Source organism: Molothrus aeneus, chromosome Z (assembly GCF_037042795.1).
Source record: "Molothrus aeneus isolate 106 chromosome Z, BPBGC_Maene_1.0, whole genome shotgun sequence".
Taxonomy (NCBI): Eukaryota; Metazoa; Chordata; class Aves; order Passeriformes; family Icteridae; genus Molothrus; species Molothrus aeneus.
The window spans coordinates 50,807,875-50,879,963 of NC_089680.1; the positions used below are offsets into that span (position 1 = coordinate 50,807,875).

The following is a 72,089-nucleotide window of genomic DNA, read 5'->3' on the forward strand; positions in this document are numbered from 1 at the left end:
TCCGCTCCTGCGGCGCCAGGCCTGAGGGCGGGCCGGGCTCGGGGGACCGGCGGGTCCGCGCTCCGTGGGGCGGGGCGGGAGCGGCCGGGCGGGAGCCACCTGCCCCCAGCGCCGCCCTCCGCCCTCCCCGGGACCGCGCCCGCAGCTCGCTCGGCAGCCGCCTCGGCCCGGGGCGAGGCTTCCTGCGCTGCCGCCTTCCCCGGGAGCCAGTCCCGGGCTGCGGCCGCCGGCGGGGGCGAGCGGGAGATCGCGCCTTATGCAACCGGCTCAGGGAGCCGCCGCCTCGCCGGCAGCAGCAGCAGCGGCAGCAGCAGCCCGGTGCTGTGCGTGAGTCCAGGGGCCGAGGGGGGAGAAGGTGTCCGGCCTCAGCCGTGCGCGGGCAGCGCAGGCACTCCCGCCTCGCTCCCGCCGGGCCGTTCCGCAGGTGCGGCGAGGTTGAGGCGGGCGGGGGCTCCGGCCGTGCGGTGCCGTACCATGCCGTGCCGTGCTGTCGGAGCTCCCTGTCTCCGTTGCTCCTGAGCAGTGTTGGCCCGGGCGTCCCGCTGTGGAGGAGGTGAGGGCGGGAAGAGCCTCAGCCCGCGCCGGCCTTCGCCTCCGCGCCCTGCCCGGCCGTGTGCCCGGCGGCCCGGCTGCGGGGAGATGCGTGGCTGGGACGACCTTTACCCGCTCCCAGTGCCGCCCTCCTGGGTACCGGGGGCTGCTGTAGGCATTCTTTCCTTGCACTTCATCCAGAAACTCCTCTTCCCCTACTTCTGGGCCGACCTGAGATACCTGCTCAAAGTGTTGACCTATGGGGCGAGAATGGAGATGTACCGGCTGCAAGGGAGGGTTGTCACTGTCCTGGACAAGTTTGTGAAGCTGGCGGAGAAGCAGCCCCACAAACCGTTCCTCATCTACGAAGGGACCGTTCACACCTACAGAGATGTGGACCGGAGGAGTAACAGGATAGCACAGGTCTTCCTGCAGCACGAGGCTCTGAAGAAGGGGGACACGGTGGCCTTGCTGATGGGGAACGAGCCAGACTTCATCAACGTGTGGTTTGGACTGGCCAAGTTGGGCTGCGTGGTGGCGTTCCTCAACTTCAATGTCCGCTTCAGATCTCTCCTGCACTGTGTCAGTAGCTGTGAGCCCAAGATACTGGTTGTGGGAGCAGGTAGGGTATACTCCTCATTCCTACATCCAAAGCTTTTAATGTCACATCTCCCACATACCTGGCCCTCCAGATCATTTGTTGGAAACCTGATTTAGAAATGTTCACAGAATGAAAGAAACATGGAGCTGGAGGGGCCTTCAAGATCTTATAAAGCTTCAGCCTCTCAGGCAGAATCAATTATATCCCTGCTTTGTGAACATCCATTTAACCTTTTATTAAAAAATGTGTATTACAGGAGAGTTTTCCACATCTGAGTACAGCCTGTTCCGAGTATTTAGTTGTGTCAGTAAAAGTGTCTCTGAAAGCATTAAAATTACCTATTAATTTTCCATTACTTCTCAAACAGTCAAATTTAATCTTACTTAAGTCATGTACTTTATTCTCTTGTACTACCTGCCCATCTTTCTGCTCATCAAAAACACTGCAAAACTGGAAGGTCTAAACTTGGACTGTACAGCCTCTGCTGTTCAATTGTTTGCAGGGGTATGACAGTTTTACAAGAATAAAATTTTGGAAATAGAGTACATAGGAGGTTGATTCATAATAACAAACTTAGTATTGGTGTTGGATTGGTATTGGTGTAGAAGAAATTGCTGTGTTTGAATAGGTAGTGTGTGTGGTGCAACTTTCTGGAGTATTACATTTTTATTAAATGCTTCAAAAGAATTTAAAATCTTGTTGTAGGCATCCTGCTCATTCTATGTTCAAATTTGGCTTAATTAGATAGATGTATAAACTGAAGACAGATCCAAAACATTAACTTGCCAAAACTCATTTATGGTGAAGTGAAAGTGAACCTGCAAGGCTCAAAGACCGCACAGAAGCTTGACACTTGATTGGAAGAAAATATAACTAAATATTGCATATTATTTGTCCCATATTGTCCCTTCTCTTTAAAAGTATTGTTTCAAGTCTCCTTTGCTTTTTTTCTGTTGCACACCTTCTTGCTTTACTACTGTTACACAAGTTGTGGGGTTTTACACCCATGACACCTAAATGATAGAATTTTCTTCCATCTGATATCTACTGCTATAAAGCTGTGTTTTCAAAAATGCATTTAAGATTTTTCCCTTGCATATTTTTAAATTATAAATCTTCTCATTCTGATTCTATATGGTTTCCTAGTTTAAGATGTTTGGTAATTAAAACAAGCCAATGAAAACAAAACCAATTTAAATATAATCCACATATGTGATAACAAGGGTTCTGAACTGACAGCTTTTCATTTTGCTTCCTTACTTAATTAAAAAAAAATCTTGTTTAGTTTCTTCTTATGAATATGTACTTTTGAGTGTATGGATTGAGGAAGGGAATTAATGTTCAGGAACTTTCTGCTCATTGACTGTGGAAAGGGAGAAACTTTGTATCAGAGCTTGCATCTGAGAGAAGTTTTTATTTAAGTTTGAGGTAACTAATGGGTGAGAAAAGCATTTGCAGAGCTGCGCTGGGAGCTGTGTTTCTCTGCTCTTAATTTGCTACCAGCAGCTGATAGTGAGAGCAACTGTGTTGAACTGGGTTCTACTGGGATTCTGCTTCTGCTCACAAGCGAAGAGCTGTGTGCGACAGCTGATACAACACAAATACCAACAAATTCGTCTCTCAGCTGGAATTTTACATTTTGGACTTCTTACTTTATTAATGGCTTTTAGTTTCTGCTGTAAGTCTGCTGGTCTCATGAGCCTTCAGGATTTAGAGGCTCTTTTTTTGCTTTTATCTGTGAAAGAGGTTAAAGTTGCTATGTCCTCAGCTATTGACCATATAATACAGGAGCTTCTCCAAAGGAGTCCAGGTTTGGCAATTGAAAGTTTATACACAGACCAGTGACTGTGAGGCCTAATTCATACCGCTCTTGAAAGAAACATATTGAACCTAATTATTATAGATAATAATTTCCCCCTAACGTTTATAAAAATTTCAGAGCAATGTTTAACAGTGGGATTACACAGTCAGCTACATAATTCTTAGAGATCTATTAAACATCTTTTTGTTCAGTGTTATTGTGAGTATCAAGGGATTCTTCCTCATCAATAAACGTGAGTTGTTCATTTTCCTCTTGTGGCACCATTTTCACAGAACTGTGGATAGTTTGAACGTGGTGTATATTTTTTTTCAAAGCATTTACTACAACCAATCCACTTGTGGTCTAATTTTTGTCATTGCCATAGACAGGCATCATGTCTGGCAATTGAGACTGTTTTTTTTAAAATCAGAGAATAGTAGGTAATGGCAGTATTTCTGGATAATGAAATTCTTTTAAAACTATGTAGGTTTTTCAACTTCCAGAAAGAAATGCAGGTTAACTTAGCAATTCTATTTCTTAGAAATAGTTAGAAACTATATCTTCAGTGTTTTGGATGACCTTTGGTCTTTTTCATGGACTGCAGCACGGGAGAAATTATCCCCTTAACAATTTGACTCCCTGTGTTCAGCAAGACCAAATTTGCTCTTGAAATTCTTGTTTGTAATAGCACATTAAAACAGGAGCCTATGTACAGTTCTGCTGTTATATCTTACTTATATCTAGTTAATATTAAGGTTTCATTTATGCTGAAGGGAACCTTCAGCTGCTGCCTGAAACAATTCTCACTGATGATGGTTTATGGCAAAATCTTCCTTGCTCAGACTGCTGATGTAGCCTCCTTTTGTGTGATGATTGCATCTTGCAGCTTTTTTGTACCTCATTTTCAAAAATGCTTTTATTTCTTACAAATGTGATACCTCCATACAATTATGTTTGATATTATTTATTCTTGCGTTGTCTTCCATACCTTGTTCCATTTTTCATGGTGCCTCTTGTAAGAGCACTCTCGTATGCCTTTTTTTACTCCTAACTTTTGTTGTGTGCCTGCATATTTGTCAGGCATTGTGGTTTGGTAAGCCCATCCAATTAGTATTATCTTGTCTTTGCTTCAGCACTTGGAATCAGACTTTCTTCTGATCTGACAATTCTCTTATACTTGTATTGCTTTTTCTAACTTTAGTTCAGAGTGTTTCAGTAGTATTTAAGTTTTGTGGATTTGATTTTGTCTTAATGTATTCTATGAACTCAGCAACTGAATGTTTTATTCTTAAGCCCCAGATATGTTATAAAAACTTCAGGGTTTCTTTCTCTTGTTGGTTTCCTATATGAAATGGCTATCTCTAAAAGTGTGGGGTTTTTTCCTATGACACTTATGCTCTTTTAATTAATTTAGTGCAATCAAGTAAATTTTTTTGTCTTCTTGTCCAGGCTCTGGCTAAAAAGCAAATATGGATTCTGTTATTTGCCAATATTTAGTCTTTCTGTTCCTTTCTGTTTGCCTTTGTGTCAGAGAGACAGAGTTTTTTTACTTTAACTTCTCTCATTTGTCTACTATGTTCCCAGAATATTTAGCTCTTGCTTTAATTTGTTGCTTAACCTTTTCACACTTCCATTCCCAGAAACATTTTCTCCCACCACTCCCATTTTGGGGAATGTTTCTTGAAAGAGGTTCAAAAGCTAGAGTTTCAAACTGCATTTTTAATAAAACAGTAGTTAACTAACTTTTATGTCAATGAGGAACTTGTGAAAGAGAAAGAAAGAAACTGTATATTCCTCTCTCTCAAAAGCTGTTCATTCTTACTACACGTTACCAGACTATGCCACCCTTAGTTGTTTAAATAAGCTGCTGGTTAAACAGGGGAGGTAAGGCACTGCTTAAAATGAAGACATCTTTTAAGGTGTTATGTCCTTTTTGGTGAATATTTCTATTGATCGAACACTTGCTTGAAGAAGGGATTACATTGCATCTGTTCTATCATTGTGTCTATAGCAGTATCTACATCAGCAATACTACTAAACAACACATACAGTTTAGTGAACCACCAGAAATGCACAAATGGAATTTATTTGCCAGGGCATCTCTAGTCTGTTTCTACTGGGAAGAGTTCAGCCCAGAGTAGGACATCCCAGATTGTCATCATGACTTCTGATGCAAGGATTCAGCTGTTAAAGGATTGCTTTCTAAACTCCATGAGATTGATTTACATCAGTCCTGATAACAAAGGCTATTAAGGGAGTGTACATGCTGCATGGACACGTGTGGCAGTGTGCTCTACGTGGCTCTGCTTGAGCAGGGAGATCGGACCGAGGTGACCTCCAGAGGCCCCTTCTATTCACAGCCATCTTGTGATTTTGCAGTTCTGTACAGAGGTTTGTCTCCCAGCTGTATTGCATTTTTCTGGCCAGAAGTTTTTACTCTTGAGGCACTAGCAGTGCTTTCTGCTGCTGCTGCTGGGTGTATTTTGAGCTAGACAGAAGCATGTCTAAATCCTGGAGAAAGACAGTAAGCAAAATATTTTTTGAATTTGTAAATTAAAGTCATTTGATGTTACATACAAGTAGAAGTCTCATCTGTCACGTTAGTCACTGAATGAAAAAAAAGAATGGATTGTATTGAAACAACCTTTTCTTATCTATTTGGAATAAAAAGCTATTTAGACCTAAACATTTAGAAGAAGACCATGGAAGACACCAGCTCTGTTAGACACCATATCTCTTTGATCACTTGCTCTTGCTCTAGTCTGTGTCTTGTCCCAGATGGTCTTTGAGGGGGAAAAAGAGCTGACTGTTATTTGCAAGGTGGTTTATGTTTTGTTACCCTTACTGCCTTCAGTGGCACTTCAAGACACCAGCACTGATCCTGAGCTATAGCTGACTTTTCTGCTATTACTACTTTGTGAGAAGCCATGCTGAGTCACTTGGGGGATCAAGTATAAGTAACAATTACTTTCTGAGGCCAGACAGTGTGGGGAAGAGTCCGGACTTGATATAACTTCCTGAACATATCAGCCAGGGTGCACATCAAAGTTATGTAAGAACCATTTCTTGGTTTCTTTCTGAGTAACTTTCTGTTCAGTACAAACTGATCTCATAATCTAATGTATTCCTTTCATCAGCGTGGGACTGTGTCCTTGCCAACAGCCTGCATGATCTCTCTGCTAGAAAATAACATAAAAAAACCTTTGTGCAACTAGAAGCCTGGGACAGTAGTTCAAAACATATTTTCCTTGCTTTCTCAAAAGATGTAACTGAGTTATGTATTCATGTGAATATAAAGTAACAGTTTCACAAACTTTTACTGAATAATGCTTTAAAAGTAAGAGGAGAAAAAAAGCAAACAAAAGCAGAAAAACATATCCATCCTGATCAATTCCAGATATTTTTTCTTAGTAGGAGCCAAATAATTTGCAAATGGGAAACATTTGTATACAAGCAATGTAAACAGCACAGATGGAACTTGCCAAATTTTGTATAAGAAGACATTTCTCCCAAAACAAGTAACCCAAAATCTGAATATACTTTTGTAGTGTAAAGAGTAAATAAGTATTATTTGAGTAAAACTCCAAGTTTAAATAGCAGAATTGCTTTACTGTAATTGCTTTTCTATATGAGGTGCACATACAAGGTGCCTTTAGAAATATACAAATCATAGCTCTTCCAAGAGGGCTGTGTCTTCCTCACATGTGGAAAAGATGATATGTAAAGACTTGACAGCCCTACACAATGTCTGGCACAGAAGTTTTCTGTTTGGGGAACAAAATGTTAATTGACCATCATTAGAATTATTATTTGGAAATATGTTAGTACAACTGAGAGTCATCTCCAAACACCTCATCTCATGTGTGTTCCAGAAGTAACTTTCAGTTTCTGGCACTTTAAATACAGCTGTTTTAGCTTACCTTTTTTTATTCAGGAAATAATTTATTGTTTCTGCTGTTCTGTGCTATCTACTAGAAGTTTCTTTCAAGATAACTTTTAATTACAAGCTGTTCATGTATTGTTCAAAGTACTAGATTCCTGAGCACAGAAGAAAAATTATGCTGTGTAATCATTTAATTGTTCAATAGCAGTAAAAAGCTCCAGAGCCACTGGTTTTAAGAGTGAGTGTTTGGAGAAAAAATTACAAGTGTGTATGTTTAATATGATGATTAATCTTAACTATTTTGGGTGCATATGTTTCAGTCTACCCAAAGGGAACTGTGTCCTCATGTCGTTTTTGAATCTTGAATGAGTGTGTCTGTAGGGTTGAAATTAATAGTTCCTATCTTTCTTCCTTTGCTGCACAAAAAGGGGGAAAAAAGAAAAAGAAGAGGGAAATCCTCTTCTTTTTGACAGATTTGCATTGTAGATGAAGTTAGTGCATTAATAAAGAATGGTGGAGAATCTATATTCTCTACTACTTTTGAAAACAGAAATAGAACTCCAGCTACTTCCAGCGCCTCTGTTTCTTTTGCTAGGTTCTACACAAGCTATCCTTAGTATATTTGAGAGACATATATGCATAATAGGAAGACAAAATCAGTTTGAGATGGTAATATGTACATAGTTACTCCATCACACTTCATTTATTAATACGTGCTAGAAGTAGTACAGTTGTATTTTTCTATTTATTGCTCAAAAATATGCCATAATTCTATAATACTACAGCTAGACAGAATTAATATGCCAATGAACCTTGACATTCATGGCGTCAGGTTTCCTGCAGTTAATACTACTGTTCTTGACATTACTTTTTGTTCAAATTTTTTCACCTTGTTGCTGTCTATAGTGGGACTGTACTCCAGTGATTCAAACAGCATCTTTCAGATTTAAAATTATTTGGGTGATTTCTTTCTGAAATCGTTCTGCAGTATTAGGAAGTTAGAAAACAAAATTCTTAATGTTACACTACATCAGATCTATTTGCTAAATGTTCATAAAATATATAAAACTTGTACTCTGTAGGCTTTAGGTTTGTAAAACATATTTAGTTGATGATAGTAGGCTGTATATCTGTAATAACAATTGTATGTTATTAATTAAAATAACTGCATCAGTCTGTCATTATTAAAGCAGCTTTCTAAAAGATTAAAAATCTTCAGTTATTTTGGCATAAAATTTATGCATATGGTATCCATATTTAATATTTGTGAAGTGAGTTTGGAGTTGGCATCAGGATTTCAAATGCTGGCTCTGGCAATGCCTCATTTTGAGGTTCTGGGTGAGTCATTTCAACTTTGTTTATTCAAAGTTTATTCAACTTTATTTATTATAAGAACTGATATAATAAAATAAATTTATACCCACAGGTAGATTTTTAAGATTAATTACTTAGACTGAGATGTATCAAAGCCCTAAGCTGTAAATGAAATGGAAACAGTATTGTTCCTGTTGTTGGTATGTTTTCTGGATTAGTACTTTAATGACTGTGTAGTCTTCTGAGAAAGTGACATTGTAAAAATGCTTCAAAATATAAAAACCACATAGGTTATTTAAGGATTATACTTTCTATATATTTTCTTTTTTATTTGCTCTGGGAACTTCTCTCATTGTTTCTTTCCTGATAAGCCAACAGAATAGAACTTAGTTAAACTGCTGTTTCTTTTTAAATTAGTCACTTCTGTGCTTTTGAAAAAAAAATAGTTCTCAATAGGAGATTGCTGTTGAGGGCATCCGAGGAAACCTGTACTGTAATTATCAGTTATGCATATATCTGCCTCCATGGATTTCTTCAAGATTTATTTGAAGTTGAAACTTAACCACATTTCATTCTAGTCTTAACAATGACTAAGGGCTACCTAAAATCATGTGGACAATAGGAGTTAGTAATCAAGGCTCACAAGTTTGCCTTGAGAGCTAGTTGACCATTCTAATATGGGATGGGATCAGCGGTATTTTTAGCATATTATATCTTGTTTTCAGTGGATTTTCATTCTAGTTCATTTTTATTTTATTGAATCTATATCCATGGAGGTGACTTGCATTTCGCTTTCTATTATAAAAAGTAAAACTTTAAGAGAAAAAATACTTTATTCTCTAGGCTTGTGAAGGCGTAATGGAATTAACATTATTTCATGTTAATCTTTAAGATTTGCTTGGGACGTTGGAAGAAATTCTTCCTAAACTTCAAAAAGATGTTAGTGTTTGGATAATGGCCAAGGACTCCACGTTTCCAAATGTGCATACCCTTTTAGACAAAATAGAAGCCGCATCTGAAGACCCTGTTCCAGTTAATCGATGCTCTGCCAACAGTCTCAAGTCAGCTGTTTTATATATATTTACTTCGGGAACAACAGGTACAGATCTTCTAAAGAGTCCATGTTTTCCTTCAGCTTTCATCTAGAAACTTGATTTTTCTGAAACTCTGGTATCACAAAAGCAAAATGTCATGTTTCTCATCTAGAAGCATTACTATAGAAAACCACCCATATTGTGTTTCTCTTCAGTGGTTTATGGGTTTCTCTTTATTTTTTCCTGCCACATTGTACAAATACAATGAGAGGCTTTACCTCTTATTACTTCACAGCTCAGGTGTTTATAAAACATTGCTTTTTTGGTTGGTTTACAATCATAATAGATAGTATTTTGTGACCACACAACACTCCCTAGCTAAAGTTATTAAGATTTTTACCTAGAACTTTAAAAAAATAATCTTGAAACACACAAATAGACATTTGTTTTTCTTACATTAAGTCATGTTTTATGCAGGTCACTGTAGAGACAGAAAATAGGATTAAGTTACTAGCCTTTTAGTTTAGAAACAGATGTCTGAATTGTGCTCCAGCAGCTAAGAAGCTAATACTTAAAAAAACCTGATCACTGACATGAAAGGCAGCATTGTTTTTAAGCTGAATGGATTGGCATTCTCATTCAATTGAACACAACAGTTTTAGCCACATGAAGATTTAAAATACTTATCTGGTTTGAGGCTTTGTTCCTTCATACATATAATAATTTAATTTATTTGCTTCAGGTTCTCAGGAAAAATTAGGAGATAAGAACATCAGTCTCCAATAAGTTAGGAAGTTATAAATACTGTCAAGAGATGAGATTTTATTTGTAATTCTACTAATAGAAATATGCTTAAGCTTGCTTGTTAAGAGTTGGGAGTTAAATTAGCTAAAAAAATTACAGAATTATCCAGATGGGATGATTTTGTTCTTACAATTAGAATCAGAGTATCTGTGTGAAGTCTCAAGTTTCAGTTATGTAGAATTTAAAATATTTTTGAAACTTTGTATGAAATACAAGAATTTACATTGAATTTCTATTATGTACTATGTAACTAATATCATAAGGTTTGTGTAGTCTGAAGAGTATGGAATAACTAATTTTGAGTTACTGAACATTTTCACATGTTTTGACTGAAAATCTTAGTTAAAAGAAAGGAGTGTTTTGCACAGTCTGTAGTAATCTCTCTGTAAAGGCAGAAGTAAAAACTCAAGACTGTAGAAAACTTCTTGCTATAAGCAATTTATTGGCAACCGAGGTGTATTCCCTTTTCACTTAAGTGTAGAAAAGTGGAATAGCCTGGAGGGTAGCTCAGCTCTCCACAGATTATACTTCCAGCTCTAGCTAAGTCTTCAAATGAACAATAGCTTTGCAAGAATAGGTGAGAAAACTTTATGAATCATTATATTTTTTAAACTATTGAACTGTTCTCAGCATTCATCATCAGCCTGACTTAGCCTGGAATTTGTGTGTGTGTTTGAGAACGCATGTATTATGCAAGATCACATCCCCTACTCAGATTTATAGGTACCAGAGTAGTAGCACAAGAAGCCCTTGCCTGTGAGTCTGCATGTTGCTGAGAAGAAGTGCTGTGCTGAACTTGAAGAAACTCTTTCAGAAGAACCTAACTGATGTGGTCTTCTCACAGATTTTTTCTTAATTCGTCATAGACTTCGTAGAATTCTAAAACAAATAGGAAGATGTATGATTCTTAGATAAGGACCCACTGTGTGACTTACTCCATGTAGATCCCATACCTTTCCTATTTGCCTTACAATCACTATGACTCTTGCCTGAACAAGATCTGGTGTGATGCCTCTTTATGTTAAAAGAGGTCTATATCTACACTACACTTTTTGTCCCTTCTTGCTTTATATAATTTGCTAGCAGCAAACCAGTGAGTTTCTTCATGTTTTCACTTATTTGAATGACTGTGACATCAAACTAAATAGCAAAGAGATGAGGTTACAAACTGGCTAATCTTTATGTGTATATAAACATGCAAAATTGTATTAAACAGCCAGTTGTCTATATATGGTTGTCGAAAAAGGTGGTTGACAATTTGATTACAGAAGTAAAAATTGACTCTTTTATGATTTTAGAGACTTCATACAGATTCCCTTTAAGAAATACTTTAATGCATTATTTTGATTTTATTACAGGTCTTCCAAAGGCAGCAATCATTAGTCATTTACAGGTTCTTAAAGGAGCTGCTGGACTGTGGGCTTTTGGTGCTACTTCAGAAGACATCATTTATATTACTCTGCCCCTTTATCACAGTGCGGCTTCTCTTCTTGGCATTGGTGGATGCATTCAGCTGGGTAAGGCTTGTTTGCTTTTGTTGTTAATAGAGAATTAATTATTATAAAAATGTCTAAAACATGCTTAGGTTCACTACCCCTAGGGAAGCTAATGCTTTACTCAAATTCAGTGAGTAGTCTTTTTTGGAATAGCTGTGTATTTTGGGGAGAGGGGATGTTTTGTACTAACAAGTGATCTCTACAAGCTCTCTTTGTGGTGAAGAATTAGTTATCATAATTTGCATCACAAATGTTTTGACTTCTTCATATTTAGGTCAAAAGGAAGTTAAGGACATATACAGTATTTTGGCAGTGTGTATGGTGCATTAGTGTATGTACGACTAAGCATTGTACAGTAGAATAGGATTAAAATGTATTTGGTGAACTTAAAATATTGACAAATACATTGACTACTACTGACTGTGCAAGCTTTTTCATGTATTTTTAAATCCCTTAACTTTTTATCCATTTGATTTTTGTACTGTTTTAACACTGGCAAAAAATCAGATGCATTACTGAGACAATATAGGTGTCCTCAATGGCTCTTTTCTAAAAGATTTATTTGGAACTCCATGACAAATACTTTGTTTCCTTATGCGTCAAGTTCAAGTCAGAGCAAGGGAAAGATCATTGTATTATGGGGTAATAATACAATCTGAATCTGCATTAATGAATACTTTCTTTAGAAATAAGGCTTCAGTGATACTCACGTGATTTACTAATCAGCCTGAATCTTCTGGATATTTTCAGTTAAACACTTGAACACAAGAGTTCAGGTTAAATTCTTAAAATATGTTACAACACCAACAGTGTTGTAAGAAGAGAAGCTGACTTGTTTTTAAGCTCTGATCTATTACATTGCTGTCTCAGCCAGGAGGCTGATTTCCTCTGCCTTCTTTGCCTACCAGGTTTGAACACATATCTTCAAATAAAACAGCTTAAATACTGCATAGTTCTCTGAGCAAGGCTGTCTTAGTTCCTCAGATGATCTGTTTTATAGCTAAGCTGCCACATGGAGCAATTGCCTAATTTCATTTTCCCTACTGTTTCCATAAAGGTGCAACCTGTGTGTTAAAAAAGAAGTTCTCAGCTAGTCAGTTTTGGAATGACTGCAGAAAGTACAACGTGACTGTCATCCAGTACATTGGAGAACTCTGCCGTTACCTTTGCAATCAGCCAGTGGTAAGTGGAATCAAAGTGATGCCTATTTGTCTGTCAGTACATTTATTTTTTTTCATGTGGGTATGCTAAAAGGGAAATTAAAATCTATTAGGCATGTACTTCTGCCCTTCCTTTTAATTGACGTTTTGCAAATATGTGGTGATATGTAGATGCTTAATAAAAATAATGGCATGAATCATGAAGATATACTAAAAGTATTATAAGGAACAATTTTGACACTAAAAACTGATTCAGTATCATTTGTGATAAAGCATTGTTTCATGGAATTTTGCAAGGTAAGTTCAAACAACCAGGAGTACTTTCCCATGCCTTTTCTGAATTTTCAGAACTCTTTTCTTGGCACCTGTGTGTGTGTCAGAGGTCTCACGTTTTGTACACTATGTTTTAGCACTGTTTTGTTTTGCGAAATGTGCATATTCTGAGACCATGTAAATAATATTTTTAAACTTAGAAGGGGCTTGGTCTAGGTTAGCAGCTTGTTGTTCAAAGTGAACCATTTGCTTTTTTTTCCAATTATAGAACTATTCTAGACAACAAATATTTAGCAGAACAGAAAGAATTTTGTGAAAATATACAGAAGTTGGATGCAGTGCAACTGTTATCTCTTTGAAAAGCCTCCCTTTGCCACTATCATAATTTCATTTTGTTATTTCAAAAAAATAATCAGTGGTTTATTTCCTTTTCAGTGAATTTATTAAAATGACTCATCTCTTAGAAAAAGGTACCAGAAACTCAAAGGATTTAATTTGAAAATTATTAACATCATCCTTAAGCAGTATTCTAAAATAAGGGAATGCAAATCAGTCTTGTTTTCCAACAGAATAATAATTTGCATTAATACTGGAGTTGCTGACCAAAGAATGGAAAAGGTCATTGGATTTCTTTTCCCTGAGGAAAATTTTCTAAAGTATATTTAAGCAATGTAGTTGTGGGTCATGGATCCAACTGCTCTATCCATGTGTACCCCAGTAAAGTAGAAGTTCTTGAATTAAAGGGAGCATGGATGATGCCCTGGTGAAGACCACTGGTTCTGATGAGAAACCAGAATAGTGATACCTTCCCTGATTGTTTTTTGTGTGTTGTTTTTGGTTTTTTTTTTTTTGGTTTGGTTGGTTTTTTTTTTGGTGGAAGGTATGTCTTGGGATTTTGTTTGTTTTTAATTTTTATTTGTTTGGGGGATTTTAACTTTCTAGTAAAATAAACAAAAACTTAGTCAATAACAAGAAATCAAGTTATAAATCATAAGAAAAAGTCAAGGCATTGGGGAGGCATAGTTTTTATAAATTGTGGGAGTTTTTTCTTCATTATAGGCTAACTTGATTGCCATAACATCATTTCCCTTCTCACCAAAACTTCATCACTTCTGCTGTGTTTGCAGTCTGAGATATTAATTATTCCCTTTTTCTATTCTCTTACTGTACAGGGAGAGCATGGCTTCTTTTCCCACTCCTTTTTTGTGTTAAACACAAACTATAGATTAATATACTTAATTTCTGAAACAAACTCTTCTAATTTTCAATTTTACCAAGCCACCGTGAAGTAAAAGCAATTTTAAATTGTGCAAATAAAGTCAGTTATACCATCCTTAACTATTTATGTACTGCATATACAGTGGTTATACAATCATTAACTATTCATTAACCGTATAACTATTCTATTTGTTAATTTATGTGCATATTTTCTCGGAGCTGGCATATCTAAACTCTTTCTTCTTTGAGGCTACAGGGTTTTGTTTTGTTTTGTTTTTGCTTGCTTGCTAAGCCTCCTCAAGAAAAATTCAAATTATAAAACAAATCAGTTTGACAGCTAGGTACTTCAAGAAAAATATTAAGTATCTGTCATGTTAAAACTGGAAGAGAGACATGTTCACACAAATAAGTGGAAGGTTTCAAAATATCTTAGGCAATTTATTCTTAGTTTTCAAGTAAGCAAAATAATTGCCTAAGTTGGATGCCCTATTTAAGTTTCGTTAATGTAGAAGTACTATGTATGCTAGCAGCATAAGAAAGATATGGTGCATTTTAAAGTTCTGTCAGGATATTATATGGGCACTGTTCATGAGATTAGAGTGCTACAAAGCCCTTCTAATCAACCCAGATTAAATCCATGGCAATTACCTTATTTTCTTAATTTAATTTAGTGTTTCTTTAACACTAAACTTGAAATAATTGTTTACAGTTGGAGTCCATGCTGTGGCCTCGAAGTTCATAAATTCTGAATTGAGCTTTGGGCAAGTCTCTGTGGTAGCATGTAGGCTCTTGGCTGAGCTTTCCCTATTGGTTTTGTCTTGTTTGATCGTTCTGCCTCCCACTCACATCTGCAAAAGTTCTTGAAGACTCTTGCAGCAAATTTTTCTGAGGTTATTCTGTATCCAGTTTGGTTTAGTAATCTGTTGTCTGGAAAGAACATTTGTTAGAAAAGGAAGTTATCTTTTTTTTCTTAGGTACAAGTACAAAAAGATCTGGCTTTATGTGACATTTATAGATTTTTCAGGGTTTCCAAGTGAGTAATCCTCAAGCCTGCCCTCTTCCAAACACCTCTTCTGCAGCATTTTGATTGTAGGAAAATACAATGACCAGCATTGATGGCTAATAGCCATCAGTAGCTACAAAACAGATCCATCTGTAAGATACGAGCATGACTACTCCAGTGAAGAAGAATATTTAGAAAATTGATAAACTGGTCTTGCTGGCTGACATTGCTCAAATTCTCTATTAACAGTGATCTGAAAAACTACAAGAGTATGGCGTAGCAGAACTCCCTGTATTGCCTCTTAGCAAAAGCCTTGGAAATTCTTCTCTACCAATCCGTGGATATATTTTCCTTAGACACTTGCAGCTAATTTAAATTTTAGCATCTGAACTGTAAATGAAACCTTCCAAAGGCAGTTGCAGATTTATTTCAAATTTGACATAATGATCTATTTAACAATGCATTGTATCCTGAAGCTTCTGGAAAGATGGGAGTGGTAATGCAGCATCTCTCTCCTGCTTTTCTGTAAAGAAGACCTGCATCCTGAAAAGTGTTACAAACAGAGGTTAGAAATCAGTGTCCTTAACCATTATGTCATGTTTTCTACTTTTGTAAGCTGTGATGCAGTGTGACAGTATTTGTATGATTTATGATACCTTGCATGAAATAAGTAAGCTCTCTATTAAAACGAGAGCTCACTTCTGCTTCTATTCAAAGTCTGCGTCACGAATAATTGTATCATTGCTTACAATTTCCCATTTAATATGTGTCCTGTTTTATGTCCACTTGGTATTGAGACAGTGTTATCCTCTGGCACAGGTAATATTTCTTATTTCCTTGGGATTACCTAAGTGTATAAGACCATGCTTATCAGCTTTCAGACTTTGTTTTGTTAAGCTGAGGCAAGACAGTCTCTCTAATAGATACAATTTGGCCACGGGTTCTTTGGATAGGATTAAGCTCTCTGAAATTACTTTAGAGAAGATGCTTAGGATTTATTGTGTTAAAACTCTTCTGTGTTACAACAATAGTAGTGTAGAAGGTGAAAACAAGGAATTCAGTGCTACTGGGATAAGAAAACAGAATGAATATTTATTTCCCTGCAGTTGCCTAAAGTGTTGTGAAAAGTGATGTAAGGATGGGGTTTATGTAGTTAGCACTGTCTCTCACCAAGAAGCAGTTTTCCTTAAAGGAAGGGAATTTAATGGTCACATAAGCAAGGAGAAGTTAGTCACTAGGCACTTTTCTAAAATGCAGGTTTTACTTGTAATCACATTTTATTTCCCATTAAAGTTTAGTTCAATTTATGCTGGAAATTGTTCTTTCTGATATCCTTAAAATGTGGAGTGGAAATGTGTTAAGCCCCTTGCAGGTTTTTGACATAAATATTTTATTGAATACCCTAAACCAGTAATGTGACACAGTTGCAAACAGCCACATCTGTACCTTCCTTGGGAAGGCTTCTAAGAATCCCTACATGTCATTAAAATTTAATTTATAGGGGTGAATTTTGCAATTTGTTTATTCTTGTAGTGACCTAACCTTTAAAAAAAAACCTGAAACCAACTGCATGTCATAAGATATCATTCTTAATCCAAGTATTTCTTACTGCAGTATCAGCAATGCCTAAAATAAAATTGAACATTGTTTGTACATACTGTTAGAGAAAATATAACTTTTAGACTAAGAACATACTCAGCACATCTTAAATTAAAACTTAGAAAAGGCCATGAGATTTGGAAGCTTGTATTTTTTTCTCTCTAGACTGTATCATTTGACCTTATAAAGAACAGACTGTATGTCACAGCAAACATCTTGTTTTCAAATGCCATAACTACAACAACAAGTATTATTTTTGAAAAATGATTTTAAAACAGATTATAAAACCACCTATTTTTCTTACTGTCTTCTAATACTTACAGATACTGACCTACCTCTCTTGGTACCCACAGATGATCCTGTGTCTGTTTTCTCATCCTCCCCAGTAATAATGGTAAAAGGTTTTGAGGTGTTCTTCATGGAAAATTGTTTCTGTGATATCTCAGGAAGCATTCGTTTTTTATATACAAACAGCACTGAAGGCTAGTTAGAACATTAACTATTGATTCTAGCATGGTGGATCATGACCTAAGAGGTCATACAACTTGACAATTTCTCTCCTTCCAGTTTTTCCTAGACTTGTCTTTTGGGTTAAACAACTGGAGTCATGCTAAAAATGTGCTTATATTAAAGCTTGGAAATCACAGCCATGTTTTCACAAAGGAAAGCTTCATACTGCTCACAGAATAGTGTGTGTAACATGCACCACAAGAAATAATCTGTATGCACTTTAATTCTCTGAACTGACCTATGAAAAGTTTTGTGTGATTTGTTTTGACTGGCATGCTCCTGGGACAATTACCAAAAATACAATTATCTGCTTCATATTACTGGGTGGTACACAGACAAAAGTGACTTTTTTTTTTTTTTTTGTTTCTGAGGAGATGGGAATACAATTAAACAAAATATTTCCTCTTTGAAGAGCTAATTGAAGAAAGCTTCTTCTAGAATATAATTCTAATAGATTATCAGGAGATTGATTATTAAAAACGGGTTGAGAATGAGCTATATTAAATAGCAAGCAACCAGTTTCTGAACTAGAAAGATGTGTTCTTTTCCTAATTTTATTGTCCTTTCTTATAGTGCATCTCTTCACACACTTCCTGTTCTCTTTTATTTGTATTTTTAAATTTGGGTATGTGTTTTGCTCAAAAAATCTAGTTGCAATTTATAATTAGGCATTACTAAATAATGAACATGGATGTGCATCTTGAAAAATACATCTGTAATAGTAGAGTATCTCCCATCCTACAGTCTAATTAAATACCTGATGCCCCTTTTTCAGGGCTAATGTATCAACAGAGGAACCACCAGTTCCAGTTGTAACTTCATTCATGTAAATACTTGAATGCAAATCCTGTGTCATCTGTCTTATCATACTTTATATTTAACAGATGTTTGCATTCTCAGGCCCTGAGATTGCTTTCAGTTTCATCAAGGCCATGATACAGAGAACAATTCATGCTTCCTTTCCTTGAATTATCTTTGCTTCTCCCCATTTGGATATTCCTTATGCAGAAATAATAAAAGAAGAGCAATGAACTTGTTTTCTTGTGTTTGTTTTAAGCAGCTGCTTTAAATGCAGCACATTTTTATGTAGCTGCAATCATGAATAGTTCCTGCATCAGTTAGTGTACTGCTGATAACACTCTAAGAGACATTTACCAACTGCTTAATCACGTAGATAGTCCAAGTCGTTTATTGAGAGCACTTAAGGAGAAAAGACTACTGGATGAAAAATCCCAGGAATGTGGTGTTTAATGTAGTAAGGCAGATCTTGACTTGTCAGTTAGTTAATATATGTAAGAACCAAGCACGCAAGACAGAGACATATTGTGTCAAACTGATTTATGATGTGTGCAGATGTTTAGTACACAGTTCAAAGATCCTGGCAGAATGAATGAAAAAAAATTCCAGGTGTATGGTAAGAACTATTCTTGCATATTAATGCATTGATGTCAATGAAAAAGGTATTGAAAAAATGCTTCACCTTTATTGTTAGAAATAAGTGTATGTAATCTGAACGCCCATTTTATTTAAGAATCACTCTGAATTAAGAAAATAAAATGAAAGTGCAGGAAAATAAATAGACATTTTTGGAAACATTGGGAAGATGTTACAACATTCTGTTGGTCTAAAATCTCTTGTCCTAACTATCTGTGGAGAGCTATTAGTAAATTCAGAAACACAAATCATAACTGAATTGTCAGAGGACATGCAATTTGAACTTATTTGTGGTAGGTGACCAGGGTAAGGCACTGAGTCCTTTGTAAAGGAGATTTTGTGAGGAAATACAGCTTTTAGCGTAGGAGGTGTTAATTTGGTACAGTGTTTTTGCAGTGGGCTAAGAATACGCATGCACACAATTACTGCATACCAACTGTTGCAGGGCAGCTGGCTGACATGCCACAGCTTGATCAGGTGTCAAGAATGGCACAGGGATAACAGAGCTTTTCTGCTGGAGGAGAGAGAGATGTATTAGGTGACTCCTTGGAATTCCTTCTACCGCTTTAACTTTATTTATTGTACCAAAGGTAAATGAAATGCCATCTGAAAATGGTAGAAGCTCAAAGCCTATTTGGTCTAGTCAGTTTAAAGCATGAATTTCTGCATATTTATTTTATTTCTTTTTTGATTAGGACAATCTGAAGTATTCATCATTCGACCATGTTTTTGTAATTTGGTTGAATTATCATCTCTTTTCCTTCCCTTCTCCTACTTGCAGCATTTGATTTACTCCGTAACTATTCAGCCACCATGCCCATGGATACCAACATGCCTGTCCTAAAAGCTGGACTTCGGCAGTGATCTGGACAATAATATATGTGACGATGTTTGATGTTAAAAACAGATGATAGATGTTAGAATGGCTAACTCTGTTTTATTTACTGTGGGTCAGTTTACACTGGAAGTTAGTTACACACAAAGCTAACATGAACTATTGTCATATATTAGTTATAAAAAAGATAAAAAATTAGATAAAATATTTCTATATTAATTTGCTCACATGTAAAACTCATGTGAGTAAAACTCATTGCTTGAAGTTTCCCTAATTTTAATAATTTTCTTCATGGTTATTAAACCTGCCAGGAGATGAAATTACGTATAATTTTCATTCTTACAGTTGAAAGACTGCTAAATTCATGACAGTTTTCATGTCTTCACCAGAAAGCTCTGCAGTGCTCTTCATGGAATCTTGCATTGACAGACAGGTACAGCTATGGTGGGGCTGACTAAATCACAAATACAGCAGTTGCAGCAAAGCAATCTAACAGTGGATCTACCTTAGTTGTGAAGAAGTGAATTACTCCTCTACCTTTTAAGAAATCTGCTTTCTGTGACCAGTTTTTGATAACGTCATACACCTTCTTTGTATTTTTTCAAAAAGCCTGACTGCTATGGCAGCACACCTTCCCGAAGTGAAGTTGTTTTACATTGTATTGATGATGATAGGTGTTAACATTGCAAGCAAAGTGGGATGATGTAGTCCTCTCAGGACTACTCTGCATCTTTTTAACTAGAGAAACAACTTTCTGCTGTATTAATATAAACCAGCCAAAGTAATGTGAGAAACTGGAATTACTGCACTTTTAAATTATATGATATTTGTTCTTTAGGGAAAAAATCCCAAGCACTATAATCCATGTAGGCTACTGTCTTCAGGTTCATCCTAGAAGATGAACTAGACTGGAGAAAACCTATCTTTTCAGCAAACAGCTATCAATGCTTTTATTTTTCTTAAATACAAATAGTAGAAGGGAAGTTTTTTTTTAATTAACTTGGTCTCTAGAGGTTTTGAATGTTCCTAGCCTGATGAAAGACTCAATTACTGTGTGTATATATATGCATATGTTTGTCTTTTCTGTTCATTGTGGAACAAAGAATTTCCTTGAAAGTATCTCTTGAGCTATTTTTTTGTATCTTAGCAGAGGCAGTAAATTTGAATAATTCAGTGGCATCAGCACAAGATAACTGCAGTTTGGCTGTGGACACATTTAAATTTCACATTTCATTTCAGTTTAGCATTGAAATTGCAAGGAAAATAACCCACTTTGAATTTTATGTTGAGCTGACAAAAATATTCTAAAAATGGTGAACAATTTTCTGGAGGAAGAAAAAACATTAAAAGCTTTCCTGATTAAGTTCAAAGTATCACTGAAACATTTTAGCATAAAAAATATTATTGTTGTTCATTGACAATATAATGAATTTTAATATATAATATACTAGATGTTATTATTTCAAGTATGTAAAAACCTACACTGTTGCATTGTGATACTATGTCTGAAGTTGAAAAAACAAACCACTGTAAAAATGACACCTGTGGGCAATTTTTGGATACTTTGTTCCAGGCTACGTCCATGTCAGATTTTAGTGTTGTGTGATGCAGCACTTGTTAATAATGATTTAGCATTACGTCAGTGAAGTATGTCCTTATGTGTTTAGAAATTACTTTCACATCTAAAGATAGAAGGGGAAAAGCAGGAATTGGGTTCTTGTAGAAACAGAGTTGTTAGAGACCAGGGGAGGCTGGTGAGTGATGTAGTTTTGAGGTAAAATTGCAGGATTATGCCTCAGATTGTAATCTGCCGACATCTACCTGCATCTAGTGAAATAGGTACTTTCCTTGCTGAATCATTTCAGCAAGAGAACTTACATTGCAGAAGGAAGACTCTAAAGATGAATTAATATATTTTTATCTTTCTGTGAGTTGCTGGTTTTGAGAAGGAAGAAAACATAGTGATCTTTGTGATTTAGAGAAGCTTAAAATTCCATTGTGTTTGCAATTTTTTGTTACAGTAGGAAGAATTCACATCCTCATGAAAAATCTAATTTGTCCAAGACATAAGCCTTGGAGAAACACTGCTGTCTATGCACTCAGTTGATGCTTTACTGGTTTTGATATCCAAAAAAAAGATTTGTTCAAAAGATTCCTGTTTCACTCAGGTGACCAGATCTCTTCACAAAAATAATTTGCTATGATTTTATGTGAGACTAAAAGTGTTCAGATGGATTTTTACTATAGAGCTATAACTAATTAATACTGGTTTGGTAGGGGGTGGAGAGGGGCATAATAGAGGGGCATAGTAGAAAATAGAAACTCTGTTTTCTGTAGTACATGTATGTACTATGTAAGTACTGTTTTCAGTAGTACATGTATGTGAATTTATACATATATGAATGTTTGAAAAGAATGTGAACATGTGCAGATGTGTGCATTTCTATATAGAGAGGTGTTTGCATATGTATATAGGAGTGTAGGTAGGTAGAGGTACATAGACACAGTTGCAGTGGCAGAGTGCCATGCAGTTCTGAAAGTATGTGGTAACAGACTGTACCTATGTTTATTTTGAGCTCTCTTACTTCTAGAGCATTCTGTATTGTAACTTGAAATGATTGAAAAGGGAGCCGTAGTTTAAACTAGGTGAAATTAAAAGAAAATAAACCCAAACAAATCCAAACAGTGTAGATGTTTTGCCTTCTGGTACTTCAGCTTAAATATGATTGTGTTCTAAAGGTGGTCCATGCAATCTCAATGTTTGGGAATGTATAAATAAAATTAGAACATCTTACTGAATTGGATACATACTATTGTGTTTGTTATGGTAAACATGGGACCTGACAACAGTAAAGACTCAAGATCACTAAGAAATAATGTATTCCAGTAACATTGAACAAAACCTTGAGAGTCTTAATATTGAAAAAAGTATGGAAGATGACTCATATGCAATATGTGGGAAGAAACATATTTTACAAGTGTGTGAAATCTGATTGTTTCCTCATAATCAGTCTGAAGACAGAAGACAGTAACTATTCATCTCTTCTGACTTTAATCCCATGACAGAAATAATTCCCGTCTTTCTCTGTTCTTCCCAATTTTTTAATTCCTCTGGGGAGAAATAGAGTAAGACAATACAACTTTTAAAATATGGACGTGTTTATATAAATCATTGTAGTAATTTTTTCAGGAAATAATTTGTTTGTTCAACAAGCTAATAGGCTTTAGATTGCAGCTTACTGCTTTGCAGCTGACCACCAGCTGTGCCAGCTTTCTTTAACTTCTTGAGTGTTATGTTTTCTTCTTTTTTTTTTTTACTGGATGTATTCTGAAGAAGGTACATTTTTCCTGCCATGTATGCACCAATCAAATGCAGTTATCAGTATACTATATTTTAATTTTTTTTCCTTTTTTTTAACAGAAGGAAGGAGAAAAAAATCACAAAGTCCGACTAGCAGTTGGAAATGGAGTAAGAAATGATGTATGGAGGGAATTTTTGGATAGATTTGGTGCTGTTAAGATCTGTGAGTTCTATGGTGCTACTGAAGGAAACATTTGTTTCATGAACCACACAGGAAAAATTGGATCTGTTGGGCGCACCAATTTCTTCTATAAGGTGAGTATTTATTTACATTCTACTTTGTAGGAGTGATGAAAAAATGTGTTTCTTAGTTGTAGTGCAGTCCTAAGTCCAAGACAAATTTTCTAGCTTGGTTTTTGCAAGTTAGTTGATCCTCTGTAAAATCTTGGCACCAAACACAGCTGTACACTCAGCAGAAACACTGAGATTTTTTATAGAGTTCACAAGAGTCAAAAAGGCTTTGGCTCTCTTCTGAAAGTTTTGAGTAATCTGACAGTTGCCAAGTATAGTTTCAGGTCTCTACTACATTAGAGGACAAAAGAAAAAGTTGGATTTATTTTAATACCTAAGAACTCCTCACCGCTGAAATAAGACTACAGATTTCCTAGTCTGATTTACTGTTCTACAAATTATAGTTAGAGATGTGTTTATATAGTATGTTAATATTGCATTCTGCTGTGTACATATTTGGCATAAATGGGAATTAATAATAATTAATATATTGTAATAATTACATACAGTAGCATATAGACAGATACAAATTCAATAGATATTTTATACCTAGAGGCAAACTACATCTAGCCAGTATCAATATTTAGAAATGTTAAAGGTAACACAGTACATATATAATCACTGTTGAGGTATTGTGACAGAGAATACTAGGCAGGATTAAAATCTACAGTCTACAGTAGGTGTTTGCTGTGTTCTAGGCTACTGAAACTAGAAAAAAACCCCCTTCTGTCTTTCATCAGCTTTGAAAATGGCAGTCATATATTTTGGGGAGGAAGACTACATGTTATTTATATCACACATTATGACTCCTCCATCCTTCTGAGTAAATTAAGAATTTATTTATGCTTGAAATTCACAAGTGGACTTTTTCTTTTTGATCCTGTAAGGACAGTATTTTAAAAACAATTTGAAAGTCCCAAACAAAGTAACATGTGTCCCAACCTTTAGCTAATTATATGAAAGATGTGTAGCCTTTTTGAAAGGAGATTGCATACTTACCATTGTGTTGCTATTTATGCCAGTTTTTACTCTTCTTGAAATAAACAGTACCTCATGCATTGCCTGGAATTTTAAATTGAGTGATACCTATCTATATACAAGTCCTGTTGACTTAAATGACATTTGTGGTCCTTAGGAGAACTGATAGCAAAATGTCCCGACAAAACTTTTTAAAGGAATAATGTAAAACCATTGTTTGGAAATACAACAGAGGTATCCTCTGATGCCACGTAAATAGGTTTCTAGGCAGCATATGTTCCACGGTCCTCAGCTTCAGTACTCCATCACCACAGTACAGTCATTCCACAGACTGCTTTACACACTGGGGCCAGAGGAATTCTTCATTTCTTGTACAGAAACTCAGACTACAGTGAGGATTCTGGAACCACTCAGAAAACACCACAAGAGCTAGTGTGTTGCTCAGAAACCACAGAGAGCTCAGGAATTTAAGCAGCTGATGCCACTGATTCTCTGTTCTACATGTCTGATGCTCCATTCAGTGACCATCCAATGCTGTTGGATATTTCCAGAAGGGTCCAGAACTGCTGCCTGAAATCAGAGATCTGGAATTTAGGGAGTAGTAAGTGAACCAGGAGCCTTACAGCTGATGTTAATTTTTGTTTCAGACTCTTCTAAGCCTGATGCCTTATAATATTACAAGATTTTGCATGTGTTCCAAACTTGAGTAAACTTGTTTTCAGTATTACAGAACTTTGGGCAGATTTTTGTCATAAGTCATTAACCTTTTGGAAATACCTTGTGAAGTCTACAGCAGATAAAGGTTAAAATTGAAACTACCTGCATATTTATTTAATAATTTGTATTTTTAATTAAATAATGTGGTGATTTTGCAAGTGACACTAAATACATATTTTAATAACATACATAAGTTCATTTTTGCTTATTTCAGACATTTGCTCTGGGAGGTTTTTTAATACATTTTGCAGCTTGCAGGTTACTAAACAATGCCTTCTGAAGTGTAGCTGTTGTTTGTTTTACTTCAGTCTAAATGACATCCACTAGACAACTAGTGATATGTAAAGGAGAGCAGCATAATTTCTGATTTGTTGACTTGTGAAAAACCTTTGCTGAGGTTGGAAAGAAAATCTGTCTCCTGCTGTAAAGCAGACAATGGCACAGACAAGGCCCAGCCACCCAATCACTAACATTTGTTGTTTCTTCAAATAAATGCTACAACATCTTTTGGAACATTCTCTTGACATGCAGGACAACATGAGATAATCTTTAACATGCTTTCTAGGGATTTCCTGAACACCTATTTCTAGAATAGAAAGAAACAGAACTGAGAAAGTGGGAAAAATAGATTTGTGTGTTCATATACGTGATATACTGAAAGAGAAGGAAGAAACTTGCTCCCTTCCTACAGCATAATTGCACAGCTTGCAACAAAGTAGATGCAGTACAAAGCCGTATGGATACAAGTGTTGGGAGTATAGAGGGAATAATAGCAGAAAGTTTCAAAGTATAACATTTTTAGGGGGGGGAGGGTGGGGGGAAAGGAAAAAAAATAGGAGCGCATTCTGTTGCAGTGACAATGGCACAGTTTGTAAAGGTGCAATACAAAAATTACAGCTTTAAGTGGCAACCTGAGTTCTGAGTGAGCAAAGTAACTTTTCTACCAGTAACTGCTAAGGACTGGGGATAGATGCTTGTGATAAATATTAAGGTTCTACAGAACACATTTATTTTTATAAAAATATTAGAAGACATAAGGTAATAGAAAGAAACAGATGAATGTTACAGCAGTTGGCAGAAGTCACTGTATTTAAGATGTTAACTAAAAGCAGTGCTCTTGTTTGCACTTCTTTCTTTTCACACTGTGTTCTTTATATAAGAGGGATTGGTTCATGTGCTTGAAAGCCTCCCTGTAGAATACGAATAAATCTTTCAATAAAGATGTTTATATAGAGTCAATGAACAGAAAAGTAGAAGGCTCTGAACAGCTTTTCAGCTAGTGAAACTTAAAATGTTTTACAAAAAATACAATGTCTTGATTAACATAGTAATATAATAAATTACTGTTTAATCTTTACTTCTGACATACATATGTGTCTAGGTAATGTTAATAATCAATTATGTTATATATGAAATACATTATGTGTGTATTTATATAGATGTGATATGGGAAAAATCTTGAAGACCCTCAATTGTGTCTATCAATATATAAATCTCTTTCTTATACTGAAATAAATTCTGAGTGATGACAGACAACAAGGGAGCTTGGGATTAATGAGATCCAAGGAAGCTTATAAGAAGGGCTAAAAATAACCCAGGCCATGCTCACCTGAAAAACATTATGTAAACAAACAAACAAAAACAACCAAACTCCAAAAACCCCACCCAAACTTTATTTGTAAATGTAATTTCTCATTATTTTAAGCAAAGATACTCAAAAGATCACACGAATCTAAATTTCTTAAACAAAACCGTAAAGATAAAAATCAGCTTTGAGCTGAGGAACATTTATATCTTATAACAAATCTTAAATAATTTCAGCATATAAAATGGCTTTCACACAGCCATTCAGAATTAGTATTATGCACTTCTTCATGCAGTCACAGGACTTGTGGCAGAGGACAAATTATTTTGTTTAAAAATAAACAAAGTTAGTTTTAAGCAAATTTTAAAATCCTGGAAAATGATTCAAAGGAAGAATACTGATGTGTAAATCCAAGAAATGGATGCTCCTAAGTTCATTGGCCAATGAAAATTAATGTTGTTTCTTCTCCGTTTACTAATTTTGAGCAAAAATAATCTAAAGTACTACAAGTGTTTCCTAAAGTATTATATTCTTACATGTAATGATTCAGTTAATATCAAACATAGCTTAAAATATTTGTTTCTTGGTCTTGTTTACTTTGGCTCACAAAGTTGTGTGGAGTACCTATGCGTCTGCTCTTTACAATGTAAATAAGGCATTTCAAGTATATTTTTAAAACTGTCTCTCTAAGATGTGATGACACTATGTTCTAACTTTTTTTTTCTTACATTTCAGTTCTTAAAGATGCTTGAAACGAAATCTAGTACATGTAATGCTTTGTTTTCGAAACTGATATTCTCCAAGAGAATTCAAAAATACTTCACCTTTAAAACCAGTAATAAAAAGCTTGTGATCTCTATTTTCTGGTAAAGGTTCTCTGAGCATTCTCTGCAAGTTGAAATGCTAGGAATGTCAAAACTACTTTCAAAACAATATTTAAATTCACACATTTCCAATCAATTAAAAAATAAAACAGATGAGGGAAGATGGTATTAGATAACATCTGGGCAGCATAGTAGTAGACAATGTTGCACATTAATGCGCTTTCAGTTTCAGCTTGCTAAATGATGCTTTTTGTTTGCTACATTATCTTGTGCTTCAGAGAGTAAGATGTAGATTAAAATGATGAATGTTGCATGCAGTACTCTGAGAAAATAATATGGTAATGCTTCAACAGCTCAGGTCCTTGTCCCATTAGAATTTAAATAATGAGGCGAACCAAATGTTAGTCTGTGCCCAGACTAAATGCTTTGCTGTGGGGCTTTCATTTTCTAGTATTTAATATGAAAAGCAAGCTGCTTAGAATCACAGAATGATTTAGCTTGGAAAAGACTTTTGTGCAGGCACAGCTGTTCACACAGACTATGCGTAGTTTCATTATGCATATTTAATACAAGATGTGGTTCTTTCTTTTAATTATGTGATTTCATAATGATTATTTCAGAAACCTAATTGGAATACACCTTGTTAATATTCTGAAGTTGTAGGCAAAAGAAGTTGTATACACCATAGTAATGTATAATAATAATCTCTCAGATACTGAATTACAGTTTCTGAGTGTTTCTAACAACTTGAAATAGTTCTTCATTCTTTCAGAGCTCAAAAACTGTATCTTGTCAAAATACTACTCTGTATGATGCATTATTTGTATGATGCATTATTTTAAGCTATTCTAATCAGACACAAACCCAGTAACATTTAATTTTATACCATTTCATTCTTATTATTTATATTATTCCTTGCATTTGGTCATATTAAACCTATTGAAGTAATAAATATCAATGCAAAAAGAAGGAAAATGAAGAAGAGTAGCATTTAAGGCAGGCAAAAAAAATGAGGCCCTCTTCCACTCTGTTCCTCAAGAAAAATCAATTATTTTCTAATTGAGGCAAACTTTCTGGCCCTCAGATTCTTGACTTTGTTAAATTATTTAATCTGAAGTTAATAAAAATTAAAAAACCCTTCACTTAATTAAAATAGTGTTCCATTCTTGAATCATTACTTTATTTTGCAGGCTATGACCTTTTTCCTTTGATCAACTGTTAAAAATATCTTTTTGCTTCAGACTTAGGGTAGAAGGAAAACACAGTGCTGAACATTGAAAGGACTCAATGAACCTGTTTTGTCCATATGAGGCTGAAATTGCGGGATTCATGTTGCTCTTTATTAAGATTTCCTTGAGAAAAAATTATTTATTTACAACAATATTTCAAATTAGGATAAAGATCCAACTCTTTGTCCGAGTTAGTGGCAGAAAATGAAAGAGGTTTATGTTTTAACATCCTACCCTTTACTTCAGTCACTTCCATATTATCCTCCTTAAGTTATATTGCATTTCTTTATTGTGAGGAGTGCAGGTTTATATTAACGTTTTATAAAATTGTTCTTCGATTGCCAAGAATTCTCAGGAGAAGATAATTACCTTGGTTTCACCAGTTGTTAAAGATTGCCGATACATTTCCTTTTGGGAAGGCAACATGGAATCCCAAGCAGGGAAAATTGCTCTTTAGAATAATAAAGAGACAATTTGGACCACTGCAAACACAGTATCGCAGAATAGTATTAGGAAATGTCTCTTAAAGGTCCAGTTTGTATTCCTATCACAGCAGAAAAATAAAGCAAAGTAATAGTCAGGTGCTGTATATTCAAGAAAAAAAGAAAAAAGAAAGAAGAAGAAGGGGAAAAAAGTGTTGCACTTGCTAGTTTTGATAGTAGTATCTTGTCCTTCAGTTTGCTTGGAGCCATGGCAGGATGTAGCCTTCTGCTGGTGCTCAGTTCCCATCACCATACAGCAGCCTGAGAAGGCAAGAGGGAAGAGCTGAGGCTAGTTAAGCAACAGTAAAGCCCAAGAGGAAGCAGATTTTCCTTTGTGAGGCCTTTCCCTTGCCAGCTGTTTTCAGTGCCAGAAGACCCCAAGAACACATCATATCAGCCACCACCATTAAATGTCACTTAAATACTAGAGATAATGTTTCTATTATGCTGACTCACATTGTTCTTTCACTGATGATGTAGATCCCATAACTTACTTGTAAGAAAATTAACAAATGGACAGTTCTGTGTCTTCATTTACAAAACTTTTGATGCTGCTTACCTTCAGGAAATGGCATAAATTTACATGCAGAGTATTTTCAGTTTTAAATGAAACGGCATTCTCCTTTCAGATGAGCAAGACTGGAGTACAGATTTCCTTTTGTGTATTTGCTGCCACCAGATGTCACTGTGTAGATGAGTAACTGATGACTTCTTCCCTTTTTTAGCTTTTTTTCCCATTTGATTTAATCAAGTATGATTTCCAAAAAGATGAACCAATTAGAAATAAGCATGGTTGGTGTGAAAAAGTTAAGAAAGGTAAGTATATATTTTAATAGGATATTACAGCCTATTGTTTTTATAAAAATATTTCAGAGAGCTGTTTTAAGAAGCCTTGCCTTACCAAATCAACTGTTACTTTTTGCTCTGAAAAAGAGCAATATGATTTTTGATCTCAGATAAAACAGCATTAAACATACCAGTACTGATATCAAAAGCACTCAGGAGATCCTTGGATGTATTCACAGAAGAGTAGTGTTCAAAAGTGATGCTATGGCATTATCTTTGAATTTTTACATAGCGACATCTGTGTTTTCTAAAGGAGGTTAACATAAGGAAATGGTTGCCTAAGAGATCTACAGGAAGATTAGAGCAAATGCTTTTTGATGAGAGATTAAGTGTTTCTGACTAGGTGATGTGATTTAGCATAATAATTAAAAAAAAAAAAAAAACAAAAAATGAAAAAAACCCAAAACTGCTTGATTATAGCTGTCCTAAAACTATTTACCAAAAATCGTGATTACACAATTTTTCAAAGCATTACCCACATACTAGAACATGTATTGAACTGTAGGAAGGTAACAGCTGAAACTGGAGGAAGAAAAACTCATATTAAAGGTCAGGCAGACAGCTTTAATGGGGAGCTGAAACAGAATTTTCAAAGGAGATATGATATTCTCTAACAGCTGGTAATAAAACATGGGCACTTTGAAGATGATATGTCACCAAAAGCTGAAATTTTATAGGAATTTATCTCTATGGATGCCAGACTGACCTGTGAGGGGAACACATGCTTTAGTTAGACATGTGGTCTAATTTTTTTCCAACTACACCACTCAGTATAATGAAAAGTATTATCTCTGTCTATAATCTTTGTCTTACCCACGTCTTATTTCTTCAGAGCATTATGGCTGCATGATACTACCAGTGAACTAAATACTTCTACTTTAAACACTACCAGTTTATGGGAAAAAAAGGCACAGTTTTTTTTAAGGAGGCAGTCTTAAATTAAAAATTGTGCCTACTTTTGGAAGCATTTTGATATATTTTCATATTTATAATTCTTGTCTCTGTTACAAAGTAATGGAACTCTTAAGCTATATTGTTCAGAACCTGCTCCCAAAAAGGTTATTTCATACAATTATTCCATACTCTGCAAACTAACACCATGATACTCTACAAGCATAAGAGGATAATCCTTTCCCCTACTCTCCCTAATTTTTGAGGAAAAAAATTGTGTTAGACTTTTGTATTTTACACCAAAAAGTAAACTGATGATGCTATGTCACTTTAATGAATATGCTTAAGAAGTCACAGAATCACAGAATATTCTGAGTTGGAAGGGACACAAAAGGATCAAATCAAACTCTTTAAGTGAATGGTCCCACATGGATTAAACCCACAAGCTCGGTGTTATTAACACCAGGCTCCAACCAAGTGAGGTAATTTCAGTGTTCTCAGAACTTCTTAAGAGATTAAATAGGAACACAGTGCCTGGGCCGAGCACCTACTTCTGATTAACACTAGTTTTTCATTAGGAAGCTGATAAAGCTGACAGTCATCATGGAAATTCAGTAACGTGTGGGGAGTCAATTCAATATGAACTTGAATGGTGCACTTTCAGAGGATTATAAACTACTAGGGAGTTACAATAGATAGATGACGCTTCTGGGAGAAAACTGGTGAGCCACCAGGAAGAAATACAAATGACTGTGAATTTGTGTGGACAATACTGTAAGTAATATTAATGTCAGGTACAGAAACGTCCAATGATATTTTGGGTTTATATTCTTTCAACTTCTCTGTATAGGTGAGGCTGGTCTTCTGATCTCCAAAGTCAATGCGAAGAACCCCTTCTTTGGTTATGCTGGCAATAAAAGACACACAGAAAAGAAATTACTCTGTGAGGTATTTAAGAAGGGAGATCTTTATTTTAATACTGGAGATCTAATGGTTCAAGACCATGACAATTTTCTGTATTTTTGGGACAGGATTGGAGATACCTTCAGGTACAGTTACTGTTTCTTTTCAAATTTCTTAATTAAAAATACATAGAATGGAATAATGTGGTTGGATTTGTTTTCAACTGGAACTGTTCAATTTATTGCTATTGTGATGTAGTTTATAATGACTCTGAAGTGGATGATGAAGGCTTAATTTTGTCACAGGTGTTCTGTGAGTAATATTCCTGTGGAATTGAATGATTCATTTTCAGAACAGTTCTCAGGAATTCCAGCTCTTTGATCATGCTTTTCAATAAGCATATAACTAGTGATGGATTTGCTGTGAGCAAGGAAGTTGGATAATGATGTGGACAAAAATGTATCAAATAACAGAGATTGGCCACTTTTGATATATTTATTTAAGTGTAAAAAAACTTGGAAACAATTGTATTCAGTGGCCCTTACAGTGTTGTGATGCCCAGTAAGGGCAATGAGTTGCAACATTTTCTTCCAGTGATCAAATTCTAATTGACAAGTGTGAAAAAATGTGAGGTAGTGTCAGTCTGAAATGAATGGAGCTTCTACTAAAGGTTTTTAAAAGGACAATTGTCATAGGATTAAATTATTTTTTCACACATTTTAGATGGAAAGGGGAAAACGTTGCCACTACAGAAGTTTCTGATGTCATTGCAATGTTGGACTTCATACAAGAAGCAAATGTGTATGGCGTGTCTGTGCCAGGTAAAAGTTTGAGTTATACATTTTGCTTCTCCCAGGTTCATTGTTAACCCTCATAACTCTTTCTATTTCGTGTTTTAAACTTATGAATCATATTTGATTGAGTCATCTCTTTAATATCCAGCTAAAATGTAGATGCAGGTAATGAAAATACCACCCGATTATGAATGAGCCAGTGAATTATGCATTATTTATCTGTATGCAGTGAGGAGTATTTTTGAAAATCTACCATGCATACGTTTGTGATAGCTACATAATCTAAATTAGAATATAAAGATTCAGTAAATTCACATCTGCGTAAAATCCAGACATATGTGCCAAAATAAAATGTAAACAAGGTAATTCTAAAGTAACTCTAAAGGAAAATATATGGAGACATTTTGCTGTCTTATTTCACTTTGCCTTATAAAATAACTGTAAATAGTTAAGTTATAAAACCAATAAGAAAATGAAAAAGAATATAAAGAGAAAAATAAATGTGTAAGGAAGAAAATATACTAATTTCTTTTAATAGGGTTTTTTGTTATTTTTCATGAGATCGGATGGGCTTGATTGTCATTCATGCCAAATATTTTTTTAAAATACATGTTTGGGCTTCCTGGGATAAAAATAAGTTTCTATATAGGAGACTCTTTGGTGCTCTGCTTTGCGCCAAACTAAAACAACGGCTAAAACAGTGTTGATAACTTAACATGCTTGGCTACCACTGACCAGAGCTTGCACAGTACAATGCTTTCTCCGTGCATGAGAATTCTGGGGACAGCAAGAACTTGGGAGCAGATGGAGATGATACAGTGGCCCAAAGCTGACCAAAGCAATATTCTGCATCATATGATACAGAATAACTTTGCCATGCTTAGTTATTAAAGCTGGAGGAAAAGAAGTGGATGAGAGGTTTGTGGGTGTGGTGCTTGTCTCCCTGAAAAAGCGCTGCATGCTCCAAGTGAGGCCCTGCTCTGCAGGAAGTAGCTGGACATCTCTGATGGTGGGGAATATTGAATGATGTTCTGGTTGTGCTTTGCTTGTGCATGTATCTTTTTGTTTCCCTATGAAACTGCAATTACCTTAACTATTGAGACTTGCTATCCTTCACTTCCTGCCCCATGGCAGAAGGGATTGAGCACAAAGCTGGATGGATGTTTGGTTGCTGGCAAGGATAAACCCACCACAAAATGATAAAGGAGTTTAAAATGAGAGAAAGTGTCACTTTCTCTCATGTGAAGCATGAACACTCACTTGAATAGTATTTTAAAGCCATAGAACATAAAACATCATAGAAGACTGTCTAAAAATCAGATTCAAAAGTATGAGACATGCTAATTTCCTGTACAATACTTACCTGTTTACCTACTCAGTTTATCTGACTGTCTTAGTAATTACACTTAAGTTTAAAAAAATCAAATTCCTTACAGATTTTATAGCATAGCAAAAAATTAAACCGAAACAACAATAAGGTTGGCAGAACATCTCTGCTGTTACTACTAGCCTAAAGTGTTTAGTTACCTACTAGGCTGAAGTGTTTAGTTAATTTTGATAGCTGAAGTTCATTGCTTTTACCTTTTACCCATTTTGTTCTTTACCAAAGACTCACAGTGTTCTCATTTTCCAGACTAAAGAGTAAGAACTTTTTAAGTGCTCTCTCTGTTAATTCAGATCCACAGTTTTGAGAAAACATACTGGCTAGAGAAAGAGACTAAAACAGAAATTAAGATATAATTGGCTACTCCAGGAAAGACACTCTTCACTCTTGTTTTTGAGAGAGGAATGTTGTTGATGTTTATCCACATTTATCGATTATATCAAGCACAGGACTCCATTTAGTCTTACCCGCCACACTAATTTACAGCATTATTGCTTAATTGAACACTTGAGTGATCTCCAAGTACATGTAATACCAGATAAAATATGAATGAGATCTTGCAGCTTTACTGAAACTCAGAATATGATATATGACTGTTGGTTTGTTAATGCACTATGGGTTTTTTTGTGCGGTTATCATTACAATGTCAACTTTATTCATGTTTCAAAATTGTCATCTAACTTCCTTTTGTGCAGATCATGAAGGAAAAGCAGGAATGGCTTCTCTTATTTTAAAGCAAAATGCATCATTAGACTTGGAGCAAATGTATAAGCAAGTAGTGACCTATCTACCAAGTTATGCTTGTCCCCTCTTCTTAAGAGTCCAGGTAAGCTGCATTATTGCACTGTGTATACAGACATCTACATAATTTAAACACAGAGATAGCTAAGTGAATAACAAAAAGTGCTTGTTCATGTATCACTAGATTAGTTTTAGATGGGGTCCTATTTGCTGTCTTCATTAATGGGATCCTGGAAAGGGATTACACAAAAAGTCAATGAATTTGCAGATTATGTTTAAATGAGAGAAACTGTACAAATGAGCAAGGAAAGAGATCATACAAAAGGATTTGGGGAGATTAGAAGCATAATCATGGTAAAAGAAAAAGATTCAGATTTAAAAACATGAACAATTGCATCTGGAGAAAAGAATCTAAAATCCATTTTATTAAGTGAAAATGAGAGAGAAATAGAGCTAAAACAGAAGACAGTGGGCTGTACACAATAAAATGAATGTTATTTTCTGTGTAACAATGATTCTTTGTAACAAATATTAAAGCATTTGAAAAGATACAAGGTAAATTGAAAAGGTGAATGAAAAAATATCTTATTATTGCCACCACAGTAATCATCAGAATCGTCCTTATTTGTGCACTACTTTGTTCTAGCAACTGTCCAGTTTGGGGTAAAAGAGTCCCTCCCGCAGAGTTTAAAAATGTAAATATCATAGAGCTAGGAAAAAATATGAGAGTATCAAAAGCACACAATATTGATAATCATGATACATGAAGTCTGATGAGCACTTTCATTTCTCTTAAGTGTTTTGCAAACTTCATGATAAAGACAAACAGAAAAAGGTTTCTGAAGGTGTTTATGGGGGAGTCCCCTACATTTGAGGAGCAGATGAAAAAAATAGTCATTGTTTAAAGAGAAAAGTTATGGAAGTTGGTTTCTTAGATCACCCAGAGATTGAATATTGGTTCAGAATAAAGAGGGAAAACAAAAAACCTGTGAAAGACCTTGCAAGTGAAATATGTGTGTATGTATCTATCTATCGCATAAGTCCAGGAAGATATCTTGCAGCAGCAGCATTCTGATGTGAGAAAGCAAGATTAGACTTGAGAATGTTGCAGTAGTCAGTTTATGAATTATGAGAACCTAGTCTAGATTCACTCCTGTATAGTTGTACAGAAAAACCTTCACACTGGATGGAAGGAATCTGAATCTTGGGTATTGCATTGATATCAAGTATCTGGAATTTGAATTTAAATTAAGATTTAAATGCCTCCATTACAGATGCATTGCTGTTGGTACAGCTGTCATTAACCAAGAAAGAAAGAAGGTAGAGGGAAAAAAAAATAAAAACATATTAAGCTATAGAATAGGTATGAGGCCCTTCATCTAGAGAGCCAGCCAGATGATTTAGAAGAAAATTGTCTGCCCAGTGGGCCTCCCAGTTATGACTCATCTGTAAGACGGATCACCACCTCTAACATCAAGAAGAAAAGAAGGGTAGTCATAGTGGGTGATTCCCTTTTGAGGGGAACAGAGGGCCCCATATGTTGATCGGATCCATCCCACAAGGAGGTCTGCTGCCTCCCTGGGGCCCAGGTATGAAATATCACTGAGATTACATTCCTGGGCTGATTCAGCCCCTTGATTATTACCCACAGCTGATAGTCCATGCTGGCAGTGATGAGATTGAAAAGAGGAGTGTCAAGGCGATTAAAAGGGACTTTAGGGCACTGGGTCAAGTGGTTGATAGGACAGGGGCACGGGTAGTGTTCTGCTCAGTGTTCTGCTCTCCCTTTGGTGTGAGAGAAAAATAATGAAAGAAATAAGAGAAATCACATCATTAACAAGTGGCTCAAGGGTTGGTGTCATTGGCAAAATTTAGGATTCTTTGATCTTGGAGCAATTTTTACAGCACCTGCTTTACTGGAACCAGATGGGAATAATCTCTCTGTTAAGGGCAGAGGGTTTTTAGCTCATGAACTGGCAGACCTTGCTGAGAGGGCTTTATACTAGGTCTGAAGGGGGAAGGTGATGCATCTGGGCTGTCTAGAAGCAGGTCCCAGGGTGGTAAGACTGTGTTAGGAGAGAAATCAGCAGCCCAGCTGAGGTGCATGTATACCAATGCATGCAGCATGGGCAACAAACAGGAAGAGCTGGAGGCCATGGTGCAACTGCAGAGCTATGATGTAGTTGCCATCACAGAAATGTGGTGGGATACTCACATACCTGGAGCACTGTACTGGATGGATACAAGCTCTTCAGGAGGGGCAGGAAAGGGAGAACATATGGAGGGGTGGCCCTTTATATTAGGGAGGCTTTTGACGCTATAGGTATTGAAACTAAGGAAGATGGAGTTGAATGCCTATGGGTAAGAATTAAGGGGAAGGCCAACAAGGCTGACACCCTACTGGGAGTCTGTTATCATCCACCCAACCAGGAAGAAGAGGTGGAGAACTTTTTCTATTAACAGCTAGTTAATGTTTCAAGATCATCAGCCATTGTTCTTGTAGGTGACTTCAACCTACCAGACATCTGCCGGAAGCTTCCTACAGCAGTAAAGAGGCAGTCCAGGAAATTTTTGGAGTGTATGGAGGACAACTTCTTGTCTCGTCTGGTCGGTGGGCCCACCAGGGGAGGGGCCATGTTAGATCTGCTGTTTGCAAATAGAGATGGGCTGGTGGGAGATGTAGTGGTTGGAGGCCACTTGGGGCAGAGTGATCATGAAATTAGAGAGTTCTAGATATTTGGTGAAATGAGGAGAAACATCAATAAGACTCTTATATTGGACTTCCAGAGGGCAGACTTTGGCCTACTTAGGAGACTTATTCAGAGAATTCCTTGGGAAGCAGCCCTTAAAAACAAAGGAGTTCAGGAAAGGTGGGTGTGCTTCAGAGATCCTGAGGGCACAGGAACAGACTGTCCCTGTGTGCTTAAAGGTAAGTTGACGAGGTAAACGTCCAGCTTGGATGAGTAAGGAGGTTTGAAAGGAACTTAGGAATAAAAGGAGGATCTTTGGAAGGAAGGTCAGGTGTCTCAGGAAGTATTTTAGGGGGTTGCTAGAGCATGTAGGAAAAAAATTAGGAAGGCCAAAGCTCAGTTTGAACTTAAAATGGCGACTTCTGTAATGGATAATAAAAAGTGTTTCTACAAACATATTAATGGTAAAAGGAAGGGTAAGAGCAACCTTTGTTCTTTACTGGATGAGGGAGGGAACTCAGTAACTGCAGATGAGGAGAAGGTGGAAGTGCTTAACACCCTCTTTGCCTCGGTCTTTAGTGGGAAGATGGCTTGTCGTCAGGACAACTGTCCTCCTAGGCTGGCAGATGGTGTCAGGGAGCAGAATGGTCCCCGTTATCCAGGAGGAGGCAGTGAGAGAACTTCTGAGATGCTTGGATATTCATAAATCTATGGGCCCAGATGGGCCATCCCAAGGTGAGGAGGGAGCTGGCAGATGAGCTTGTGAAGCCTCTCTCCATCATTTACCATCAGTCCTGGATCATTGGGGAGGTTCCAGATGGCTGGAAGCTGGCCAGTATGACACCCAATCACAAAAAAGGGTGGGAAGGAGGATCCTGGTAATTTTAGGCCAGGTAGCTTGACCTCAGTACCTGGCAAGGTAATGGAACAGTTTATACTGAGTGTCATCATGCAGCATCTACAGGATAGCCAGGGTATCAGACCCAGCCAACATGAAGGGGTCATGTTTGACCAACCTAGTCTCCTTTTATGACCAGGTGACTTGCCTGATAGATTCAGGAAAGGCTGTGGATGTTGTACCTGGACTTCAGCAAGGCTTTTGACACTGTCTCCCAGAGCACACTCCTGGAAAAGCTGGCAGCCCACGGCTTGGACAGGAGCACTCCTTGCTGGTTAGGAAATGGCTGGATGGCCAGGACCAGAGAGTTCTGGTGAATGGTGCTGCATCCACCTGGGGCCAGTCACCAGGGGTGTCCCTCAGGGGTCTGTGCTGGGGCCAGTTCTGTTCAATATTTTTATTGATAAAATGGATGAGGATGTTTAGTCTTTCATGGTAAATTTGCAGATGACACTAAGCTGGGAGTGTGTGTGGATTTGTTGGAAGGTAGGAGGGCTCTGCAGAGAGAGATGTTGGATTGGATGGGCAGAGTCCAATAAGATGAAGTTTAATAACTCCAAGTCCTGCATTTTGGGCACAATAACCCCCTGCAGCGTTATAGGCTGGGGATGGTGTGGCTGGACAGTGCCCAGGCAGAAAGGGACCCGGGGGTGCTGGTCCACAGCTGGCTGAACATGAGCCAGCAGTGAGCCCTGGGGGCCAAGAAGGCCAAGGGCATCCTGGCCTGTGTCAGGAATAGTGTGGCCAGCAGGAGCAGGGAGGTGATTCTTCCCTGTACTGGCACTGGTGAGGCCACACCTTGAGTGCTGTGTCCAGCTCTGGGCCCTCAGTTTGGGAAGGACATTGAGACAGTTGAGTGCATCCAGAGGAGGCAACGAGGCTGGTGAGGGGCTTGGAACACAAGGCCTATGAGGAATGGCTGAGGGAGCTGGGGGTGTTTAGCCTGGAGAAAAGGAGACTCAGGGGTGACCTTAACTCTCTCTACAACTCCCTGAAAGGTGGCTGTAGTCAGGTGGGGTTGGTCTCTTTCTCCAGACAGCAACTGACAGAACCAGGGGACACGGTCTCAAGCTACACCAAGGAAAATATAGGCTGGATATTAGGAAGAAGTTTTTCACGGAAAGAGTGATAAATTACTGGAATGGTCTGCCCAGGGAGGTGGTGGAGTCATCATCCCTGGATGTGTTTAAAAAAAGATTGGATGTGACACTCACTGCCATGGTTTTGTTGAGATGTCAGAGAACAGCTTGGACTCAACGATCTTGAAGGTCTTTTCCAACCTTCTGTGTTTCTGTGAAGCTTGATCTGACATATAATCATACTTTAGAAGATGTCAGAACATTTCCTAGACCAACCAGAGCAGGTAGATAAAATCTGTAGGTAAATATCTGCAGGTAGATAAAATGCCTGGAGTAGATAAAAGGGCTCTTTCACTTTTTTTAAAAAATTAATACTTAATTTTTTTTCTTCAGAGATTTTTGCATATATAAAAAAATATAAAGACAGAAGAGAAGATGATGGAGAGAGATTATAAAGTTGGGCTGAGTAGAGGTAGTTAGAATAGAGAAGACTTATTACAGATGCCTCACACCACTCTTCCAAGGGATACCATAGCACTGGAGCTGTCTGAAAACAAAATGTACGGTCAAGATCCATCTTCCTTTGGACCTGAATATGAATATGTCAGAATTAGTACATGATTCTTTCAAGCCCTTTTGTGAGGTGACAATAGTCATAGATACAGCAAATTTCCTGAGTTTTATTGTAAAGGAGTTCTTGGTAATAACAGTTTTTACTCTCAGAAGCTTCATGGTGTGTAGTTTCCTTTTATGATGTGCCCGGTAAAGAAGATCGATTGTCTTGGGCATACACCACATGTGACACTAAAGAGACATGCACAGGGATGCACAAAGAAAAAGGCTCTAGCTTTTGTCAGCCGGGTGTCTGGTGTGGGTCTGCAGCAGCACACAAACTCCAGTTTTTCAGCACAATGAGAATAAACAGACTTACATCAAGTAAGACTTTGAAAAACAAATGTGAATGTGAGAAAAAGAAAAGTAGCTTGTTTTGAATAATGTATCTTTCTCTCTACTGCAGGAAAAAATGGAAATGACAGGAACATTCAAACAACAAAAATTTCAACTTGTGGATGAAGGTTTTAATCCATCTACAATTACTGATCCCCTTTATTTTTTAGACAATTCTAAGAAAGCATATGTCTTGTTAACCAAAGAATTATATGAGATGATCTTATCTGGGAAAATGAAGCTTTAATTAATTGACCATTTAATAGGCTATTAAGGGACAGTCTGTACAAGCTATTGTATGAGAAAACAATGTAATTAATTACCAGTACTTTTACATAGTTATCCAGAATAATGTTTTTTATATTTGATATTTACATTCAGATATGTCTTTACTTATTTGATCATTATTTTTTACTAATCACTTTTTACCTCTTGAAACAAATTTCTAAGCAAATAACCTGTAAAACCTAACTGAAATCTATTTTATATTACTTTGGAATATAAATGCTGAATCTGATATTTTTTCTTAGTACTAAATGAACATAAATGATACATGGTAGAAAAGGAATCAACATATATTGTGTCACATGTTGTGTGTAAAGGGAAAATATATGCCACTAACATATTTTTTTCTGTAGTTTACATACTTCTGAATATGTATTGTAAGAAGTAAAAGCTTGACACTGGTTGGAGGAAAAAATATTTTCTGCAGAGGACTTTTCTGATAAAGCTGAAGCAGAAGAAAGTCCTCCAAACAAACCCAAATACTAACATCACTGTTGAATTTTTTTTTCTGTCATAATCCGTGCTTTTTCATTTGTTAAACTGGCTGTTTGGAGTGTCAAATTCTGAAGACAGAGCAAACTGATGTGAAATGTGTAGCAGCAGGTCAACAATAGGCAGAGAAAATCTGCACGCTTAATGGGGAAAATAATTTATATAGCATAAAAAGAATTATTGCAGCACTTTATTTCATGCATATTGAGTACCAAATAGCTTCCATACTCTTAGTAATGACTGCTAGAGATCATTATTTTATGAGTATAGAATACAGCTGAATTTTTAAAACACTAGATTTTATGTTCTAATAATTGGTTTTTATAAGTTTTAAAATAAAGTATAAGATTATTTAAACCAAATACCATTCTGTCTCAGTTTGATTTAAGTCTGCACAAAGTCTATTTTCCAGCTTCTTTTGATACTTTATTTGCACAATGCCTTCTTCTAACACAGCGTGATGCCCACTTTGATCAGCCAGAAGCAGTATCAGAGAATACTGCAAGGGTGACTCTCTCCAACACTGGCCATCATAAGTCTCTCTTCCATCATAACAGTGGTATGAAACTAGGTTACCATGAAAGAGTAGGATGTAACACACTTTAAAAATAATCTTCTTGTGTCTTTCTACCTTTTCCATCTAACAAAACATTAGAATCGGTGTCAATTTTTGAACTTTGATTATTACTTTAATTGATTTTCTTTAAAACCGAAACCAAGGATGCAGTGAAAAATATATAAGGATCATAACTTACTTATTTTTTTGAACACAATATTCCTTATGGGGCTGCCAGTATAAATAAGGAAGTTTACAATTTTTCAATTTACGAACCAGTGATGGCTAACAAATACTTACACCAACATCATGCCTTATGATACATGTTAATGTAAAGTACACTCTGGGGAATGAAGAGAACTTCCCAAAAGATGGAAGGGGGTCAACTGTGGTCTAGCATTTCCTGAGCACTCCCATTTTTTCTGTTTCTTGAAGCAGTGCCCAAATGGTTGTCTGTAGCTGAAAGCTGGGGCAGGGGATGTTTGACACTTACTGACACAGATGGAAGTGCCATTACCTAGTCAAGAACTGCAAATTTAAGAATGAGGTATTTTATTATAAAGTTAAACTCAACTTTGCATGTTAGGCTGAAATTTTGAGCAAAGGAGTGGTTGTTGAAATCAAAACTACTTTAACTCTTACACTGAATTACTCCTGTATATACTTCAGGACCCCTTTTATTACAACAATTTCTCCTTTCTATGGAAAATAATTATTTTCTGATTTTTTTTAATATGGCACCCTGACATCCACAGTATCATGTTTAATCTTGTAGAAGAATACTAAAGAATTTAGTGAGATCAATTGCTTAGCTTTGGTAACATATTTAGCACTTCTAAAATTTATTTAGCTTTATAATATATGATCCTATATATGACTAATGAAAAGGTTCAACCACTTAAATGCAACAAATGCAAGAAATAAGAGGGGAAAAAAAGAAATGAAAAATGAAGAAAACAATTTTCCATTAAAAATATAAAAGGAGAAACAAAACCCAAAGGTTTGTTCATGAGTGTCAGCATTTGGTCGCTTCTTTTGTAGAGTATCTAAGATGAAGCAGATTGTTTCTGTGAACAGTGGTTGGGCCAGAGAAAACACCAGAGGAAAAACAGTGCCTGTGTGCCACCTTTCATGCTCTGTTCACTACAGGATCAGCCAACTGCTGTTTCCAAACTCTTGGGTACATTTTCAGCAGCAGTGGGACTCTTCTAACACAGCTGCCTTGGGAGCCTGAAGTGTTTGTTTCCCAGCTGTGAGCACTAGTGAAATACAGATTTCTGTATTTTCCATAGTGTAACTAAGATAGCCTGGGCAATCTGCCTGTTTTCATAGGTGAGTAAAGTACTGTTCCATGCACTACCCCAAGAAACAGGATAACCATGACATCAAGAAAATAATACATAGGCCCTGTATTTCCTAAGGGGAAAACAATCTATTACTTTCAGTCCAGTAGTTTTCCTTCTTTTAGTCAGTAAGTTGGGTGCCAGCAGATGCACCGAAGCAAAATGTCACATTCCTCATGAACACCTAAGTTCATGAATACCTAAGTTCCTGAACCAGCATGCAGTTAGGCTGAATAATGATGATGCTTATGTCAGACACCACAAAGGGTCTTCCTTTCAGAATAAGAAAATATAGTGACTAACCTGTTAATTTCCTACCTTTACACAAATCAACATTTGGACTGGCTGAGGTAGGAGTGTTGCTGCAAAACGATGTCTCAGTATTTGTCTGGGAAAATTAATTTCATGTGGTAGGTTGTTGTAGTTTGCGTTTGGTTCGTTCGGTTTCCCCCTCCCATGTTCCAGGTATTGGTTTAGCCCGAACCCTGGTCTATGTCAATCCTGATACCCCTCCCCTGTTTCCCCGGTTACCTATTATGCAATACCCCAGGCCCCTCCCCTGGTCCCCTGTCTGTCATCCGGCACCCAGCCTTTTCTTCCAGAATCTTCTGGCTGGAGTGTCGTGTGATTGGCTGAGGGGCCGGGGCTCCACCCTAGATTAGTTTCTATAGGTTCTTTCTTCCTATCCATCTTGAATGTATCCCTTTTTCCCAGTTCGCGATTGGTTCGTTGTTACCCCACCCCCCCTTGCCTTTAAAACCTGAGTCCCTTGAGGGCTCGGGGCTCTCTCTGGCTCTCTCCCTCTGGCTCCCTCCCTATTTCGCCTCTCCCTATTAAACCCGTTTTACCCCAAGTCAGTAGAGAGTCGCCTCTTTCCTTTTCCTGCGGCATTGGATCCTTCATCATCTGCGACTACTTGCCCTTTCCCACCGACCCATGGTCGACACACGCCCCTGGCTTCGCGCCGGAGGAGTGTCGGAGCAGCTGGAAGTGGCTGGTTCTTTACTTCTCTTCTAGCCTGGGCACCTCTACTTTACAGCCACTGCTCCAGTAGGTGTTAAAGGAGCAGATGAGGGGTTGCTGGGGTATAGAAGGGGAGTTGCACTACTAACCTCAAATATTAAAAATAGATTAGGGGATTTCCAAGTGGGTGTTTCAATAAAGGATTGGCCCAGGTGGTGAGTGGCAGGGAACATCCAAGAAAAAGGGGCAGGGTTGCCTTGATAGGCAGGGAGAGGACAAGAACAAAGGGAGCAGAATAGCCTGAGGGACAGCTTTGAGGGAGTTGTCAGCTTTTCCCTGACAACTTAGGGAAGAAACAACTTGGGGAAAATGTGGGGTGATAACAGAATGAACCATTTAACAATAAGTTAATGAAATAAACACGAACTGCCACACATAATTTGGCAATTGATTGCAAATAATTGCAAATAAACACAAACTGGCAGACATAATGTGGCCATAAAGGTTACATCAGAAGATTATCTGATTGAGTCCTGATACTCAGGAATTAATACCTTACACATTATACCCTTTGATGAAGAGATTATATGATTGCTGCCGTGATAATTTTAAATAAACTGGGTCATTAGCAGAGTGAAATGCAATTCCTATGCCACTAAAAAGTCCACAAGTCTGAAAATCTTTTACCAAAGTAGACTTCAATGAGTTTCTCCAAAGACTGCAATAAACACAGCCCAAATCAAATGGTGAGGAATTGCCTTCACAATACAACAAAGCAGTCCTTGTTGCTGCCTTGCAGTAGGAGGTACACTGACCTATTCCCATTTGGAGCCAGTCTGGCACGATGAGGTTTCCATACTTCCTGTTATTCCATAGTCTTGCATGACACGTGGGAGGTTTTGCGTTATGTCACCTGGACCACACACACATATTTTTAAATAAAAAGGGGACTTAGACTGGCAGAAACCCACTTGTTATTGTGTCTCTTTTTATTCACGTAACTGATACTGCTATGCTTATGAAAATAATATTTCTTACAAGTTACCCATATATGGACAGTTACCCATATAGGACAGTCCAAGTCTGGTAAGATGCTTTTTGTGGGGGTTCTGCACTGAGAACTCAACTAAGTATCTCCATTCATTTAAAAACCAACAAATCAACCAACAAATCAACCAACCAACCAACCAACCAACCAACCAACCAACCAACCAACCAACCAAATGAAATCCCAACCCCCCAAATCCACATTATAGCAAACAGAGGAAAGAGTATTTAATTATTTGAAATATATCTTGCAAGAAGGGACTGAATGCCTTGATGTGAATTCTAATATGAAGAGTCCTGCTCATTCAGTGCAAACTGCTAAGTGCAGATAAACAGAAATGTCAGTCTCTTATGGTGATTATGCTATGGAAGGGCATATATTTGGTTTTAAAATACTTCGTAAACTTGTGGATTTGATCCAAACCCTCCCAACTTATTTCAGTATATAGTTATTTGCCTGACAGAATTCATTATTAATCTCTTTTTGCCAGGCTTTCATGCATCATTGTTAACTATATGTGGTCAAAATATGTAGTAACAGGTGTCCCTATGGGATGGTAGATGACAGAAAAACTGATGATTTTGAGAGTAATGACAACAAGAGTGTTATCTGTGATTCAAGAAAAAACGTGTTATAGTGATTACCACAATTTCCATTCATTTTTCTATTTATTCTGCCTTTCTTGATTATTTTTTCTCGTTGCTAATTACAAAACACTTGCATTCCTAATTTTTTTAAATTGGTAATAGTAAGTGAGGAAGTCACTGATGCTGAAACTAGTCATGTCACATTAGAATTCTGCTGAATCAACAACACATACTTCAGTAATCTCAGCACAGTGTTATACTGTGTATGTGAAATGATACTCAGGGGGATTTAAAACAACATTTGACTTATTATGTTCTCGGTGTCTTTGAAAGTGTAGAAATTAAATGTGCAGGCTTTACTTAGGCAGCAGCCCTTGAAAATCTGGGAAATGACTTGATTTTTTTCTCCAAACACAGGATATAATCACAGTAATTTTAAAATCTAGCTAACTATGAGATACTAAAACACTTGCCTAGCTATCCAAAAATTTCCAAACTTTTTTTTTCCAAAGTAATTTCTACTAGGCAGCTTACAGTACTTTTCCAAATACATGTGTCTTCTACTAAATGCTATTGTTTTCTCCACTGGGTGGGCTGCACTTTAATAGTAATACACTTGATCAGTAGTACTCCTTTTATTTACCTTTTTTTTTCTCTTTTGCAAAGCATGTTTTTTTCATTGCTTTTGCAGTTTAGGCAGAAATACCTGTGCTATAGCAGCCTTAGGTCATAAGAAACTGTGAAGACAGATTAATTTGTGCCAGACTGCACTCCTCATGTATAAGGATTCAATTTTTCGGTATGGAGAAGCACGAAGATGGATCTCTGGGGAGGCATGCCTGAGCATTAGCTCACTCTGACAGCTTCTTGTCCTGAAGGTATGTGGGACTAGAATGCTACCTCAGATCTTGCTCTAGGTACATTTCAATGATAAGAATTCTCAATAACTTAAGAAAATTCACAGACAGAAAAATGGACATGAACATCAAAATTGTCATCTGATATTTAACTTCTGTTATCCAGGAAAACTATCAGCTATCAGCCTTGGTAGGTGGATAGGGAGCTAATGATGTCATTCATTCAAATGTCAAAATTAAAAGGCATTTATTTATTTGTCGGCTTCTAAAGCCAGCATGTATTTGGCCTTTCACTTCACTAACATTACAATGAAATTCAATACTTCTAGAGTACAATTCTGTTGTGGAATTAAATGAATACCATGTGTGTAGCTAAAAAAGACATCTCTTAAATATCTCAATCAGCTGCATTTCATGGTGCAAACTTTGGAAATTTTTTCCTGAGTTTTTAAAAATAAAGGTTTTTAAGAAATCCCAAACTGGCAGTAAACACTGTTTATCCCAAATGAGACACTGCAATTTAGGGATTTGGACTGGATTAAACCAATCAGGTGAGTGAGATACAGGGAGAAAAAAATAGGTTTCAAATACCTTGCAATCTTATGGTAGAGATGTAATTTTCTCTGGCTATGGAAATTTTCATAACAAAGTGGGATTAGGGCCTGAGAATTTTTTTTTTTTAAAGCAAGAAAAAAATCCCTAGCTATGAAAATGTGGGCTGTACTCCAGATTTGTGAGTAGATCCTTATTTCTGTAATAATCTAAATGAAAATCTTGCATACAAAGACACTAAGAGAGTATCATTTTGGGAAAGTCAGGATTAAAATTCCAAAGGTATGGTACATTTTGAAGTCCTAATACTCAGAGCTCTTCCACTATATATATATATGGTCAGTTAGTTAGTTAGTTAGTTATATTTCAGTCTTGAGAAGAACAGCCTCTGGGAAGATGTTACAGAAGCCTTCCAGCCCAGCTGAACGAGGCTACAAGAAAGTGTGGAGAGGGACTTTTTACAAGGGCATGGAGTGGTAGGACAGGGGGGAATGGCTTTAAACTGGAGGAGCATAAATTTAAATTGGATATTAGGAAGAAATTTTTACTGTGAGGGTGATGAAACACTGGAACAGATTGCCCAGAGAAACTGTGGCTGCCCCATGCCTGGAAGTGTTTACGGCCAGGTTGGATGAAGCTCTGAGCAGCCTGGTCTAGGGAAAGATGCTTCTGCCCATGGCAGGGGCTTGAACTAGATGGTGTTTAAGGTTCCTTCCAATGGAAACCATTCAGTGATTCTGTGATACTAAACAAGAGAATCTAAGCTCCTGCTTCATTTGCAGCTACCATGCTTCAGGAGCAGAGTTGCTCATTTCACAGCTGAGTAGCTGAAAGAAATGGAGTTGCTGCAGGCATTGTTTCAGTGCCTAGCTTAAGAGCTCAAATGCCGAGTGAAATTCACAGGACACCATAACAGAGCCTTAAAAAATGTGAGTTATATGCCTACAAATAAGATCCTCAGAAGTCAGTTCAACTAAATGCTAAATTGACTAGTAGAGAACAGTGAGAAGAAGATTATATCTTAAATCCATCTTCTGTCAGCATGTAGGTGTCTAATTCTTATTTGCTGGGAGCACAGAGATAATTGAGCTCTCACCTAGAATTACATAAAACCAATTTTTTTTGCAAACGCAAGAAAATTCTACAGATTGCCATGAAAAATGCAGACATATACATTCTGCTCAACTTCTATCCAAGCATTTAATTAGAATTGTACATTAAAGAGAGAAAATTATTTATTGATAACATGTGAAAACCCTGCAATCAGTTATATATCTCTGCAGTAACAAAGTCGTATTCTGTCACAGGATAAGGAGAAACTCTTTTGGAGTATAAAAGAATATAACTCCATTTCCATTTTGCTAGTCACAAAAATCCAGTTTTTGTGAAGAGAAGCTTACATCTACCCAAATGCCTCTAATCTGCCATTAAGAAAAAGGTTTTTTTGGGAAATTCGCAGATCAAAACAGTAAGAAGCATGATTCACCATTGTCTCAGTCTGGTTTTGGCAGATCTCTGCTACAACGAGTAGTTCCTGTGCCATTTCTCAGGTATATTTGGAACTACCTTGAAGCAATCCTGGTGGAGAAATGTTGTCCTTCTTGGATGTCCCACCTAGCTATCCAGCGCCGCTAGCAGTAGTGGGGCACTATCCCAATCTCCGTGGTTCGGGACAGCACCTAAGGCAAACGTTCTGTGCTATGACAGCAGCGCTACCTTGTGGTAGGACGTGGCTTGGCTTATGGCTACAGTCAGCAGAAATAAGAGAGTGCTCTCCAGCTGGGGTGAATCCAGGTTTATTCAGTCCCAGAGGAAACTGACAGATAAAAAGAAAGAGGGGGAAGTTGCAACAGCTTATAAGGAGGGAGGGAAACAAGGGAGGAGTCAGTCCTTGGACGAATAGGGTTTCAGAGGGAAGTGGGATACAAAAGATTGACTTAGGGAGCACACCAATGGGGATAACTTGAGGGTGGGGCCCTGGCCCTTGAGCCAATCACTCGATGGAAGTTTCTAGAGAGTTCTAGAGAGAAGGGTGGAAGTGCCGAGTGACAGACAGGGCACCTGGGAGGGATTTGAGAAAGGGCACATTAATCTCCAAGGCAACTGGGGAGGAGTTGGGACAAAGGCAGGAAGGGAGAACCAGGGCAGAAGCATTACATGATAGGGGGAACAGAACAGTCCAACTTATACAGACACAACACAACACTAGCTTGAGATAGTATGTTTTTTCCAGAGGTACAGACTATTTTTAAAGACCCTCCTCTCTTGCTATACTAAAAACTACATTTCTTTAGAGAAATGATATGTACAGAAACCATATTTTTGTAAAATATTTTTGAGGTAATTTACTTTGTTCATCTAGTTCATAATATTAAACACTACCTAACTAAAATGTTGATCCTATAGTCTGTATTTTTCTTGAACCTCTCTATGTGATGTTCAGTAAAAGTTCCTCCCAGACAACTTTTGACCTAGTTAAGATAATCTCTGCCTTGCTTTTGTACATAAAAAATAGTGTCAGAAAAATACATCCTAAAAAACAGTTTCCAGGACTGATTCAGGACAGTCAGGGAATTGCTAATAGCTTTTTATTTAAGCTATTATTTAATTTATTTAATTTATTTTATTTAAGCTATTATTTAATTTATTTATTGTCGTCCACAGCCAGTGGATGACAATTACCGTCATGCTAGCTGCACTGTACATGTTTTGCTGGCAATTTCCAGTCACGTTCAGAACCTGTACAGTCAGGCATATTCAGCATTTAAGTGGAAATCATTCTTTCTGCAGCCCATAAATCACAGTATCTTACTTTCTGTCACCACCATCCAGTCTCTGTTTAAAAAAATAAATATTCAAAGTATAGGAGTGTGGTGCAGTACATTAAAACTGCACAGTGAAATCAACTGAAGCAATACATAAATAGCATTGTTGCATTTGGTAAAAGGCAAGTTGCATTCAACAATATATTAAAACAAAAATGTATTACTCATTTTGCTGAGTAAAAATAGTTCTACACATATGTTTCTTAATCTGCAAGAGAATTAGGTATTTGCTGTGGTATTAAGATTGGAGTCACTAAGAAGCAGTTACTTGAAAACACAGTCATTTCCAAAACTGCAGGTTTTAGAAACCTTACTGCAAGTTTTTCGAACAAATAGGATTTGGGTTATAACTGCTGATTCACATATGTGGTGGTCATTGCAGAGGTTGTTACTGCAAATTCTCACTTTACACCAAGCAACACAGACAGCTCAAAGCCATAGCATTTAACAGTAGAGTTCTGCTTTCTTTTTATTTTCTGAACCCCAAACCACCCATATAGTCATTCCATTTTGACATAGACCCCCAAAGATTATTAAGAAAAAATGGAAAGGATTTCAGCTATTGAAACTCTAAGTAACAGTGAGAATGCCATTCAGTGGAACCCACTGAAACACACAGAGGAAATAATATTACCCCTGAATATTCCATTGCATCATTCTTTGTTAATAAGACCCTGTCCAAATTAATGATCTCTTTCGTCTTAACTTTCAACAAATACTCATTTTAGAGCCTGTCATTGAATAAAGAGTCACAGAAACTCTGTTACCAGTGGTAGAAATTTCTGCAAAGGCTAAGAGCTTTAAGAAAGACAAATAGCATTTTTTAAAGAAAAATTCTTGCTTCAGCTTTTATTTGGGTGCTACAGCAATAAAGCCTGACTCCAGAAAACAGTGTTGCAACAAATAAAGGTCTCATGCACATTTATGTATGTGTTTGCAAAATGGGTCATCTGTCAGGCAGCTTCGCTCGTATGAATATGATCTATTAATTGTGCAGGTGGCAGCAGACCTGGAGTGATGATGAGGCTATTCATCCTGATCTCTCAGAGATACTTACAATAGATGCTAGCTAAAAATATCTGTGCTCTGAACCTCTTCTTTCTCCTATGTTCTGTTATTCCATTTTTTAAAAAAAGTAACTTTTAATGAAACAGGAGGCAAAGAATAATTTTTTGTTAATGCAAAATCACTCACGGATTAAGGAGTCCTGGAATTAAACCTATGAATCTCCTGAGAAATGAAAACCACATTCTGCTAATGCAGAAGTTCGTTAGGCAGATGTTCCCAATGACGGTAATCAAGTTAGAAAGCTTTTCAAAGAGCTCTTGAGTTAGTAAATTACATCCTCCTCAAGATAAAATATTTAGAACTGGGAAACGGAGGACTGGAGTGACAGATTTAAAAATAGATAAAATGGAGATAAATGCCGACACTAAAAGAACAGACAGAAAATATTTCTTTTCTCCTTAAAAATCTCTGACAGTTTCCTCTGTCTTACAATTGGCTGATATACCTCATATGAGTGGAACTACACTTTCCAATGTAGGTCAAGGCCTGCCAAAGAGAAAAGCATGCCAAATGAAAATGCAAAGGCACAATGTGATAGAAGCACCTTGTTGATTTGGGTAGCTATTCACTCCAAGAAAGGAGCAGAGGGCAAGAATTCTGTATTCACATTACAGAGTTTAGCTGTAAGTAATTGTGCTGATTTTGGCTGGGATATAATTTATTGTCCTCACAGTGTAAGTATGGGGCTGTGTTTTTGATTTGTGCTGAGCACAGGCAATATAGAGATGTTTTGGTTATTGTTGGGCAGGGCTTACACAGAGCCAAGGCTTTTTTTTGCTTTCCATACTGCCATGATGGCAAGGAATTTGGGGGTGCATGGGAGGCTGGGAGGACACACAGCCAGGACAGGTGACCCCAACTGACTCAAAGGGATATTTCATATCATATCGCATGTGTACAGATCACACAACATCATGCTCAGTAAGTAAAGTGGGGGGTGGAAGGAGGAAGTGAAGGTTTGGAGTGATGCATTTGCCTTCCCAAGTAACTGTCATGTGTAATGGAGCTGTGCTCTCTTGGAAACAACTGAACACCTGCCTGAACATGGGAAGCTGGTCAAAATAAAGGGAAAGAAGCAAACGCAGAGGCTGTAGAAACAAGGACAGGTAACCTGGCAAAACTATAGGCATGAAGTTTGGTTGTGTAGGATTGGGTAAGGAAGGTGAGGAAGACCAAGGCAAAACTGGAACTGAACCTAGCAAGGAATACAAAGAATAATAGTAGGGGCTTCAACAGGTATATTAATCAGAAAAGGAAAGTCAAAGAATCTTCACATCCCCTGATAAACAAACTGATAACAATGGATGAGGGGAAAGGATGAGGTACTCAACAATTTTTTGCCTCCATTTTCAACGGCAACCTCTGTTTTCACATCTCTTGAATGGATGGACAGCAGGATGGGGACTGGGTGAGCAAAGTTCCTTCCACAGTAAGTAAAGATCTGGTTCATGACCCCCTGAGGAATCTGAAAGTACATAAGTCTGTGGGACCCAATGAGGTGCATCCCAGAGTCCTAAGGGAATTGGCTGATGTTGTCAAACCACTCTCCATGTTTTTTTTAAGTTTCTGGCAGTCAGGGGAAGTCCCCAGTGACTGGAAAAGGGAAAACAGCCTCTCAGCCTCACCTCTGTGCCTGGGAATATCATGGAGCAGATCCTCCTAGAAGCTGTGCTCTGGCACATGGAGAACAGGGAGATGATTCAAGACAGCCAGCACAGCTTCACCAAGGGCAAGTCCTTCCTGACCAACCCAGTGGCCTTGAATGATGGAGTGACCATGTTAGTGGACAAGGGAAGAGTTGAGATGTCATTTATCTGAACTGCTGTAAAGACCTAGACATGGTCTCCCACCACTTCCCTATCTCTAAATTGCAGAGAGATGGATTTGACTGGTGGACTGTTCAATGGATAAGTAATTAGTTGGACAATCAGATCCAGAGGGTGGTGGTCAACCGCAAAGAGTCCTGACATGTTGCAGTGTGTTTTGTTAAGTTATTAGGTTGGTTTGTTCCAATCCCCTCCTGTCTGAAAATGGTTCTGCCCCAGTTCTCCCTTCCCGCCTTTGGAGCTGTCTGTCTTCCTGGCTCCACCCCAGCCAACAATGTATCCCCTAAACTCCGCCCCAGTTTCCCTGGAAACCCTTGTATCTTTTCTTCTGATCCCTCCCCAGTACCCCGCCAATCACTCTCACTCCCCACCCTTACTGCTAGAATGTTCCAGCAGGGGAGTTTGATGGTTAGCTTAGGGACCGGGCCCCGTCCCCAGAATGTTTCCCGTTGGTGTTGCCCACGTGTCAATCCCTTGGACCCCACTCCCCACTGCACCCCCATTGGCCCAATGCCTGGCACCTCCCTTGTTCTCCCTACCCCTTAAAAACCTGCTGTCATCCCCTCCCCCCATCTTCTCCTGTCGGTCCCTCTGGGATTCATTAAAGCCCGGATTAAGCCACAGTTGGAGTCCGCTTTCTTCTTTCCGCTGGTTGCAGCCTTTACTAGACTCCGTCCTGCACAAGGTGTGCCTACAGCCGCAAGCTGGGCACTGCCTTAGGCACTATCCCGAAGCCAGCTCTCGGGAGAAGTGCCCCCTCGTGCTGCTAGCAGTGCTGGAGCTAGCCGGACGCTGACAATTCAGTTGCACTGCTGCACTGACAGACACTGGTGACAAGTCCCTCAGGGGTCTGTACAGGGGTCAGTGCTTTATGTGTCACTGATGACACAGACAAAAGGATCCAGTGCACCCTAAGCAAATTGGCAGATGACACCAAGCTGAGTGATGCAGCTGAGACACTGGAAGTATGGAATGTCATCCAGAGGGAGCTGAACAAGACAGAATTCCCATTGCCCATGGGAATCTCATGATTTTTAACAAGACCAAGTGCAAAGAGTTGCACCTGGCGTAGAGTAACCCCTGGTATCAGCACAGGCTGGGGGATAAACAGATCAAAAGCAGCCCCGGGGAGAAGGACATGGGGAAGCTGTGGATGAAAGGCTGGACATGACCCAGCCATGGGCACTCCCAGCCCAGAGAGCCAAACGTGTCCTGGGCTGCATCCAGAGCAGTGTGGGCAGCAGGGGAGGGAGGGGATTCTGCCCCTCTGCTCTGCTCTGGTGAGAGCCCACCTGGAGCCCTGCATCCAGCTCTGGGGTCCCAGCACAGGAAGGACATGGAACTGTTGGAGTGGGTCCAGAGGAGGGACATCAAAGTGACTGGAGGAATGGTTTCCTCTTATGAGGAAAGGCTGAGAGAATGGTGATTGTTCATCCTGGAAAAGAGAAGGCTTCAGAGTGACCTGACTGTAACCTTCCAGAACATAAAGGAGGCCTACAAGAAGTCTGGAGAGGAAATTTTTACAAGGACATGTAGTGACAGAACAAAGGAGAATAGCTTTATACTGAGAGTATGTTTAGATTAGCTATTATGTTGGGGTTGACTCAGCCCAAGATGAAGATGAGCTGGGAATAAGGCTGTGGGAAAACCCTTCAGACTCATAGTGAGTCAAAAAGGCTAGTCCCAGAATTCCCCCAATTATTATATGCAGATTTGTGCTAGAAAGTTCTCTGTTCTCCCCCATTTGATCTGCTCCTGGTTACCTCGTTACCCTCGATTGGTCAATGTACCCCTGCATTGATTTTCAGATCCTTTCCTAGTGGACCTCACCCTCAGATCCAACCTTGACTCCACCCTAAACCCTAATCTATATGTACCCCTGCTTTACTGTGGACCCCAAGCTTCAGTTAGTCTCTTCTAGTGTGTTCCTGTGTAGCTTGTTCACCTTCCAGTTTGTTATTTACCAGTTATTGAGGCGTTTAGTTCCAGAGCCGTTAGTCTGGAAATGTGTCTCTCTCCCCAAAGTCACCTAATTGGATTTCCGACATAGTTACCACCTGTCTAAAGCTATCTGGGCCCAGACCAGACTGCAATAATACCAGGATGAAATTCTTTGCTGTAAGGGTTGTGAGGCACTGGAACAGGTTGCCCAGGAAGTTGTGGGTGTCCCACAAGGCCAAGTTGGATGGGGCAACATGGTCTGGTGAAAGGTGTCCCTGTCCAAAGCAGAGGGTATGGGGCTAGATGGCCTTTAAGGTCCATTCCAACACAACCATTCTATGATTCTGTGATTCTAACCCTGACCTGCTGTCCTGACTTCCTTTGCTTCAGCTGGGATGTGCCTCATTGCTAGAGACTGGGCTGTTCTTAAACTGTTCTGCTTTTCCATTCTGACTGCTGCCAGATTGTGTCCTTGATGGTCAAAGCATTGCCTCAAACTGGCTTGCTCCCATCCCCAGTGCCTGAGCAATATTTTCCTGGTGGAACAGCCTATATGTACACAGTATACCCTTCATATAGAGTCAGCTATTTCTAGGATCCCAAACCAGACATTTCAGAAGGTTTTGCAGCCCATAAAAAGAATTATATTATGAAAAATGCCATTAGTAACTATTCCTAGTGGCTTCTTTTAATTTAAATACTACTATTGGCTGAATTTAATGTCTTCAAGGAGCTGACTAAGAACTAAATAAAACCAGAAAGGAAAAGCCCAGTTATTTCAAACTTGGTTCTGCCCTCAGAGTGTGGCAACAGGGATGATTTCAACTCATCTCTGATAGCTGAAGAAGAGCTCAAATGTTCTGATTATTAAAATGTATCAAATAACTTCCTTTCTCTAATCAGTAAACTACTGCTTGAATTATTACAAAAAGGTCATACAGTTTACAATTAGAAGCAAAGTAGTCGTTAAATTAATAAAATGGTGATAGTTTGAGAAAATTAATGGCATTTCTGATTCCATGTACAAGACAAGACAGTGTAATTCAATAAATTGAACTACTCCCATTTGTGGAAGAAGTGTCCCATTATACAAATGTCCTTGAGCACAGTGTATACCTTCCAGTGTGGGAAAGGCTACACATATATAAAACTACATCAGGTTTGTACTATTAAATATTAGTTATATGAACACATATGTATACACTTATTACAGCTATTGTTCCAAAAAGCAAGAGCCATGACAGCTGGCTACAGAAACCAGATGCCAAAGCATGAAGACAACAGCAGAGGTGGCAACAAAACTGGAAAGGAAGGTGACCTGGCAGCCATTCATTCATGAAGAAACACCTAATTTGCAGGAGAAAATCTTCAAAGTTTGACAAACTGTTGACAAGTTCCTTGGGGAACTTGTCTCATAGCTTCCTAGATCTTTGTCTAATCAACTAAAAAAGGTGGAAGGGTCCATAACTGCTAAGATGTGACTAGATGAAAACATATTGCCTCACAGGTAGTACACAAATTCTCCCAAGTAGCAATGCAAAAGATTTGTTGAGATTGTGCAAACTCTACAAATGCGCCAAATGGAACATTTCCAGGTTATAAACAAAATAATAATAAAAAGAAATTACAAAACAACAACAACAATAGAACAAAGTGACATCTGAGTATTTAACAGGATTACAGGTCTAGAAGAGTTATGTTGAACTAGAGACAAACACAGGACCCAAAGAAGGACTTGCACAGAAAATTCTTTCAAGAGTGGCTTGTGACTAAAGCTTATTTGATCTAAACACGTACATGTCATCAAAGACACAGAAATAAACTATGGATCAAGCAACAGGCACAGTACAGACAACACTAAAACACTCTTCACTATGGAAACTGGTGTCCCATGTGACCAAACATTATTGATTCAAAGGAAAAATTAAAGAGAAACTAAATAACCCCCAAAAGCTAATGTATATTAAGAGTGGAAGAGTGACTGCAAGAGATGAAGATCAATTATATCATAAAAGAAATGCTTTAAGTTTTCAGGCTTACCAACCTTCAGACAACAAATGGATTCTAAGATCTCTGTCACTGTCATTAGCCAGCTTGACAGAAGGAGCTGAAAAAAGCCCTCGTCTATTTGGTCTCTTCTGCCTGGAAAAGCATGTTTTTACATTTACATCAACGACATTGAAAATCTTTTGGTAATAAATCTCAAAAGTAAACTTAACTGTATTTTTTGACCAACATCTGGTGTAATTCCAAGTTACTCTGTGCTCTGAGAATATATAGTTGCAATACTTAATCTTGAAGAAATAATTGACAAATTTTGACAATTTTGTCTGCCATGCTTTGTGATTTAAAGGCAAAACATACTCATTAAGACTGTGCTTTAATAGAATTACCATACCATATTTAATGCATGTAATGAAGACATGTAATTATTTATATTCATAGAAATGTTGGGCTACCATATCTGAAAATAGGTCTAAGAAATTTTATTGTAACATATCACTCTGAAAACAGTCATGTAACTATCCAGAGAGTAAGCTCTTTATATATGGCTGCCTCATAATAGCGTAATTGTTCCCAACTTCAATTCTTTACATTCTTACAGAAAAAACAGCTGAGTTTCATAATTAGGCTTCTATTGTGGCATCATCATTTTAATAAAATTTGCTTTAGCAAAAGAAAGAAGAAACAGTTAAAATTCAGCAGAGTGCTTTGACAGCACTCTATTTTTTTCCATGAGAACTTGAATTTTCACATATTTAGTACTAGTAACATAGAAGTAGGGTCGTGTCTATGTTTTGGCTCTGCCTTATGGCACTATATTACAGTTGGAGTTGATGATCATACAGGTCTACTCAGACATAAACAATTCTATGACTCTCTGATTCCGTGGTTACCATTCGTGTCACATTCTCCTATCCTGTTCCAAGTGCTGTTATACAGGCAAGGATATCAAAATATATCAAAATACAGCCTACATGACATGATGTGGCTAACTCCAAATTTATAGCAAAAGCAATATTTTTCCTAATTGTGTACTGGAACTGATGACACATTACTTGCCATGTGAAATGCCAGGGAGATGTATTACAAATATTGTTACACACTTGTGTTATTCAAACTGAGTTAAAAGTACCATGTTTGTTGTAAGCCAATGTAATGGAGATCACTGGGCACTTTTCCTGTGCAGTATATCATACTCTTCTCTTACTATTGTTGTGGTTTGTGTTTGGTTCGTTCCGTTTTCCCCCCCTCCCAGTTTGATAAGTTGGTCTGGTTTAATCCCCAGTTTATGTCAGTCACTGTTTTCCCCTCCTTGTTTTCCCTTATTATCCCTTATTTGTCCTTGGATCCCCTCCCCAGGTCTTCTGTCAGTCACCGGCGCCCCACCCTAAGTTCTAGAACTTTCCAGCTTAGGTGTCGAGTGATTGGCTGGAAGGCCTGGGCCCCACCCTCGATCTAACCCCATTGGTCCACACCACCCATCAGTTGTCAATGTATCAAACCTTTCGTTCTGTGATTGGTTTCTTATGTACCCACCCCTTCCCTTTAAAACCCGGTCCCCGGAGGGGCTCGGGGCTCTCCTCTGCTCGCCTCTTTTGGGCGACTACCTCATCTTCCCCCACCCTATAATAAATCCCAGTTGTTCCACCCAGCGGAGGAGAGTCGTCTCTTTCTTCGACCCTGCGGTGCGGCTGCACTTCTATCGGTGGCTCTCTCTCACCCGACCCACGGTCGGCACACGCCTCCGGCTTAGTGCTGGGGGAGTGCCGGAACGACTGAGGCAGTGGCTGGACTTTTCGCTCACCTTCAGCCGGGTTTCTCTCAGGAACAGCCACAGCAGCAGTTACTGGCACCCAACGTGGGGCACCTCTGCAATCTTTGTCTGCTCCTGGTTGGATTCAGAACCAGTAGAGCCGGGATTTACCATCTTTGCACGGACCCCACAGATTTTGGACTTGGTCCTTTGGCCGCAGCAGCACCCCGAGGTGAGCAGGCCCTCTGAGGCAACGCTCCCCGGGGACCGGACGGGAACTCGAGCACCCGGAGCCGTCCGGCCGCAGGACCCACTCCGCCTCGTTCTTCTTTGACCATCCACCGGACACGTGAGTGTTCTGCCACTCTCCCTGTCGCCCTCCCCAGTCCCCAGGGTGTTTTGTCCCCCTCCCTTGGTTTTCCAGGCAGGGGCCGGTGGGTGGTCACCTTTTTGATTTCGTTTCCTTTTTTACGCAGCGGTTTGGGCGTGAAGTTTGTAGCAGTGGGCACTTGACTTCGTGGGAAGTCTTTAACGATGGGTGCTAAGTTGTCCACTGCCCAAAAGAGACTTAAAATCCAAGTTGAGGTAATCCTTGTTGGGGGGAGGGTTGTTTATGAGAAAGCTGTTGTTAAGAAGTTGATAAAATGGGTCACTTCAGAGTTCCCGGAGGTCTCACCTGACCTGATCAAGGATCCTGCCTTTTGGCGGAGGGTCAAAACTCGACTCTCGGAGTTGATCAGGCCAGGCGACGCTTCCCTCATACAATTGGCCAGGCTAGTTGCCCAAATTAGAAAGATATTGAAAGAACAGGGGAACTCGGAACAGACCTCAGTTGGCGTCAAACGCTGCCCCAGTTTGGTTTCACACCCCAGTTTGGTTTCCTCACCCTCTGTCCCGAATACCCCTTCCCGTACACCCAAAATTAAACCCGGGATTCTGAAGAGGGCACCCCGCCGGACCAGCCAGGCGCAGGGTGTTCCACCATCCCCTGGCCCTCTCCAGAATACCCGATCCCCCCGCCCCGAGAGTTCTGGCCAAGCTCTTGGGGGCTCCTTAGCTTGCCCTACCTCCCCTGCTCCCATCCCAAACCCCATAGTTATAAGCCCCAGTTTGTTGAATCCCAGAGTTGTTCACCCCAGTTCGTTGAATCCCCAGTTGGTCCCTGGTCGCCTCCGCTTTCAAAAGATGGCTGCCGTGCAGCCCGAAATGGAGGCGACCTCATGGTCGGGATGGCGGGAAAACCCCCGTCTTCTTCCCACAACCCTTTTCTTCCAAGCTCCAACCCCTTCCTGCCTCTCGGCCATTCCCCTTTCCCCACCCCTTCCTTCCTGTCATCCCCTCACTCACACCCCCTATCCGACCCCTCCCATTTCGTTTCCCCACCTCCTTTTCCTATGATGGTTCCTCCCACTGCTCCTCCCACAGTCCCGCCCCTTTCTCCACCTACCACCTGTTGCTGCGCCCCGCCTCCTGCTCCCGCCTCTGGGGACGGCCCCTCGTCCTCTCGCCACGCCTCCTCCACCCCTTCTTCTGGTTCTCACGCCCCTCCTTCCAGTTCCCACAGTTCGGGGTCGGGGCGGGGGGGGGTCGAGGGCCGGAAACCGGAGCCGGCCACCATACCATCGGCGGCTCCGGTTGTTTACCAGCCAGAAGCGGGTGGGGGAATGCGTCGCCAGTGGGTCCCCTTAAGTCACACTCAAATCAAGGAGTATGGCCAGGAGAGTGAATACTTCCGGGGAGTGTTGGAAGCAACACTCTCCGAAGCAGAGATCACCCCCTTCGATGTCTGGCGGCTTTTCACTTGCCTGCTGAATCCATCCGAGCGGGTAATGTGGGAAGCCGCCTGGAAGAGGGGGGTGACTGAAGCTCTCCCGCGCTTGTGGAGTCAACCCCAAATGGGAGTTGACTTTACAGGTCGCCCTTTGGCCATTGACCAGCTCCTGGGGACCGGAGACTGGGAAGATGGGTACTCCCAAGCGAGTGCCCTCCCCCGGGAGGCTCTTAGGGCGTCGGCAGCGGCCGCCGAAAAGGCCTTCTTGTCACTGCTGGGAGGCGCGCCCTCAACAACCTTCTCTAAGATTTTCCAGGCTCCGGACGAGGCCTTCCTTGACTTCGTGGAGAAGTTAAGGAAGGCCATCGAACACCAAGTATCGGAGGAGGGAGCAAGAGATACCATCCTACGAGAGGTGGCATCCTCAAATGCCAATCAGGCATGCAGGGATGCCATCCTCAGCTTGCCCCTTCACCCGGCGCCGCAGATGGCTGATATGTTGGAAGTGTGCGCGCGCAAGGTCCCGCTATTGACCACCAGGGACAGCGAAAAGAAGAAGGTGCAGCCTCCCCGGGTCGCCGCGGCAGAAGAGCCCTCCACCGAGCCGTGCGCAGCAGCCGCCTCTCCAAAGCCCTCCGCACCATGCCACCTGTGCGGCAGGGTTGGACATTGGATGCCGGACTGCCCTTTACGGGCGGAATTTTACAGATTTAAAAGGGAGCAGGGACAGTTGGGGGCCAACCCCCCAAAAAACTGAGATCAAAGCGCAGTGCCCCCCTGCGCGTTGACAAAAATCAGGCGGGCCATGTGACATCATTGCGTAGGGGGAAGGGAGACCAGGGACCGCCGCCAACTGGACATGACTCACATCAACCTGACTTGGCTTCTGCATTACCTATTCCATCTAGACCTGTGTTAACGACCGCTTCTACTTTTGCACCCTACAGGTTGCGGCTCTCGGAGGCTCTTCATCTGAGGACCTCCGACTTTCAACTCGTGGCTGTCGACCCGGAGTGCCCAGGTAACTGGGGACGGATTCGTTGCAAGTATGTCGTGGTCGGTGACACCAAGCACACACCACCGACGGTGAACATTATCCCGGGTCTCCTACCATCGGACCCGGGGGTGTTCGCCGTCGGCCTGCACTGTGTCCAGCCCCCCGTCTTTCTGCCTAAGGGTCAAATTATTGCTCAGGCGATCCCGGTGCCGGAGATCACCTGGGACCTACACCAATCACCCGAAAGCACCGTTCCGACTGTCGCCTGGGCCCAGGTCCTAGGGCATGAAAAGTCACGTCTCCACTGTTATATTACAAAAGGGGGGGAAGGCAAACAGCTAAAAGGCCTGCTGGACACTGGGGCGGATGTCACAGTCATTCCTTCTAGGGAGTGGCTGTCGCATTGGGAGTTGCAAACCGCGCCTGGACACGTCCGTGGCGTTGGGGGTTTACAATTGGCGAGACAGTCTAAGAGCATCGTGCAAATCACGGGGCCGGATGGGCAATTGGCTTCTATACGCCCATTCGTTTTAGACTATACGGAGCCCCTGTGGGGGAGAGACCTCCTAGCCCAGTGGGGAGCCCGAATTGACCTTCCAGCGGCTCCCCAGGTTTTTCGGGCGGCGGCCACTGATGAGCGCCCTACCTGGAAGCTGAATTGGAAATCAGATAAGCCTGTCCAGGTAGTGCAGTGGCCGCTCAATAAACAAATTGGCGGCGCTCAAGGAACTCGTTGAGGAGCAGCTGCTTAAGGGCAATATCGTGGAGACCACGTCACCGTGGAATTCTCCCGTTTTTGTCATCAAAAAGCCCAATAAGGGGAAGTGGCGGCTCCTCCACGACCTCCGCCAAATCAATAACATCATAGAGGACATGGGGCCTCTCCAACCAGGGATGCCGTCCCCAACGATGCTCCCGCAAAATTGGGAATTGGTTGTGATAGATATAAAAGATTGTTTCTTTCAAATTCCCCTCCACCCGGACGATGCCCCGCGTTTTGCGTTCACGGTTCCCTCCATCAACCGTGAGTCCCCAAGCAAGCGCTATCATTGGCGGGTCCTTCCACAAGGCCTAAAGTGCAGCCCAGTGATCTGCCAATGGTACGTCGCTTCCTTGCTGTCCCCAATACGTGCAGTGGTAAACGATGCCATCATCTACCATTACATGGATGACATCCTGGTGTGTGCCCCGACCGCCGACATGCTTGGCCACGCCCTTGACCTGACAGTCAATGCGCTGGTTGCTGCAGGGTTCGAGCTCCAGCAGGAAAAAATTCAAAGGGTGCCGCCTTGGAAGTATCTGGGCCTGGAGATTACTAAGAGGACCATTGTTCCTCAGAAATTGGCTATCGTACCAACTGTTAAAACCTTAGCGGATGTCCATCAACTGTGTGGATCTTTGAATTGGGTAAGACCTTGGCTGGGTATACCGACAGAAGACCTGGCCTCCCTTTTCAATTTATTGAAAGGGGGAGAGGAGCTAAGTTCTCCCAGGACCCTTACCCCAGAGGCAAGGGCCGCACTCGAGAAAATTCAGAGACTGATTTCGGCCAGACAGGCCCACCGTTGTCATCCGGGCCTGCCATTCAAGCTCATTATTTGCGGCAAACTGCCACGGGGTGATTTTTCAGTGGGACAACACTGTCAAAGGCTGGGACCGAGGCTCGAGTGACCCCCTCTTAATCATAGAGTGGGTGTTCCTCAGCCACCATCGGTCCAAGAGAATGACACAGCCCGCTGAACTGGTGGCAGAGTTGATCCGGAAGGCTAGGCTGAGGATCAGAGAGCTGGCAGGTGTTGATCTTGCGTGCATACATATTCCTCTTAAATTAAATTCGGGCCACCTAAAACTAAAGGTAATTGACAGCCTCCTGCAAACGAATGCATCTTTGCAGTTCGCTCTGGACAGCTACCCTGGCCAAATTAGTGTTGATCGGCCGGCCCATAAATTATTTAACCAAGAATTCGTGTTGTCTACAAAATCGATCCAGAGCAGAACTCCTCTAAAGGCGATGACCATTTTTACAGACGCGTCTGGGAGATCCCACAAGTCAGTCATGACTTGGAAGAATCCCCAAACTCGGGAGTGGGAGTCCGATGTCACCGAGGTTGAAGGTTCACCTCAAATTGCCGAGTTGGACGCAGTCGTCAGAGCCTTTGAGAGGTTCCCTGGACCTTTCAATTTGGTTACAGATTTGGCCTATGTAGCGGGAGTAGTATCTAGAGCTGAAAATGCTGTGCTGCAGGAGGTGTCAAACCCAACTTTATATAACTTGCTCTCCAAATTAGTTCAATTGGTCTCCCACCAAGAGCAACCCTTCTATGTGATGCACGTGAGATCCCACACCAATTTGCCGGGGTTCATAGCGGAGGGCAATCGGCGTGCCGATGCCCTTGCCGCCCCTGTTCAAGCGGCCCCGCTCCCTGATCTCTTCAGCCAAGCCAAGATCAGCCACCAGTTGTTCCATCAGAATGCGCCTGGCCTGGTTCGGCAGTTCCATCTGACGCGCGAACAGGCCAGGGCCATTGTGGCTACATGTCCTCACTGCCAGTCCCACCAGCTCCCTTCCATCCCTCTCGGAGCTAACCCCCGTGGTTTGTCCAGCTGCGAAGTGTGGCAGATGGACGTAACTCACTATCCATCATTTGGCCGATTCAAGTTTGTACATGTCTCTGTGGATACTTTCTCTGGTGCTGTCTTTGCCTCTGCCCACACAGGTGAGAGGGCCGCGGATTGCAGGAAGCATATGCTTCAGGCATTCGCGGTCCTGGGCATCCCTAAGGTGATCAAAACCGATAACAGCCCAGCATACAAATCCAGGGAACTGTGGAGCTTCCTACAGCAATGGGGAATAGAACATAAAACCGGCATCCCCTATTCCCCGACAGGCCAAGCAGTGGTGGAGAGGACCCACCAGAGCCTTAAAAGGGTTCTGGAGCAACAACAAGTGGCGGTGAAGGTGGAGTCCCCTCACATCCGTCTCGCACGGGCATTGTATACTATCAACTTTTTAAATTGCTCCTTTGAAAATCTTAACCCGCGCATTGTGCGACACTTCGGGAAGCACGAGGAGCTGCGACCTAGGGCCAGGCCCCTGGTCCTCATTAAGGATCCGGAGACCTGGAAAACAGAAGGGCCATTTAATCTCGTGACCTGGGGTAGGGGATACGCTTGCGTGTCCACTCCCTCAGGTCCGAGATGGATTCCATCGAAGTGGGTCAAGCCCTTCCGCCCTAAGCGGGGTGCAAAACCAGAACCAGTCCCACAGGTAGCAGAGGTGTGTTGGCGGCGGAAACGGAAGAACTGGTGGGCGAGCCACCATTAACCACAGTCCTGACCCCCCCTCTCGAGCCAGACCTTCTTAATTTATGTTTCTGTTTCCTTTTAGTTGATCTCCCGCCTGCATGGACCTGCTGGCCATCACCGCCCTCCTGACAGTCCTCTTCATCGGGACTCCACCACCACCTGCGAGTCCCTGGATAGTTCCCCAGCCGAGGGCCAACATATGGAAGACCCTCGCTCAAGCCATCGGCCAGGAGCACATCTGCCTGGACCTTAGCTCTGCCGAAGACCCGATGTCGTCCTGCCTAGTGGGGATCCCACTTCCTCTTTTTGAGTTTCCCTACCCCTTTAATGTTACTTTAGGTTCATTACTTAACCGTAATCCCCCGCTTATGGTTGACGCCCAAAACGCCTGGAGGGACGGGCTCAGGAAGTTGACCCCCCTGCAGTCCGACCCTCCAGAGCTCCACCTGATTGGCTCCGCTAAATCCTCCGCTTGTGTTTGGTTTCAATATTCCCCCCTTTTTGGTTCCTCCCGGTACTCGGACATAAGACCACCCAGTCCTGAGTACCAGGCAGCGCGATGGTGCAACTTTACCATCAGGTTGCCCTTCGCTTCCACTCTAGGCACCAAACCATTAGCGCTGCCCAGAGGAACATTTTTTATTTGCGGAGACCGGGCGTGGGCTGGCATCCCCCCTCGTCTAGCCGGAGGCGTCTGTATGTTTGGCAAGCTGACGCTGCTTAACCCCAACGTCACTCAAATTAGAGATTGGAAATATAAGAGATCACAGTCTAAATTGGCTGTATCCAAAAGAGATCTTCGTGATTTCGACCCATACTGCGACTCCAAAATTGAACATTGGGCCAAACCGAAGTCGATCGCGCTCACCCTTTTCTTACCGTGGGTGTCAATCGCGAAATCTCTAGGAGAATTAGGTCGCCTAGAGTGTTGGGTGGCTAAGCAAGCGAATTTTACCTCAGCTGCTTTGACTGACCTACTCACAGACGAGGAAATAACTAGGAAGGTGACCTTACAAAATCGGGCGGCCATCGATTTCCTCCTGCTTTTACACCATCACAGCTGCGAGGAATTCGAGGGCCTGTGCTGTTTAAACTTATCATCGAAGGCAGAGGACGCGAGGGTCTCCATACGAAAAATGAAAGAGCTCGTCCACGAAATAAAGACCGAAACGTCGGACTGGCTGGGGAACTTGTTCAAGGGCTGGGGGCTGTCGGGATGGGCTGGGTCCATAGCCCGATCCGTTTTGTATTTGGTTTTAGTTATTATTGTGATTATTCTTGTCTGCTCCCTGATGTGGAGACTTATTAAGAGACTCCTGCTGAACACTACCCTTACCAACGTAAACCATCTGGAGCTCCCAGACATCGAGGAAGACCCTGCCTCGACTTCGGACTCCGGAAGCGCCAGCGGAGATAGCCTGGACTTTGAAACGACCTGGAAAGTGACGACCGTCTGACATCTAAAGACTCGTTTAGCTCCCCACCTTTTCTTTTTCTTTTAAAACAAAAAAGGGGGAGATGTTGTGGTTTGTGTTTGGTTCGTTCCGTTTTCCCCCCCTCCCAGTTTGATAAGTTGGTCTGGTTTAATCCCCAGTTTATGTCAGTCACTGTTTTCCCCTCCTTGTTTTCCCTTATTATCCCTTATTTGTCCTTGGATCCCCTCCCCAGGTCTTCTGTCAGTCACCGGCGCCCCACCCTAAGTTCTAGAACTTTCCAGCTTAGGTGTCGAGTGATTGGCTGGAAGGCCTGGGCCCCACCCTCGATCTAACCCCATTGGTCCACACCACCCATCAGTTGTCAATGTATCAAACCTTTCGTTCTGTGATTGGTTTCTTATGTACCCACCCCTTCCCTTTAAAACCCGGTCCCCGGAGGGGCTCGGGGCTCTCCTCTGCTCGCCTCTTTTGGGCGACTACCTCATCTTCCCCCACCCTATAATAAATCCCAGTTGTTCCACCCAGCGGAGGAGAGTCGTCTCTTTCTTCGACCCTGCAGTGCGGCTGCACTTCTATCGGTGGCTCTCTCTCACCCAACCCACGGTCGGCACACGCCTCCGGCTTAGTGCTGGGGGAGTGCCGGAACGACTGAGGCAGTGGCTGGACTTTTCGCTCACCTTCAGCCGGGTTTCTCTCAGGAACAGCCACAGCAGCATACTATGAAGCAAAAAATTATATGCTGGATTATAGGTGTGCTAAGCCTCATATTTGTGATAGTGTGATACCTCTGCAAGTGCCACAGGAGCTGTATGATTAAGAGACACACAAAAGGTTACTGAATCCAACTTACATTCAGTTGGTGATGCTTGGAAAGTGTCCCTTCTCAAGTTCAGATCTCAGGGTGATCCCTTGGCAACAGAAGATGACCAAAGCTGGCATGGAAAAATAGCATAGTCTGAGCTGTGCTTGCACCACAAGTGATTTCCTCTATGGGACAATACTCTCCAAGCACAGGCAGCTACAAAGAAAGACGAAAAAGAAAAGAGGAAATGGAGAAGAGAGGAGAGGAGAGGAGATTAAACTAGCTGTGAAAAGACTGACTGTGAAGTTGCATTGTAAGAGACAGAATTTGAAATGTGAAAAGATGCAAGGCTGTAAAATAGGATACCAGCAGAAATAAGACACAGACCAAGGGCCAAGATTAGCTGTCACTTGGTAAAGACAGGTGGGTTGTGTGGTAAAGAAAGCAGCTATGGCATTGCCTTTATGTGTGTGCAGGGGGCCTGGTAGCTGTGCTCCTCTGCCTCCAAGACCTCCTGTGCAGGGAGGATCAGCCCCGGCTCTGGGTCCTTGACCTGAGGGGCAACAGGGGGAACAATGGTCAGCTGCAGTAGAAAAGTCCTTCATTATCCAGGTTTTGGATGAATGTGGGTTATTCCTTGACAATTCCTTGTCACTGCACACATTTACTCCTGTTAGCAAAACTTCTTCTGTTATTTAAGTGAGCTTGAATCTGGTGAACATACTAAAATATGTTCTGTGTTCTGCATAGTAACTGATTTTTATTCAAACATATTCATTATAGACAGCAGTTTAGAAAGGTAAGAACCTGCTATGGCTTATTTTTTTAATACAGATGTATCTATCTTGCTATAATGGAGAAAGGAAATCCATTTAAAAAGCATCATTAATCCACAAAACCACTACCCATGCTATGTTTTAGAAGTATATTTAATTTTAGAACTGCACTCAATGAAAATAAAGTACAAATTAAGAAATGGGAACCAGTTTAAGTCACAGAAAATAAACAGAATTCACTGTGTGTTCAATTTGTCACCTTTTCTTTTGGAAAACTGGAACTGATTCAAGTCAGCTAATGAGTAGGCCATAAAATTGTTCACCCTGTATTCTTTTACTGTAACAGCATTAATGACTGTCTGTATCAAAAAATTAAATCAGCAGAACAGTAAGCATGGACAATTAATTAAAATAAGCCCTGAACCCAGGCTACTGGACATTTTTTATAGCTGGCAGGTGGAACAGAGTTGTACATAATTCACCCAACATTCCCAAGTATTCACCTCATTTTTGGAGGTGAAAATTTATTTTTTTCCCCAGCTACATATTGTCCTATGCAGGATAAACTCAAGTGCTTAAACCAACCCAGATGGACAGGCTCTCCACTCTTTTCAAAGCATATCTTAACCACAGAGATGTGTTCAGTTAGACTGAATACATAAGTTTGACACTATCTACTGTGGAAAGGAGGTCGAAATTCTGTATGAAACTACTGAATTCACTGGCAGTTAGAGACAGCAAAAAAAGAGAGTATTTTAGACTTAATCCACCTCAATATGTGTAATTTCTGCCTAAACACAGTATCATTTCAATGTTTTTCCTATAATGCGCAGGTGCCATTGCACATTTGTTTCTTGGCTAATGTATAAAATAATCACTTCATGCTGCTTTGGTGCCTAGTGAGTACACGAGTGAGTAAGTAAATAACTGCAAAAGACTACTTATCCTTGCAATTTTTAAATCAAATCATATCAACAGTGTATTTTCCAGTGAAATATCCCAACAAACCAACAAACTACTGAAAACATAGTATTGTCATGTAACATGACAGCTCCAAATTTCTAATACCAGTAAAGCCAAAGAACAATTTGCATAGAATCAGAGAATGTTCTGTGCTGGAAGGGACCACAAAGATCACCAAGCTCCAATCCCCCTGCTTTGAACAGGGGGATGCCTTTCACTAGACCAGGTTGCTCAGAGGTCCATACAGCCTGGCCTGAACACTTCCAGGGATTGATTGGGCATCCACCATTTTCTCCGGGCAGCCTGTTCCAGTGCCTCACCACCCTCATAGTAAAGAATTGCGTCCTCAAACCTAATCTAAACCTACTCTCTTTCAGTTTGAAGTCACTCCCTTTGCCCTGTTACAACATGCCCTTGTAAAAAAGTCCCTCTCCATCTTTCTTGTAGGCTCTCTTCAGGCTGCAATTAGGTCACCCTGAAGTCTGCTCTTCTCCCGGCTGAACAATCCCCGATGTCTTCGCCTTTCCTCATAGAAGTGCTCCATCCTCCTAATCAACTCTGTGCCACGCAAACAAGCATTAACCTTAATGCTGCATTGGCACAGTGCATGCAAACATCCACTTGTTTTTAGCACAGCATTTTCTTTCTATGCGAGTATCACACTACTCAGATCTTTCCCCTAAGCACACTTTAATATAACAGAAACTCTGGTAATTATGGCAAAAATAGGGGCAACAATTTCAGCTGTCAGTCATCCCTGGAGAAAAAGTAAATATGGTAGAGAGCATGAAGCTACGAAGGAAAAAATATGCGTTCTATCCTGCTTACTTCCCCTCATCCGTGGATGGAGCTGGAAGCTCGGAGCCGCGGCTCGGGCACCGCCCGCTGCTCAGAAAGGGCAATTCCGAAGGAAGCCTCGTAGAGAACTCAACTACCAGTCCCCAATACAGATCTGGGCTGGATCACCCTTCAAAGGAACCGGGCATGTTTCAGGCTCTACCAACAGGTTTCCTTCCCAGCTTGCACGGGACGCGGCCTCGCCCGTCCCCGCCGCGGCTGGGCCCGGTGCCCGCCCGCGCTCCGAGCCCGTCCTGCCCCGCGCACCCCACAGTGCGCTCTGCCCCGCGGCGCGACCCTGGGAGGGCCCCGCCGGGGCCGCCACAGCGGCGGTGTCCCCTTGCTCCTCTCCGGGATACACGGCCTCTCTCCGCCCGGACGAGGGCAAGTGCGCCCGTGTGGGGCTGCTCTTCTCACTGTCCGCCTAAGCAGTGGAAGCACCATGCTCCTGCCCAAGACACCCCGTGTCCGCCCGATGAAAGGACCCCGGCAACGCTCTGAGCCCCATGGGGGTGCGGGGCAGGGCCGAGCCCCATGGCGGGGAGGAGGAGCAGGAGCAGCCGCAGCCGGGATTGGGGCTCGCCGGCACCGCCCGGCCGGTCGGGGGGGAGGAGGCGGCGGGAGGAGGAGCGGTGGCGCGGACCGCAGCGAGCTGGCGGGGCTCGGCGCGGCGGTCCCTGAAGATGGCGGCGGCGGAGCCGGGTGCTGCTCCGGGCAGCGGGAGCTGCGCTCCAGCGGGTGGCGGCTCCGTGCCTGTCCTTTTCTGCTTCTCGGTTTTCGCGCGGCCCTCCAGCGTGCCCCACGGCGCTGGCTACGAGCTGCTGATCCAGAAGTTCCTCAGCCTCTACGGGGACCAAATAGACATGCACCGTAAGTTCGTGGTGCAGCTCTTCGCCGAGGAGTGGAGCCAGTACATCGACCTGCCGAAGGGCTTCCTGGTCAACGAGCGCTGCAAGGTGCGCCTGGTCCCGCTGCAGATCCAGGTGAGAGCGGCCGCCACAGGTGCGTGTGTGCAACCCGTCCCGTCCCGCCGCGGCGGGCCCCGGCCCCTTCGGGGAGAAGTGAGGGATCCTGGAGCCGGCTGGGACCGTGGGCGCAGTCCCCACAGCCCGCGCTCACTTGTCTCTCCGTGGAAACTTTTGGTTTCCCAAGCCGGGGAGGCAGGTGCGGTTTGCGCCACGCGCGTGTGGTTTACCGGGCTTTGCCTTCGGCTCGCCAGAACTTACTGGGCGTCATGAATGGGAAGACAAGTCAGGTCGCTGAAGTAATCAATGCTCTCCGTTAAATCAGGTGGCTGGTCATACCCGGCCTTAGCCGCGGGTAATGCTGCGAGGTGGAGAGTGCCAGTAAAGTGGGCTCTGCCAGAGCTCGGTATCTTGGCTTGTAGTTCATCAGGACCTCTGTATCCCTCTTTGGCTCAAAAAGCTCTTTCTGATATGCAGGTCTATAGCTTGGTAGTTCTGTAGCCACAAACCAGGAAGCCAGACTGCCAGATAGATGCAGTTACGTGTGCTTTCCTATGAAGATACTTTTATGCCCGCTAGAGATTGGTGCAAGTTGTGCTCTAATACTTCCACTCAAAACACATTGATTCTTCCTTTCTCCTGTATCTAAGAATTCAACTTAAAAAAACCCCACAAACCAAAACAGACCCCAGGATTAAACCCCACATCATTGCTGTTTTCATTCAGAACACTTTAAAAAAATTATAATTAGGAAATTTTAGTTTGCCTAGCCAACACTTCTCAGATGTTGGAAAAGTGTTATCATGAGAGCTGAAACATTGCTTGTCTTCTCTTAATGTTTTCAGAAATGTCTAATTAATCCTGTTTGTAAACTCTGCTTATCATAGTGTCTTGTATGCATAAACTCTCAAGGTGGTCTGTTTGCTTTCACTGTACATTAAGGGTGCCTTTGGCATCTTTTATTCTTTATGTATGGAAAGAATGGTTAAGAAGAGCAAATTAGTTTAATAAATTCTTAGCACATCATATACACTCATTATATTCAGTTTAAAACTTTTCTGTTTCTGTGTTGTAATTTATGGGGGCCCAATCAGAAAAACTGGAAAGGAATAGTCTTTCCAGCTTGCAGAAAGAGTTGTTATAGATGTTAATGGAAGCAAGGATTTTAAAAACAGAATTTGGGTATTCTGGGCATATAACAGTGTTTCAGGTCAAAATTTGGTTCTCATTTGTGCATGCAGATCACTACTCTGCAAAGACTCCCTTGCAGATGCCTTCTGCACTGAAACTGTAAATGCAGCTCAAGCATTTGTAGCAGGACATACGTCTTGGAATAAAGGTCAGTACTGAGACAAGGATACATCACTCCCAGGGTGCAAATGCGCTATACAGCTTTGACTGCAGGGATTCAGGATGAACCAGTATTTTATGCATTATTGCCTATTTGATTGCCTACTTACACCAATACTGTTGCAGTTCTGTTGCAGCTGTTGATATGAAAAGGATGGTATTTGTGGGTTATTCCTTGATATGTTTTAGCAGCTGTGAATGAGCTGAAGATGTCTCAAATGAGACATCACAATGGTGTCGGTCAGCTTGCCTTAAGCCAGAGACAGGTGCTCAGAGATCACTTGTTTGAGAAACATTTGGTATGATACAGACACAGCTGAGCTTTTAAAGACCTTTAGGACTTAGTGATGGGAATATTAAACTTTCTGTGTATTCATTCAGGCATTGCCACTATTATATGCCATTTTTTCCTTCCCTCCCGCTTTTTCTCCCTCCCTTCCTCCATGATTTATCTGCAGTTACACACAACATTGATTTGTCAACTCTGTGCGTGGCATAGTCAGTGGAATCACTGTTTTGGATGTACGTTTCAAGAGGGACAACTTTTGTTTGCTGATGTGATTAGACTTTCATATTTAGAAAGATATTTCTGGTTTAAAATTAAAATTCAGAGATGCTAGCAGCTGTATCACTAGACAATAATTTCAGAGTTTTTATATGCATGTTTTATGAGGTATATGTATGCATTTAGTTGGAGGTAGGATTTTTA

The 72,089-nt window shown here is 40.4% G+C and overlaps 2 protein-coding genes across 3 annotated transcripts in view; both read left to right on the plus strand.

Moving 5' to 3' along the window:
* The first annotated feature begins 612 nt into the window (after positions 1-612).
* On the plus strand, positions 613-41,078 carry SLC27A6 (solute carrier family 27 member 6). Of its 2 annotated transcripts, XM_066569190.1 has the most exons (10): positions 613-1,153; positions 9,023-9,229; positions 11,327-11,485; positions 12,522-12,646; positions 22,918-23,112; positions 29,629-29,719; positions 31,491-31,689; positions 32,267-32,364; positions 34,417-34,547; positions 40,148-41,078. In XM_066569190.1, exons 1-10 carry the CDS (start codon positions 640-642, stop codon positions 40,322-40,324), a joined length of 1,896 nt encoding a protein of 631 aa, XP_066425287.1. In that variant the 5' UTR covers positions 613-639; the 3' UTR covers positions 40,325-41,078. The 2 variants fall into 2 exon arrangements, with proteins under 2 accessions (XP_066425287.1, XP_066425288.1); XM_066569191.1 differs by lacking the exon at positions 11,327-11,485.
* Positions 41,079-69,687: 28,609 nt separating this feature from the next.
* The window catches only part of ISOC1 (isochorismatase domain containing 1), a 16,805-nt gene continuing 14,403 nt past the window's right edge, over positions 69,688-72,089 (plus strand). The window contains exon 1 of the mRNA XM_066568930.1: positions 69,688-70,048. Coding sequence (XP_066425027.1) covers positions 69,749-70,048 — 300 coding nt within the window. The 5' untranslated portion in view covers positions 69,688-69,748. The remainder of the gene's footprint in view (positions 70,049-72,089) is intronic.

Excerpts from the sequence above, each read along its gene's own strand:
- SLC27A6 (XM_066569190.1), top strand. The coding sequence starts at position 640 with ATGCGTGGCTGGGACGACCTTTACCCGCTCCCAGTGCCGCCCTCCTGG. Across the intron at positions 9,230-11,326 it reads ATTTACTTCGGGAACAACAG|GTCTTCCAAAGGCAGCAATC; the intron begins GTACAGATCTTC and ends ATTTTATTACAG. Across the intron at positions 23,113-29,628 it reads GCACCAATTTCTTCTATAAG|CTTTTTTTCCCATTTGATTT; the intron begins GTGAGTATTTAT and ends TCCCTTTTTTAG.